This window comes from Triticum aestivum, chromosome 4D (genome assembly GCF_018294505.1).
Source record: "Triticum aestivum cultivar Chinese Spring chromosome 4D, IWGSC CS RefSeq v2.1, whole genome shotgun sequence".
NCBI classification, from domain to species: Eukaryota; Viridiplantae; Streptophyta; class Magnoliopsida; order Poales; family Poaceae; genus Triticum; species Triticum aestivum.
Genome location: NC_057805.1, coordinates 31,683,018 through 31,755,106, shown reverse-complemented (window position 1 = coordinate 31,755,106; position 72,089 = coordinate 31,683,018).

Below are 72,089 nucleotides of genomic sequence, written 5' to 3'. Positions count from 1 at the left end.
AGGAATCGCTCGATCGGGTTCAGTTAACAGCCATCGATCGATCGCTCGGGTTCAGTAACGCGTAGCCTGCAGTGCAATCGCTCGGGTTCAGTTAGAGCCCAACGCCTCGCTCGGGTTCAGTTAGAGCCAACGCCTCGCACACACGCGCGTACGTGTACGAGAGAAACGCGCATCGCTCGGCCCCGACCTCCCACCGTAACCGGGAACTCCCTGAAATTTTCCTCGCCCTCGCTTCTACCACGGTTTTTTCCGTCATGGACGGCCCAAAGAATGTCATGCAGCTGCGTCTCCGGCCCGCCCAGGACGAAAAGCCCATTTTCTGTCATGATTTTTTGTCATAGAAGTAGGAGCCCACCACATCTATGATGATACTGGGTTTTGTCACAATTATCGTCATAGAAGTGTCATATGTATGACATAAAAAAATTTCGTTCGGCCCAAAATGTCACGGATGTGTCTTTTTTTTGTAGTGATGTTGCTATGTAGTCTCAGATATATTACATATGGACCTAGTTAATCTAAGGAAAAATGGGTTGCAGATATATTCAGTTAAAAGTCTGATTCACCGATTAGTCCCTTATCAGCCGCCGGCCTATATGCTACCAGCTACGGATATCCTGAACAGTGAGCAGATATAAGCTATGGGATGAAACTAACCTCGATGGAAAACAGTAGTTGTTCCCAAAGTTGTCCTGTGTAGGTACATCAAGAAGCATGTTAAGCACAACAGGCTAAACATCAACCAAAATTACACATGGCAGACAAAATAATCTCCAAAAGATAGCTTCAATGTGCAGGTTTAAGCGCACTAGTAAAGCAAAACAAGTGGAAAGGTGTGCTAACTGCAATAGGCCTAACATTTAACAACAAGCAAACATGGTCATGCAAACTGGTATTGTGCCGGTCTAAGTACACTGGTTATGGTTAAATAAAAATGGAAAGGCGTGTTAACTACAAGATGGAGCAACCAAATGTAGTCATTCATAGTGGTATTGTTGAAACTGGTACTGATGAAATTGAACTGCACAGTTCATACTTGCACATATAGAACATCACGTTGTGAATAACTGGAATAAGCAAGGCATACTACGAACAACCAAAGATAGCATTTGAAACTGAACATATGCTAACTACAAACAACCGAACAATCAAAAAACTTTAAAAGAGGCATATGCTAGCTATAACAGGCTTAACAGCAAGCAAATATATGCATTCCTATCAGTAGGTTTAAAACTAGATTGATGAAATGTACTGCACAGCAAATAATTGCACATATAGAGCATCACATTGTGAACAAATGAAATAAACAAATCATGGGTTTCTTCACTTGTCACAGATGGGCTCGTTCCCGTGGGAAGAGCATGGCCCTGGATGCTCTCCATTTTGTCGCAAATGGGCTCCTTCCCCTTGGAAGAGCACGGTTGTAGGGTGCCTTCCCTGATGTCGCAGACGGGCGCTTTCCCCTTGGAAGAGCAAATGGACTCTTTCCCCTTGGAAGAGCCGGAGAGGGTGCCCTCCTCGTGGTCACCGTCGATGAGGTCTGACTTGGAAGTTGTGGATCCCAAGCCAGCATCGCAGAACATGTCCTTCAGAAATGACAAAAGGGGCTCGATTACGATGTAGAATGGAAAATTGTTGACAGCGAGCGAGAGGAGATCATCGACGGGTTGGGGGTGGGCCACTTAACCGGTGACACAGGCCGCCTCAGGGCGTCGCTATCGATGACCTCGATGTTGTAGCCGGCGGACGAGACATGCCCGCATACTCTAGCCCGCTGCTTGAGTGCCTGCCGCCAGTAATGGTCGTCAGCTTCCTCGGCGACGTCGGGCGAAGAGACCGCTATACACCTCTTTTGGGCCAGTCGCTCCTCGAGCTCCACGGGAAGCGTAGCCGGGCTTAGGCTGCGACGCTCTGGAGTGGGGGATGGGGATGGGGATCTGTGGGAAAGGGGGCGTTTGGGAGGCGTCATCTAAGAAACTCAGGGCGGCCTAGGTATGGAGATTGGTGGGTAAGCTGCACGGGCAAACCGGTAGATGATGACAATGGAGGCCTTGCGGCGGCGGCGGGGACTTTGCTAGGGTTTCGAGCGAGGGAGGGTGTGTGTGTGTGCGCACGCCCGAGGAGGTTTTGGTGTGTGTGTGTGGAGGGGGCGTGGGGTGTTTGAGGAAATGACGCGGGTACTGAAAATTTTACTACGCGGGAGTCAAACGCGGGAGTGAAATGCCGGGCTATTCAAATTTTTGATGATAGTGCATTGCACATGGTCCGTAGATAACAATCGTGTGTTATGAAAAATAAAAACCCTCGAGGCGGGCAGATATTTTCGATGCAGGCGGGATTGGGAACAAGAAACATCACACACGGTCTGGAGATAACAGCCGTGTGTTATGAAACAGAAAAACCCTCGAAGCGGGCAGATATTTTTGAGAGGGGGAGCCTCATGGAGCCCAATGTACTGTGCGGGTGTGTGCGTGATAGGTGCACCGGGGTGGCACACGGTTAGTTTGAGTGAACTGTGTCTGTTGCGTCATCCGACTTGTCTAATGTTCATACGTTTGGCGAAAAATTACACGGGAGAGGGTCAGAACACGAACACACTTGCATGTGGACCAAATTTATGTATCAAATGGGTGGTTTGATTTTCAAATACCAAATGCAACTTCGATGTGGCACCTCTCTCGCAAAGCGCACGTTATTGCTTGCTCCCACCCTCTCGTGTCGGCACGAAGGGAATCCTAAGCTATGAATGCATGCCCCCTCCCCCTCAACCGAGGTTCACCTGGCAAAGTGCGAAGTAGCTAGCAGCCCCCCTCCTCCCTCGTGTCGGAACATCGGGAATCCTAAGCTATATATGAATGCATGCCCCCCCACCAACTGAGGTTCACCATAGCAAAGTGCGAAGTAGCTAGCAGCCCCCCTCCCTCGTGTCGGCACGAAGGGAATCCTAAGCTATGAATGCATGCCCCCCAACCGAGGTTCACCTAGAAAAGTGTGAAGTAGAGCTAGCAGCCCCCCTCCCTGGTGTAGGCACGAAGGGATTCCTAAGCTATGAATGCATGCCCCCCCCCAACCGAGGTTCACCTAGCAAAGTGCAAAGTTGCTAGCAGCCCCCCTCCCTTGTGTCAACACGAAGGGAATCCTAGCTAAGCTATGAATGCATGCCCTCCCCCCCAACCGAGGTTCACCCTAGCAAAGTGCGAAGTAGCTAGCAGCCACCCCTCCCTCGCGTCGGCACGAAGGGAATCCTAAGCTATGAATGCACATGCCCTCTGCCAACCGAGGTTCACCTAGCAAAGTGCGAAGTAGCTAGCAGCCCCCCTTGTGTCGGCACGATGGGAATCGTAAGCTATGAGCATGCCCCCCTCCCCCCAACCGAGGTTCACCTAGCAAAGTGCGAAGTAGCTAGCAGCCCCCCACCCCCCTCGTGTCGCCATGAAGGGAATCCTAATTAAGCTATGAATGCATGCCCCCCAACCGAGGTTCACCTAGCAAAGTGCGATGTAGCAACCCCCCCCCCCCACACACACACTTTCAGTCGGCGGGCCAGAGAGGCATATATCTCACCAAGCTGGATCGTAAAACGGACCAAGAATAATCCACATTGGTTGTACAACCTCTCTCTTGTTGTTGGTCAAAGTGATGGCCGTCCATGCGACCCCGGAGATGGGCGAGCTCGCCAATAATCACGCAAGTAGCTAGTCCCCGAAGACAACCACTGCATGCGTGTGGCCCAAAAATATGTATGGAGAGGTGTGTTTTTGAGTAACAATGAACAACTTTGATGTGGCACTGTGATTTCGAACTAGAAATCCCCACACTGAGTGAGGGTTAGGTTGACGATGCATATGTATGTTACACCACACTTCAAGCCAACGACGGGGATTCATATATGCATGCATGCGTGCATAGTATATGCGCTCAAACTTAATTAGGTCCGAATCTCACCATGACCTATACTATGATAACACGAACCAAATGAAGAATCCACCATGGTAACCTATCTTGTTGTTGGTCAAGGTGATCATGGATGTCCACGCGGGCCCATGAATATATAGGCTTGTCGCCGATAACCACGCGAGGGAGTGTATTGTTCGAAGGCAACCACTACATGCATAAGTATGGAGGTGATGCGTGCATGCATGTTTGAATACACAACATTGATCTGGCGCGTGTGTCAAAAACCGTACACTAGCTCCCCACACAGAGCGAGATCGGTTCATGATGGTGTCGTTGTACTAGCCACTTCGACTCGATGGGAGGGACTCATGCATACACATGCATGTGTGTGTTCTCAAAGTGTATCATGCATGTCATCCCAGAGCAAAAATAATAATCCCCTCCTAAGTCAAATTAACCTCTCTTACTACTAGAAAAAGGCCTACTAGTGGCGCACCAGTTTTGCCTACTAATGGCGCACTACTGGTGCGCCACTAGCATCACGCCACTAGATTTTTTTACTAATGGCGCACCGCTGGTGTGCCATTAGTATCTGGTATACTAATGGCGCACCAGTGGTGCGCCATTAGTATATGCCACGGTGCGCCATTACTATCGGACTTAGTAATGGCGCACCACATAGAAGTGCGCCATTAGTAACAATTTTTTTTCAAATATTTTTTCAGAAATATTTTAAAAAAATTCAATTTTTTTTATTTTTTTTCAGAAATATTTTTTCCTAAAAATTTTCAAAAAAATGTTCAATTTTTTCTTAATCTTTGGTCACTATGGCTTAATCTCAGGTCAATATGCTTAATTTCAAGTCAAATCGCACTCAGTGGTCAAACTTCCCGGAAAGTCACCCATCCTCGCACTACTCCAGCCCGAGCATGCTTAACTTCGCGGTTCTATCCAACCCCAGCACCACCTCACTTAACAGCCACTTGTTGATATATCTATCATATCAATCCTATTAAACCTTGTTCATATTCATGAGTATGATATGATGAAATTTTGAAAAATATTTCAAACTTCCCTGTCATATTACGAATCATTTTTTGAAAAAAAAAATCCAAAAAAATTTGAAAACCAATATTTTTTTTCTGTTACTAGTGGCGCACCTAGCAACCGGTGCGCCACTAGTAAGTTTGAAATTTTTTGAATTTTTTTGCCTCCAGATCTTGAAAGCCCCGTATCTTTTTTTCTGTTAGGTTTTTGAGGATTTTGAAAATGTTTAACGGGGTTCCCCCCGTTAAATTCGGATGTACCTTTTCGAGTAGATGATTTTTCATATAAAAAACTTTTTCATCCGAGTTCGTATGCAAAAGTTATGCCCATTTTAAGAAATTCCAGAGAGATTTTGCAAATAAAGTCGAAATTCATATTTGTTAATTTTCCCAACAACTAGACCACATATCACATGGGAAACTTATTTTATTTTATTTTTTTGACATTTCCATCATTTTCTTTTATTTTTTTAAACTGAAAAGGCGGTCCACGGGGGGGGGGGGGTGCATTCGGTGGAATGGGCCAAGTTACTAATGGCGCACCATTGGGGTGGTGCGCCATTAGTTGTTCAACTAGTAATGGCGCACCACCCCAACCGTGCGCCATTAGTAGTTTTTCAAAAAAAAATTGAAACAAAATTTGTAACAAAATTACTAATGGCGCACCTGTGAGTGGTGCGCCATTAGTAGTTCAACTAGTAATGGCGCACCGTGGGAGTGGTGCGCCATTAGTAGTTGAACTAGTAATGGCGCATCGTCCCACGGTGCGCCATTAGTAGTTTAAAAAATAAAAATAAAAAAAAATTGAAACATAATTACTAATGGCGCACCGTGGGATGGTGCGCCATTACTAGTTGAACTACTAATGGCGCACCATGCCACGGTGCGCCATTAGTAGTTTTGAAACAATTAAAATTTTTTTTACTAATGGCGCACCGTGGATGTGGTGCGCCATTAGTATTTTCACACTAATGGCGCACCTACACATGGTGCGCCATTAGTATTTAGTAATGGCGCACCACATGTACAGTGCGCCATTAGTGGCCATTCCATCTATAGCCCTTTTCCTAGTAGTGTCTTGTTGTCAGGCAAAAAGAAGTGATGGACCAAGCGGGCCCACAGATGGAAAGCATCTATATCGCTGATAACCGCTTAAGTGGGTGCGAGAGGACAACCACCACCGCTTTGCATGTGGGCCAAACATATATATGTTGAATACCCAAAATGGACAACTTTGATGTGCCACATGCCTCAAATACCATAAACCATGCACCCACACAGAGCGAGGTTCATATCAAGCGTACTACGTATGATGGTCCCCTTCCCCCCTCTTCACCGCATACTATATATTCCTGCCGTAATATATGTACAACCCAAAAGAATCCTCATCGATGGTGAAATTAATTAACCTCTCCCGATGTAGGTCAAAGTGATGCATGCATGCATGCATCGACGATGGCCTCGTGGGCCCACAGATGGAAGCATCACACGTGAGTGTCCTAGCTAGGATATATATGCATGTGGCCCAAAAAGGTGTTGTGTGATGTTTGAATAACCAATTTCAGAATTTTGATGTGGCACGTGCCTCGGTAACCAAAAATTCCCGACACTGAGTGAGGTGTACTTGTTCACGGACGCATACGTATAGTATATATGCTAGTCCCCTCCCACCACTTCGACGCGTACTATATACCACCATAACACAAACAAAAAAGATTCTACCTTGCTGGTCAAATTAACCTCACTGCCCGCTGTTCGTCCAAGTGATGTACGACGACCTCGCGGACCCACAGAAATCGCCACACGCGAGTATCGAGTGTCGTGTAGGACAACCATCGACTGCATGTGGCCAAAACATTTATGTATGAAAGGGTTGTGTAATGTTTTAAATAACAATTTCACGACTCTGATGTGGCACCAGCCTGCCAAACAAAACGGCCAACCCACACGGTGGCTCACAACTCGTAGTGTACTGCGAGCCACCCGCCACCCCCAGATGCGCACACACCCACACACACCACGAATCCACCGCAACTACGATGCATGTTAAATTAATTATCCCGCGATGAACATACATGTTACCAAAGGAGGGACGATTTAATTTCAAAAAAATCACAGAGATCATTAAGACATTTTAGTACATTGATTGGTTGATTTTCTATGGGTATAATGTGCAAAAATTAAATTTGAGCTACATGCACACGTGACAGTGCACCTAAATGGATTGCAAAAACACATGTGTCTCACTGGGTGCATGTTTACTCCCCTTGCAACAAATTTCGAACATTGAGAATCTTGATTTTTAAATTCTAGTACATCCAAAACTTATTTGAAGTTCATGAAACTTATCGTGTTGTCATATGGACACCAATACAAAGTGACATTGTACTTTTTTTTGTCAAATTTGAGACCAGTTTTGATGTTATCTTTATCTAATTACATACGGGAGATTATTAATAATTGGGAACCAATATCCCAAACGGATTATTTATTCGAACCGTGAGCGTTAGACCAACAATGGATATATGCCATGCTTCGGTTAAGCAATAAAGCAGCAGCATTAATCATCCAAATAGAAAAACAATATATGTGCCGCCGCGCGACCCATGTGGCATGCGCGCAGGCGTGAGTTGACGGGACGTGTGTGAGCAGTCCGCCGCACAGGCAGACGGGGAGGCGTGCGTGCAGGTGTGTGAATTGACGGAGGTGTGCTCGCTGCACAGTGTCATCGGGAGGCGTGCGAGTAGCTGTGTGGAACTTTGGTAGGCATGCCAGCAGTCCGGTGCGCACGCTCACGGGGAGGCGAGCCATCGGTTAGACCGTCGCCCGCCTCTCTCCTACAACTCCCACTACTCCATATTAATGGTGCGCCCGAGCGGCCGCACCCCCCATCCTCGCTATGCACGCACAATCCTATCTCTCCGCTTGCATCCTCGACGCCGCTCTCAGTCCTCAAAGTCGTCAGTGTATGAGGATGCCGCTGAAGCGCCACATCGGAGGGAGTGGCGACGCCGGGGCTGCTAAAGCACCGGAGCACGACGTGGAGATGGAGACAGAGGTTTCCGTCACCGCCGGTGAGTTATCGCTGCACCCTGACGTCGTCGACGGCGTCGAGCTTCCACAGCCGGAGGCGGAGTTCCACACCGACTCCGACGACCACTCGAGCGACGACTCCGACGACCACTCCGGCGACGACTCCGACGACGACGGACAGCTGGTTAGTCATCTGTACCCATTTATGTGTCAAATAGATCATAGGGTTTCTCTGGTTACTCCTGCCTCCCCCTTTTTGGAATAGGAATCATGTGGTTATGTTCTCCCAATCCATAAAATCTGAGTAAGTTTCGTTAGATCCGTGTAGTGTATTGATTGTTTGAATGGTACAGGTGATAAGTGATTTGTTGTTTCATCTGTGCAAATGATTTCTTCTAGTAATCCGACTAGGGTTATTGTTCGTGCTAATAATTCCTAGCCAGGACTTGACAATTGATTTTGAATGACCTACATATGTTTGTGCCATTATTTTCTTCAAGATTGGTCTGTACATAGACGACTGTGCTTGAAAATCGAACCATAATCTCTGAATATGTATAAATAAATAGCCATAAATTCCTAATCCTACTTCACGGCATGTAATCAGTGATTTCATGCCAAATTTGTTTTACTATATGTATAGGTGCTATCCGACGACGTGGACATCGAGGATGAAGATGCCCAGAGGAGGTACAAGAGGCGAATCCCGAGGGAGCTTTATGCGGGAATGCATAACAGGCGTATTAGGACCTGGAACGACGGCTATGGATGCCCATTTTGCAACCACAAGATTCATGACGCGTATCTAAGTGTTCTTGCGCATGCAAGAGGACGGGTCGTTGGCTCCTTCAAGCAGAAGTGTTGTCGCAGGGTGGCGCACGTTGCGTACGCCGACTACCTGGAGAAGCTTCAGGATCGTGTCGGCCGCATGTCAGATGAGATGTGGGATGGATCGAACTATGTACGCTTGAGTATGCTTAGTGACAGTTGAACTATGTACTTATGGTTGAACTATGCTTATGTACGTGTACGCTTATTATCTATGTCTGAGTATGTTAATATTTCGCCAAATTTTGTTAAAAATTACAACGGGGGACCAATAAACCAGGACGAAGGTAGTACATCAATAACACACAGTTCCCAAAATTGGAACCGTGTTCAATGACTATCATTTTGCTTGCTGCGTTAATCACACACGGTTCGCTCCAGCAAACCGTCGCCCCCAAAATTCTTTGTGGGACAGAAAACCCTCACCACCCAATTCAAAAAAGAAAAAAAAAAGAAAACCCTCACCATCCCCACGTCACAAAAACCCTCACCCCGCCCGCCACCCCCTCGGCCCCTCCGGTACATTTCCCATTCACACCTGCAGAAGCTCCTCCGCGTCTATGCCATGGCACCGCTTATCGCGACGGTAAACACTTAGCTCTGAAGGAAATATGCCCTAGAGGCAGTAATAAAGTTATTATTTATTTCCTTATATCATGATAAATGTTTATTATTCATGCTAGAATTGTATTAACCGGAAACATAATACATGTGTGAATACATAGACAAACAGAGTGTCAGTAGTATGCCTCTACTTGACTAGCTCGTTGATCAAAGATGGTTATGTTTCCTAGCCATAGACATGAGTTGTCATTTGATTAACGGGACCACATCATTAGGAGAATGATGTGATTGACTTGACCCATTTCGTTAGCTTAGCACTCGATCGTTTAGTATGTTGCTATTGCTTTCTTCATGACTTATACATGTTCCTATAACTATGAGATTATGCAACTCCCGTATACCAGAGGAACACTTCGTGTGCTACCAAACGTCACAACGTAACTGGGTGATTATAAAGGTGCTCTACAGGTGTCTCCGAAGGTACTTGTTGGGTTGGCGTATTTTGAGATTAGGATTTGTCACTCCGATTGTCGGAGAGGTATCTCTGGGCCCACTTAGTAATACACATCACTTTAAGCCTTGCAAGCATTGTGACTAATGAGTTAGTTGCGGGATGATGTATTACGGAACGAGTAAAGAGACATGCCGGTAACGAGATTGAACTAGGTATCGAGATACCGACGATCGAATCTCGGGCAAGTAACATACCGATGACAAAGGGAACAACGTATGTTGTTATGCGGTCTGACCGATAAAGATCTTCGTAGAATATGTGGGAACCAATATGAGCATCCAGGTCCCGCTATTGGTTATTGACCGGAGAGGTGTCTCGGTCATGTCTACATAGTTCTCGAACCCGTAGGGTCCGCACGCTTAAAGTTACGATGACAGTTATATTATGAGTTTATATGTTTTGATGTACCGAAGGTTGTTCGGGGTCCCGGATGTGATCACGGACATGACGAGGAGTCTCGAAATGGTCGAGACATAAAGATTGATATATTGGAAGCCTAGGTTTGGACATCGGAAGTGTTCCGGGTGAAATCGGGATTTTTCGGAGTACCGGGAGGTTACCGGAACCCCCCGGTAACTTAATGGGCCTTAGTGGGCCTAGGTGGAAGAGAGGAGAGGAGGCTAGGGCAGGGCCGCGCCCCCCTTCCCCCCCAGTCCGAATAGGACAAGGAGAGGGGGGCGGCGCCCCCCCTTCCTTCCTCCCCTCCACCTCTTCCCCATTCCACTCCTAGTCCAACATGGAAAAGGGGGGAGTCCTACTCCCGGTAGGAGTAGGACTCCTCCTGGCGCGCCTCTAACACCTAGGCCGGCGGCCTCCCCCTTGCCCCTTTATATACGGGGGCAGGGGGGCACCTCTAGACACACAATTGATCAACGATCTTTTAGCCGTGTGCGGTGCCCCCCTCCACCATATTACACCTCGATAATATCGTTGCGGAGCTTAGGCGAAGCCCTGCGTCGGTAGAACATCATCATCGTCACCACGCCGTCGTGCTGACGAAACTCTCCCTCAACACTCGGCTAGATCCGAGTTCGAGGGACGTCATCGAGCTGAACGTGTGCTGAACTCGGAGGTGCCGTGCGTTCGGTACTTGATCGGTCGGATCGTGAAGACATACGACTACATCAACCGCGTTGTGTTAACGCTTCCGCTTTCGGTCGACGAGGGTACGTGGACAACACTCTCCCCTCTCGTTGCTATGCATCACCATGATCTTGCGTGTGCGTAGAATTTTTTTGAAATTACTACGTTCCCCAACAGTGGCATCCGAGCCTGGTTTTATGCGTTGATGTTATGCACGAGTAGAACACAAGTGAGTTGTGGGCGATATAAGTCATACTTCTTACCAGCATGTCATACTTTGGTTCGGCGGTATTGTGAGATGAAGTGGCCCGGACCGACATTACGCGTATCCTTACGCGAGACTGGTTTCACCGTTGCGAGCACTAGTTGCTTAAAGGTGACTGGCGGGTGTCTGTCTCTCTCACTTTAGTTAAACCGAGTGTGGCTACGCCCGGTCCTTGCGAAGGTTAAAACAGCACCAACTTGACAAACTATCGTTGTGGTTTTGATGCGTAGGTAAGAACGGTTCTTGCTAAGCCCATAGCAGCCACGTAAAACTTGCAACAACAAAGTAGAGGACGTCTAGCTTGTTTTTGTAGGGCATGTTGTGATGTGATATGGTCAAGACATGATGCTATATTTTATTGTATGAGATGATCATGTTTTGTAACCGAGTTATCGGCAACTGGCAGGAGCCATATGGTAGTCGCTTTATTGTATGCAATGCAATCTCCATGTAATTGTTTTACTTTATCACTAAGCGGTAGCGATAGTCGTAAAAGCAATAGTTGGCGAGACGACAACGATGCTACGATGGAGATCAAGGTGTCGCGCCGGTGACGATGGTGATCATGACGGTGCTTCGGAGATGGAGATCACAAGCACAAGATGATGATGGCCATATCATATCACTTATATTGATTGCATGTGATGTTTATCTTTTATGCATCTTATCTTGCTTTGATTGACGGTAGCATTATAAGATGATCTCTCACTAAAATTTCAAGATAAAAGTGTTCTCCCTGAGTATGCACCGTTGCGAAAGTTCTTCGTGCTGAGACACCACGTGATGATCGGGTGTGATAGGCTCTACGTTCAAATACAACGGGTGCAAAACAGTTGCACACGCGGAATACTCAGGTTAAACTTGACGAGCCTAGCATATGCAGATATGGCCTCGGAACACGGAGACCGAAAGGTCGAGCATGAATCATATAGTAGATATGATCAACATCGTGATGTTCACCATTGTAACTACTCCATCTCACGTGATGATCGGACATGGTTTAGTTGATATGGATCACGTAATCACTTAGAGGATTAGAGGGATGTCTATCTAAGTGGGAGTTCTTAAGTAATATGATTAATTGAACTTAAATTTATCATGAACTTAGTCCTGGTAGGATTTTGCAAATTATGTTGTAGATCAATGGCTCGCGTTGTTGCTTCCCTATGTTTATTTTTGATATGTTCCTAGAGAAAAATTATGTTGAAAGATGTTAGTAGCAAAGATGCGGATTGGATCCGTGATCTGAGGATTATCCTCATTGCTGCACAGAAAAATTATGTCCTTGATGCACCGCTAGGTGACAGACCTATTGCAGGAGCAGATGCAGACGTTATGAACGTTTGGCTAGCTCAATATGATGACTACTTGATAGTTTAGTGCACCATGCTTAACGGCTTAGAATCGGGACTTCAAAGACGTTTTGAACGTCATGGACCATATGAGATGTTCCAGGAATTGATGTTAATATTTCAAGCAAATACCCGGGTTGAGAGATATGAAGTCTCCAACAAGTTCAATAGCTAAAAGATGGAGGAGAATCCCTCAACTAGTGAGCATGTGCTCAGATTGTCTGGGTACTACAATCGCTTGAATCAAGTGGGAGTTAATCTTCCAGATAAGATAGTAATTGACAGAATTCTCTAGTCACCCTCACCAAGTTAGTAGAACTTCGTGATGAACTATAGTATGCAAGGGATGACGAAAGTAATTCCCGAGCACTTCGTGATGCTGAAATCGACAAAGGTAGAAATCAAGAAAAACATCAAGTGTTGATGGTTGACGAGACCACTAGTTTCAAGAAAAGGGCAAAGGGAAGAAGGGGAACTTCAAGAAGAACGGCAAGCAAGTTGCTGCTCAAGTGAAGAAGCCCAAGTCTGGTCCTAAGCCTGAGACTATGTGCTTCTACTGCAAAGGGACTGGTCACTGGAAACGGAACTACCCCAACTATTTGGTGGATAAGAAGGATGGCAAAGTGAACAAAGGTATATTGGATATACATGTTATTGATGTGTACTTTACTAGTGTTTATAGCAACCCCTCGGTATTTGATACTGGTTCAGTTGCTAAGAGTAGTAACTCGAAATGGGAGTTGCAGAATAAATAGAGACTAGTAAAAGGTGAGGTGATGATGTGTGTTGGAAGTAGTTCCAAGATTGATATGATCATCACCGCACACTCCCTATACTTTCGGGATTAGTGTTGAAACTAAATAAGTGTTATTTGGTGTTTGCGTTGAGCATGAATATGATTTGATCATGTTTGTTGCAATACGGTTATGCATTTAAATTAGAGAATAATTGTTGTTCTGTTTACATGAATAAAACCTTCTATGGTCATACACCCAATAAAATGGTTTGTTGGATCTCGATCGTAGTGATACACGTATTCATAATAATGAAGCCAAAAGATGCAAAGTTAATAATGATAGTGCAACTTATTTGTGGCACTGCCGTTTAGGTCATATCGGTGTAAAGCGCATGAAGAAACTCCATACTGATGGGATTTTGGAATCACTTGATTATGAATCACTTGATGCTTGCGAACCGTGCCTCATGGGCAAGATGACTAAAACGCCGTTCTCCGGAACTATGGAGAGAGCAACAGATTTATTGGAAATCATGCATACAGATGTATGTGGTCCGATGAATATTGAGGCTCGTAGCAGGTATCATTATTTTCTGACCTTCATAGATGATTTGAGCAGATATGGGTATATCTACTTAATGAAACAGAAGTCTGAAACATTTGAAAAGTTCATATAATTTCAGAGTGAAGCGAAAAATCATCGTAACAAGAAAATAAAGTTTCTATGATCTGATCGTGGAGAAGAGTATTTGAGTTATGAGTTTGGCCTTCAGTTAAAACAATGTGAAATAGTTTCACTACTCACGCCACCTGGAACACCACAGTGTAATGGTGTGTCCGAACATCGTAACCGTACTTTATTAGATATGGTGCAATATATGATGTCTCTTACCGATCTACCACTATCGTTTTGGGGTTATGCATTACAGACAGCTGCATTCACGTTAAATAGGGTACCATCTAAATCCGTTGAGACGACATCTTATGAACTGTGGTTTGGCAAGAAACCAAAGTTGTCGTTTCTTAAAGTTTGGGGATGCGATGCTTATGTGAAAAAGTTTCATCCTGATAAGCTCAAACCCAACTCGGAGAAATGTGTCTTCATAGGATACCCAAAGGAGACAGTTGGGTACACCTTCTATCACAGATCCGAAGGCAAGATATTCGTTGCTAAGTATGGATCCTTTCTAGAGGAGGAGTTTCTCTCAAAAGAAGTGAGTGGGAGGAAAGTAGAACTTGATGAGGTAATTGTACCTGCTCCCTTATTGGAAAGTAGTTCATCGCAGAAACCAGTTTCTGTGACGCCTATACCAATTAGTGAGGAAGTTAATGATGATGATCATGGAACTTCAGATCAAGTTATTACTGAACCTCGTAGGTCAACCAGAGTAAGATCCGCACCAGAGTGGTACGATAATCCTGTTCTGGAGGTTATGTTACTAGACCATGACGAACCTACGAACTATGAAGAAGCGATGGTGAGCCCAGATTCCGCAAAATGGCTTGATTCCATGAAATCTGAGATGAGATCCATGTATGAGAACAAAGTATGGACTTTGATTGACTTGCCCAATGATCGGCGAGCCATTGAGATTAAATGGATCTTCAAGAGGAAGACGGACGCTGATCGTAGTGTTACTATCTACAATGCTAGAATTGTCGCAAAAGGTTTTCGACAAGTTTAAGGTGTTGACTACGATGAGAGTTTCTCACTCGTATCTATGCTTAAGTCTGTCCGAATCATGTTAGCAATTGCCGCATTTTATGAAATCTGGCAAATGGATAAACAAAACTGCATTCGTTAATGGATTTATTAAAGAAGAGTTGTATATGATGCAACCAGAAGGTTTTGTCAATCCTAAAGGTGCTAACAAAATATGCAAGCTCCAGCAATCCATCTGTGGACTAGTGCAATCATCTCGGAGTTGGAATATACGCTTTGATAAGTTGATCAAAGGATATAGTTTTATGCAGACTTGCGGTGAAGCCTGTATTTACAAGAAAGTGAGTGGGAGCACTACAGCATTTCTGATAAGTATATGTGAATGACATATTGTTGATCGAAAATAATGTAGAATTACTCTACAAAGCATAAAGGAGTGTTTGAAAGGAGTTTTTAAAGAAAGACCTCGGTGAAGCTGCTTACATATTGAGCATCAAGATCTATAGATCAAGACACTTGATAAGTTTCTTCAATGAGCACATACCTTAACAAGATTTTGAAGTAGTTCAAAATGGAACAGTCAAAGAAAGAGTTTCTTGCCTGTGTTACAAGGTGTGAAATTGAGTAAGACTCAAAGCCCGACCACGGCAGAAGATAGAAAAAGAATGAAAGTCATTCCCTATGCCTCGGCCATAGGTTCTATAAAGTATGCCATGCTGTGTACTAGATCTATTGTATACCCTACACTGATTTTGGCAAGGGAGTACAATAGTGATCTAGGAGTAGATCACTGGACAGCGGTCAAAATTATCCTTACTGGAATAAGGATATGTTTCTCGATTATGGAAGTGACAAAAGGTTCGTCGTAAAGGGTTACATCGATGCAAGTTTTGACACTAATCTAGATGACTCTAAGTCTCGGTCTAGATACATATTGAAAGTGGGAGCAATTAGCTAGAGTAGCTCCATGCAGAGCATTGTAGACATAGAAATTTGCAAAATACTTACGGATCTGAATGTGACAGATCTGTTGACTAAAATTATCTCACAAGCAAAACATGATCACACCTTATTACTCTTTGGGTGTTAATCACATAGCGATGTGAACTAGATTACTGACTCTTGTAAACCCTTTGGGTGATGGTCACATGACGATGTGAACTATGGGTGTTAATCACATGGTGATGTGAACTATTGATGTTAAATCACATGGCGATGTGAACTAGATTATTGACTCTAGTGCAAGCGGGAGACTGAAGGAAATATGCCCTAGAGGCAATAATAAAGTTATTATTTATTTCCTTATATCATGATAAATGTTTATTATTCATGAAAGAATTGTATTAACCGGAAACATAATACATGTGTGAATACATAGACAAACAGAGTGTCACTAGTATGCCTCTACTTGACTAGCTCGTTGATCAAAGATGGTTATGTTTCCTAGCCATAGACATGAGTTGTCATTTGATTAACGGGATCAGATCATTAGGAGAATGATGTGATTGACTTGACCCATTTCGTTAGCTTAGCACTCGATCGTTTAGTATGTTGCTATTGCTTTCTTCATGACTTATACATGTTCCTATGACTATGAGATTATGCAACTCCCGTTTACCAAAGGAACACTTTGTGTGCTACCAAACATCACAACGTAACTGGGTGATTATAAAGGTGCTCTACAGGTGTCTCCGAAGGTACTTGTTGGGTTGGCGTATTTTGAGATTAGGATTTGTCCCTCCGATTGTCAGAGAGGTATCTCTCGGCCCACTCAGTAATACACATCACTTTAAGCCTTGCAAGCATTGTGACTAATGAGTTAGTTGCGGGATGATGTATTACGGAACGAGTAAAGAGACTTGCTGGTAACGAGATTGAACTAGGTATCGAGATACCGACGATCGAATCTCGGGCAAGTAACATACCGATGACAAAGGGAACAACGTATGTTGTTATGCGGTCTGACCGATAAAGATCTTCGTAGAATATGTGGGAACCAATATGAGCATCCAGGTTCCGCTATTGGTTATTGACCGGAGAGGTGTCTCGGTCATGTCTACATAGTTCTCGAACCCGTAGGGTCCGCACGCTTAAAGTTATGATGACAGTTATATTATGAGTTTATATGTTTTGATGTACCGAAGGTTGTTCAGAGTCCCGGATGTGATCACGGACATGACGAGGAGTCTCGAAATGGTCGAGACATAAAGATTGATATATTGGAAGCCTATGTTTGGACATCGGAAGTGTTCCGGGTGAAATCGGGATTTTTCCGGAGGGAGTACCGGGAGGTTACCGGAACCCCCCGGTAACTTAATGGGCCTTAGTGGGCCTAGGTGGAAGAGAGGAGAGGAGGCTAGGGCAGGGCCGCGCCCCCCTTCCCCCCAGTCCGAATAGGACAAGGAGAGGGGGGCGGCGCCCCCCTTCCTTCCTCCCCTCCACCTCTTCCGCCTTCCACTCCTAGTCCAACATGGAAAAGGGGGAGTCCTACTCCCGGTAGGAGTAGGACTCCTCCTGGCGCGCCTCTACCTCCTAGGCCGGCGGCCTCCCCCTTCCTCCTTTATATACGGGGGCAGGGGGGCACCTCTAGACACACAATTGATCAACAATCTTTTAGCCGTGTGCGGTGCCCCCCTCCACCATATTACACATCAATAATATCGTTGCGGAGCTTAGGCGAAGCCCTGCGTCGGTAGAACATCATCATCGTCACCACGCCGTCGTGCTGACGAAACTCTTCCTCAACACTCGGATGGATCGGAGTTCGAGGGACGTCATCGAGCTGAACGTGTGCTGAACTCGGAGGTGCCGTGCGTTCGGTACTTGATCGGTCGGATCGTGAAGACGTACGACTACATCAACCGCGTTGTGTTAACGCTTCCGCTTTCGGTCTACGAGGGTACATGGACAACACTCTCCCCTCTCGTTGCTATGCATCACCATGATCTTGCGTGTGCGTAGAATTTTTTTGAAATTACTACGTTCCCCAACAAGCTCGACGCCTGCCGCCGCCGCTAGGCCGCCGGCAAAGCCCACCGCATTTCGCCACTTCCGCTTGCCGCCGCCTATCGCCATCGTTTCTCGACGCTGCTCGCGGTCGACCCAGCTCCGCTCGGTTGGGGAATCTGCCGTACTGAGGTTTCTTTCTCATGGACGACAAGGTAACTAATTTAATGAGATATTATCTCATCTCTTATCCCAGTTCGCCTGCCTCCTTTAATCACCCGACGGAAATAGCCGTGAATTCATTTTTATTCGAGCTGATTTGAGGGTTTTCTTTCATTCATAGAATGTACAGTGCGCCGATACTTCAGGACTTGGCGACCGCCGCCAGAGATTCCATCTCATCGTACCTGATAACTTGAGGACGCGCGCGGTATGTTCAATCTCACCCTAAATTGGTTGGCATGGCCTACTTTCTTGAACATATTCTAAATATTGCTTCATTTGGATAAAAGGTGCCACATGCACCATATACGTCAAAGGGGATTTTTCCCTTCTTCTTTCTATATTAGGCAAATTGATGATGTATTGTTCTTTTGGTTACTCTCATATTTCCATGACATCATGTTTACCCTATCTGTTTAATTATAGACTTTTGTCCTTCGATTTCAACTGATGTACATTTCTTTCAATTTGGGCCCATATTTGCATGTTACCATGTTTTCTTTAACAACCCTACCATTTTCTGCAGTACATCCCTCGCTATGCAACAGATTGTGTAGTGCACAATTTCTGCCTTTACATACATCAAGGCTCCACGAATGTCATACTGCGCACAAACCATGGATTTACAATCGTTGCTACTGTAAGACTTGATGAACGTGGTGACTCCTATTTTGGCACTGGCTTTTGGAATGAAATTGCAAAGTTTTATGTACTGAAAGCTGGCACTAAAATTGCACTGCACATAGAAGGGCTTGGTCATGAGATATATGCTAACTCCCCCGACAAAATCATCCATCCAGACTTTGTCCGAAGTAAGTTTCTTTTCAACTATCTGCATATGTTGACTTACCCAGCAATGTAAAGTGAATTGTGTAGTATTTAAGCAACCAATTGTTATTCCCTTATCTTACTATATTCCTACCTAATAACTTCTAGTTATCAATACACTTTTATATTGCCCTGTTTTAACTAAATATTCCCTGTACTCCCATTTCTATCAGAAAGAGCCGCTGACAAGGAGACTCCGGAGGTGGAGAATGGGGCTGCCAACAAGCGGAGGCGGGGCGAGCTAGAACCGCAAGCGACTCCAGCGGGCCTAGACTTAATCAGCAGCCTCCCAGCGGTGGTGCCCCCTATGGAACTCCAGCCCTCTCGACCTCATCGACACCCACGAGCTCTGCCATGGCTATCGCAAAGCTTGGATGCGTTCTCTAAGATCCTCGGCAGTCACCACTAAAAAAAATACACTTCCGTGATGATACGTGTTTGTCACAATAGGTCACGTTTTCTGTCATGCATGTACATCCATGAAAAATTTATGACAGAATCAAGATAGTCATAACCGTGCTGTCGTAGAAGTGTTCCATGACATTACCAAAATTATCATCACGGAGTGTCCACTTCCATGACGATAAATCGCGCGTCACAGAAGTGCTTTCGTCAAGGGTGACCGACACGTGGCATCCACCGTAACGGAATGCCGTTAAGCTATCGGGTCCGGTTTTGGATCCGATAACCCGTTAACAGCCCGACCAATGGGGATTTTCCACGTGTAAAATCATCATTGGCTGGAGGAAACACGTGTCGGCTCGCCGTTGGGACAGATGTCATCCACTCATTGGACCCAAAGTGCCTATGATACGACGACATGTGGCACGGCCCAACAGAGGCCAATTCCTGTGAAAAGGCCGGCCCGTTTGACTTTGTCAAAAGGTGGCGGGTCGGCCCACGGCAAGTGTGTTAACGGCCTGTTCGCATATAGCCCATTTACAGCCCGCTAACCCAGGGCCCGTTTACGGCCTATCCGAATTAGTCCCAGTAGCGTCATATGGGCCGTCCAATATAATTCCAGCCCATTTTTAACTTCCGGCCCATGTATGGCCCATGACGTCTTTTGGCCCATATGAGGCCCTTAGTAACCCTCGGCCCATTAACGGCCCGTGGTAAAACTGGCCCGTAATGAACAATGTATCACTTTATACCCATTAACGGCCCATTATTCCGTTGGGCCGTTTGCAGCCCATGTTATCTTTTGGCCTTCTCAGGGCCCATTTATTCTTGGGCTCATTTCCAGCATTCGTTTACTTTCGGCCCGTTACTGTCATTTTCTGCTTGTGGGCCAAATTCAGCCCGTGGTTACAGTCGGCCAGTTTGTGGCCCGTTAATACGTTGGGCCATTTTCATAGCGTCATCAAATACGGCCTAATAACGACGGCCCGTTATGGTCGGCCCATGAACGGACGATTTCAAATCTAGCCATAATGTGGTCTGTTATTGGCCCATGTTTAGCCAACCGATCATACGGCCCGTAGAAGGCCCATTGATGATACGGCCCGTAGAAGGCCCATTGGGTCTATGCCCTGTAGAAGGCCCATTGTTTCTACGGCCCTTAGAGGGCCCATTGTTTCTACGGCCCGTAGGAGGCCCGTGTTAACTACAGTAAATATGTAGCCCATTGTTAATGTGGCCTAGTTTTAAAAAATAGGTTATTGCGGCCACTAGCAAACCGCGGAAAAAGAACTGCACTGACTATAAGAAAAAAAATAAACAAGACAATAAGGAAATAAATAATCAAACAACTTACGTGAGGCTATCACGGCTATTACACATATTACATCACTGGGCATCAAAGTTCGCCACAAGTGCAAATATAGGGAACAAAGCAGCATATAAACGCCGCAGCACAACAAGTCCAGAACTGAAACCACTTCAGAAGAGCTCAAGAGACAATATCCTGGGTACCCATAATGCTGGCAAGATGCTTAGCAAGCTTATTAACTTTCTCTTGTTTGGCGCTTAAATCCTCCAACACTTGCTGTTGCACCAGAAAGTATGCATCTGAATTCTGCAGGGACTTCCTCAGTCCTTCGGCTTCCTGTCGCATAACATCTGATCGATGTCTTTCAAGTGGAAGTTGAGACTCAAGAAGCCGAACTGATTCAGGCAGCAAGTTCGAAGAGCTGGTGCCAGCATTAGTAGCGAGTAACTCGAACACTACATCAAGACAGGACTTTGGGGTTGTCTCAGTGTCTTCAATATAGTTTTTATTAGCTTTCTTGGAGAACAACAGGGATGCCTCACTATCTTGAACCTTATCTGCATTACTTCCTTTACCATTGCATAACGGGGTACTCTTCTCCAATATTTTATCCGCGTTCTAAAAGAGAAACAAACAAACACGTCACAGGTTTACAATATAGTATATGAAACTCATTTTGGTAAACTAGTTCAGTAGTAAGGTGGACAGGATAACTGCATGAAACAAACATATATCTATGTAGTATGGTCACTGTATGGTCTATATCATTCTAGTTTATGTTGCCAAATCAAGATAGATACAGTTCGAATCATATCTATTTAAGACAAAGCAGCATGGACAGAATATAAGTGTGGGAAACTACGCAACAATAACAACAGTTGTAATGTGCATGGCATGAGAACATAACTGTTTATTCAATTGAAACTAAAATCAACATAGAGCAAGTTACAACAGCAAACACGTTAAAGAAACAGGTTTAAAACATACCTGTTGCGCCATTGGAGTTTCAATTGCATCCTTCAAATTTGAAATTAGTTGGTATGAGTAAATACAATGATTCAAGAGCAAAGTAGTATGAACCATAGCTACAGAACCTGACCTGAGAACAATTCTTCTTCTGCTTTAAGCGTTGACTTGGGGTTCGGAGTGGTGGTCCTCGTGCTTTGGGCACTGCAGTTGCCTTACTAACTGATCGTGTTTGGGTGCTCTGTGGTGGAGACGGTGCTGTGTCATCGGGAACTGGGTTACTATATGCTGGGGTTGGGTTTAGAAGGGGTGTAGCTGGTTCTCTGTCCAACTGGGTAGGGGTACAATCTGCACGAGTCTGGGTTATGTGTGGTAGGGCTGGTTCTTGGGCAAGTACAACCGTGGTTCTATCTCCATCGACAGGTAGCACGATCTTTTCTGAAAACTGTGTTTTTACTCCCACAGATACTGCCATCACCCCCTCCAGTTGAAATGGCCGATAAACAAGAAAAGTAATTGAATTTACAGACATTGTAAGATAGACAGGTGCAATGGATAGTAGGGAAGAAAACAGGGCATGAAATAATTCACATTTATGTTGTCTAACCAAAAAGAATAGCAGGACATAATTTCACATATATGATAGCTAATTAAACAGGATAGCATGACACAATTTCACATGTATGATGGCTAACTAAACAGGATAGAATGACATACTTCAAAATATGATGACTATGTAAACAGGATGGCATGATATAACTATACGATGTGTCTATTAAAGTGGTTGGCATGCCATAAATCACAAACATGCCGTTGATGGAAACATGATGGCATGATATAATTCACGGATAGAATGACTTAATTCAAAATATGACGACTGTGTAAACAGGATGAGATGATATAACTATATTATGTCTTTAGAAAATGGGTTGGCATGCCATAATTCAGATACATGCTGTCTATGTAAACATCATGGCATGATATAATTCAAATATATGATTTATATACTAAGGAAGTGAGCAGAGGGCAATCGCATATATGATGTGTCAACTAAGGAGATGGCATTCAATATCGTGTATATGATGTAAAAATTAAGCATTGCAATACAACATATGCATGATATGAGTAATATAACCCTGCCAAGTTTGAGCATACACCTCAGGGGGATAATAGGACTGGTCATCTGCCTCTGAATCCTCCTCTGAAGAGCTATCTGTAACCAGCAAGATATCTGCTTCAGCAGGTAGCATTGTCTGCTCTGAAGACCTTGTTTTCACTCTAGATTTCTCCATCACCAATTCAAATGGCTGATGCACAGGAAGAGCAGTTGAATATACAAACATTGTTGACAAAAGGAATGAGAAATACAAAAAAGGACGGCATGATATAATTCACATATATGACGCTTGGCTAAACAGCATGGCATTGCATAATTCACATATATAATGCCTTGCAATAAGATAGCATTGCATAATTCACATATATAATGTCTTGCAACAAGATGGCATTGCATAATTCACATATATGATAATGAGACACTAAACAGGTGGCATTCACACAAATCATGTCTAAACTAAGCAAATGACATAGCAATGCAAGATACCATATGCACGATATGAGGAACATAACCCTGCCAAGTTAGAGCATGCACCTCGGGGGGGGGGGAATGGGACTGGTCATCTGTCTCTGAATCCTCCTCTGAGGAGCTATCTGTAACCAGCAAGACATGCGCTTCGTCAGATAGCATTGTCTGCTCTGAAGACCTTGTTTTCACTCCATATTTTTCCATGACCGTGTCGAATGGCTGATGCACAGGAAGAGTAATTGAATGTACTAAAATTGTTGACAAATTTAACACGTAATAAAAAATGATGTCATGATATAATTCACATATAAGATGACTGGCTAACCAGGGTGGCATTGCAAAATTCACATATATGATGCCTGGCTAAACAAGATGGCATTGCATGATTCACATATACGATAAAGAAACTAAACAGATGGCATTGACACAAAGCATGTCTAAACTAAGCAGATGACATCTTTGATGTATACAGTAAGCAATGCAAGGCACCATATGCATGATATTACCAAGATCAGCATGCCAAGTTAGAGAGAAGACCTCATGGGGTAAATAGTAGTGGTCTTATGCTTCTGAATCCCCCTCAGAATAGTTATCTTCCTCTTGATTACGATCCGAAATGGGTGGAGGGGGCTACCTTTGCACCCACCATGGAGCGACGTCTGCATGAAATTTTATTGCCACGCAAGGCTCGTCTCTTTTGCTCTACATGTTCAGTTCCATTGTGTACAATAACTGACATGCATAGGAATAAAACATAGTGAGATTATGTAAGGAGTGCATGCACAAATCCAGAGTGAAGGTAGCAAACTGTGGATAGACCCAAAACCAATGATAGCAGGCAGATAATAGCTTTAGTTAAAAAATACAGATAATGGCTCCTTTAATGTTTGTTTGCACCCAACATGAAACTCATAGTAGACACCCGAGGTTAACCAGATAATAGACAGATAGTACTGATTGCTGCCCCAATATGTACCCCACAACCATTTAAAAACTCAAGTTTCAGCATAAGTTTGGACTTGACTCGGAGTCTAATAGGTGAACACGACGATAAAGTAGCATGTCATCCTATTAAGCGATGCATAACGTAAGCATACACGGAAGAGTGCGACCTCTCTTACGGACCCATGTAGTCCTCAAGGTCATCTGCTCAGTTGATGATGGTAATGCAGTTGTCGTGGCTGCCAGCGACGGGGAAGAAGATCTGAGGCGGCGAAAGACAGTCTAGAGAGCGGATCCCTGCTGTGGTGAACCCTTCCGTCATTGGAGCAGCTGAGCTGGGGTGGAACACAGCACCGCAGGAGCAGGACAAACCACCCAAGGTTTTCTTTGACACATATCTGTAACAGAAGTAATTGTGTAAGGGCTTGTTTGAATCTGAGGATTCTAACAATGCAAGGATAGGAAATAGACAGGAATATGATAGGAATGCACGTGCAAAACAAAGAATTTAAAAACACAGGATTTCTGCCAATCTGGGTGTTTGGTTCACAAGAATTGGAAGATCACAGGATGCAAAGTAGCATGGTGAGACTAAGTCAAACCACAAGAGTGTACAACCTCTTTGGTGAAGCCGTGTCGATCTCAGCGTGATTAGGTTGGCCGGGACGATGCTCCGGCTGACTTGGCTGTCGGAGGAGGGGAAGAAGATCTTAGGCGTCTGGGGATGGAGCCCGAGGTACTGCTCCGCTGTGATGGAGGGTTTCGTCGTTGGAGCAGCTCCGGTGAGTTGTACGATGCCGAGGCTGAAGCAGGACAAGAGAGACAACGTTAACCTGAGTGGAATTCTAATAGCATCTCCAATAGATGACGTAAAATACATAACCACAAAGTACTAGATGTATACATCATCCGCTCATCTCTGAACTTAACTGTCGAAACTAAATTTAACTGTCGAAACTGAACTTAACTGTCCAAACTAAATTTTGTTGTCGAAACTGAATTTTACTGTCGGAACTGAACGCACTAGAGGTGAGGCTACACGTCAGTCGACTGACTTTTTCATCTCTTGTCAGTCGATTTTGCAGCCGTTGGATACGAAATCAAGGGCCTGCAGTTCATCTTCAACCTCCACCCCCCTGAGCCGCCAGCCACCACTGGCCAAACAGCCGCCGCCCCACCGCACGCGGCCGGAGGTGCGCCGCCCCGCCCGCCCCGAAAACACTCCCCACCGCCGGTCCGCCGCTGCCCCGACCATCCCTGTAAGCCCCCCCGTGCCGAGCTTTTTCTCCGGCGATCCCCACGCCACCGCCCCACCACCGCCGGTGACCACTGCCCCCACCCTGAACCCTAAGATAGATAGTAGGTTACCTCTCCGGCGAGCCCCCCTCCCCGCTGCGGCTGGTGCTTCCTTAACTCCGGCGAGCCCCCACCCCCTGAAAATCGACTGACCCAAAAGTCGATTCAGTCGACTGAAGTGTAGCTAAATCGGAGCAGCATCGCAAGCAAGAGCGAGAGCAGCAGCGCGAGCAAGAGCAGACCATGCAGGGGACCAAGAGCAAGAGCAGAGCAGCAGCGCGAGCGAGAGCTAAAGCAGCAGCAGCTCCTACTGATGTGCACGTCACCGCCGAGGGAGCGCCGCCGTGGAGGAAGTGGCCGGTGACGCCGCCGTGGATGGAGCCGCGCCGTGTCGGCTCGGGACCGAGCGCCGGCAGCACCGTGAGATCGAATCAAGAAGAAAATGCGGCCATTAGTGTACAACCACTTTGGTGGTGCCGATTAGGCCGCAGCTTCATCCGAGGAAATGGTGGTGATGATGCTCTTCCGGTGGTGCAGGTGAAGACGGCGGTGTGGGAATGGAGGTGGCGCGAAAGACGAGGGGAACGTCGGGGCAGCTCCTTGGAGGTGGAGGACGGGGTGGCTGAACCGGCGGGACGACCAGATCGACGACGGATCCTCATCCGGTACGGTGGATGAGGGATGTCGAGGTGTTGCTGTGGACGACGTCGTCGGGGAAGAGGCTCCGGCTGGGTGGCGGACGAAGGAGGGTGTGGGGCTTCGCGGGTTTTCCCGGCCTCGGTGTACAAATGGGTGGGCAGATGGGATGGGAATGGGGAACCATGGCTTAGGGACGCGCTTGTCCGAAATGTGGGGTAAGTTAGGAAAGTACCCCCACCGATTTGAGGCGATTCTTTCAGTTCAGGGGTATCACGGGCATTTCGCGTGTCGGGATTTCACAGGAGGTGGGAGTTTTTGCGCGCGTTGTAATTTTGGAATAGCAAGGCACGGGTTGAGATGGAGGGAGTTGTCGGAGCACAACGAGACAAAGATATATCTTAAATATTTCGGGCTAACGAGGCGCGGGTTGAGATTTCCGGACAAGCCTAACGTGTACTGTACCAAATCAATTCGCACTACTAATGTCATTCAAAACTTTGAATTCATGTTATGTTCAATTAAAATATTTCGCTACGTGTATAATGCATGCAACCTAGTACTCAAATGAATGTTTTAGTGCATTCCAAACGTATATACTACCGCTTCAATATGAACTAAATTTGAATTCGTTTCTCTATTTGAATAAGATCTACAATAATGATTGTTGTGAAGTCAAAGCATTTGAATTCGTTTCTCTGTTTTAATAAGATCTACAATCGTCATTATTGTCAAGTTAAACCATTGTTTGTGTATTATCTTCACAACACACCACATGATTAGTCTCGAGTTACATATGAACTATGTGTACTATATGAACTCGAACTCGATTTTCTGAATCCACTTTATGTTGATTTCAAATCATAGTACATTTCAAGCTCTAGCTAGATCTTCACAAACTAAACCATGTCTCATATGTATAATGTGTTTATCACATTATGTATGGTGCCCCGCCCCCTATGCCTACAAGTATTTAGATGTGAGTTGCAAACACCACACATTACCACAAATTCAAATAAAATGTGAGAATGTTCGATACATAGTATTGTTTAGATTGTTCGATATTTAGTTGTAAGCTGCAAATGCCACACATTATCACAAATTCAAATAAAATGTGAGATTGTTCGATGTATAGTATGGTTTAGATTGTTCGACATTTAGCTGTGAGTTGCAAACGCCATGCATTATCACATTATGGTATAACATGTGCAAAACAACAACACGCGTATCACCGCTATATTCATGCATGCATATGTTTAAAACACTATGATCTCCTATTCAAATATATGAATCCACTTTCATATCAAATTATGATCTTTGTTAGTCTCTTACACCCACACAATCCTCTAACCTTTATAGCTACCACTAACTTTCTCTCGTGCCTGCACACGCCCTCCTCGCCCTCTCCCTCCCTCAGCATTCTATCCATCACGCACATTCCTTTTTTTCTTTAGGTAGTTCTCCCACAGTCTCCACAACTCCTTTCCGACACACACCGATCGATAAACCTCTCCAGCGATGCCTGCCTACAACATACACACGCACCTTCAATCTCCTCCTTTATGTGTCCTTTCCTCGTGTCTCTCATACGGTCCCACACAAGTGTAAACTCTCGCCCCTCTTTTCATCGATCTCACAACTGCACAGTCCTCCCCCTATCTAGCTAGTAGTTGGGCCTCTCGCACCACCTCCTAGCTTCATTCTCTCTGTCTATCCGTCTCGCCGGGCCTTAATACATATAGAGCTAGGTCCTTATAACTCGTTTTTTCCCACGCGTCGAGCGATCTACCTCATTAGTTATGTCTCTCCCTTCCTCCGAAAAACAACAATTGATCTTCCGATCTAGTTAGGTTTGCTTACCAAACACATGGTTCCCCTTCATCATCCATGGATGTGTCCCGACAGATCTATCACGCACAGGCACACACAGAAACACATCCCCACTCTTATTGATAATATTGCAGTTCCACCCTCAGTTTGTCTAGTAGGCCTCTCCCACCATCTTCGAGAAGCAACTCCATCACCCATCCAGCACTCTACCCCTCTCCCTCCCTCCCTCTCTCTCTCCTCTCTCTCTCTGTCCCATCCTATTTCCCGTCCTTCTGTTATATATGGATGTCGACCGATCTCCCTCAAGACATAGTTGGGTCTCTCCTTCTCAACACGTCGTTCTACCTCTATAGTTAGGCCTCTACCTACCCCTCCCCCCACCCCCTCCCACACACACACCGATACATCGAGCGCTCTAGTCATGTCTCCCTGCCACACACAAACTTGACCTGTGCCCTCTGACATTCTGGTAGCTAGGCCAGTCGCCCTATATCTTTGACTTGCACACACACACAATTTCGATGGCACTCTTCATCGATCTCGCACCCACCCACTTGATCCTCTCTTCGACTCTATCAATATCTATGACCCCTCCCTCCCTTCTCGTGGATCGCCCGACCCTTTATATATGATATGGATAGGCCTCCATTTCACACACATTGCATGCAAAATTTTGTTTGAGATGTCATCGACACATATTCCCACAAATACATTCACGAAATAAACCTCCCCCCAAAACAAAAAACACTCACGAACGCACAAACCATTTGTCTAGGTTTGTATCTCTCTCACACACCCACGTAGGTGGGGGACGTGCACGAAGAGAAGAGGTGCACGCACGGCGCACGTACTCCCGTCTCTTTCCCAACCACACCCGCGCGGGTACACGGTGGAGCTCATTTCTGTACGAAAAGCCGGCCCAGGTGGTAATTTGACACGTGTACTGGTTGTCCACTAGATGGAGGGCGGATCGTCTACCACGGGTGAACAAACAAATTGCGACTTGACGCGTTATGTTAAAAAAAGAGACAAACCATGTGGGGCCTACCTTAGAGGCAAGGCTCTATACACTGAAGTACTTTTGATGTGTCGCGTCAACTTGCAGAACGATGAGAAGCTTGCTTAGTATGCCGTCTCCCCCGCCCACGGGCGCGGTGGCTCGCAGGATGAGGTGAAGCTTGCTTACTAGTAGTAGTACTATACGCCTTACGCCCGCTCCCTTGCCCACGCGCGCGGTGGCTCGCAGGACGAGGAGAAAATTTTACTACTCCCTCCGTTTACTCCTCGTCCCTACTACCTTGGATAGAGAGATTATCATATTGTTTGGAATATATATGTCCTTTAGTAGATTTCAATATGAAGTACATACTCCAAACACTGATGTATATAGACGTATTTTAGAGTGTAGATTCACTCATTTTGCTCCGTATGTAGCATAAAGTTGAGACACTTATTTTGGAGCGGAGGGAGTACATATTTGCTATGATCTGTCAATCATTGAGATGCAATAGCATGCATGTTAGCCTCCTTTGTATTTGATGAAATGTTGGAACGGGCAACCTTGGACGCAAGATACATGTAACAGAAGCTGGAAGCTTCATAGCATTGTACTATCTCGCTGATAAATTACAGTACGTACTATACAAGTACTTCCTCCGTTCCTAAATATAAGTCTTCCTAGAGATTTCACCATGAACCCCATATGAATGTATATAGATGCATTTTAAGTGTAGATTCATTCATTTTATTCCGTATGTAGTCCACCTAGTGGAATCTCTACAAAGACTTATATTTAGGAACGGAGGGAGTACTATGTAAAGAGTTAGGTGTCGCACGGTGTCCAGAAAATATTGTGATATTGTGAGGTGGGCCATGTAATCACTGAGCCTGCGTGTTTTCACTGCTCTTGCACTCCTCCGCCGTAAGAATGGAGAAAATTGTAATCTAGTAGTACCTCCTTTCGCCGAAAGCGTGGGACATCCAGCAGTCCTACCACCTTATAGTAATAATTGTTGGGGAACGTAGTAATTTCAAAAAAATTCCTACGCACACGCAAGATCATGGTGATGCATAGCAATGAGAGGGGAGAGTGTTATCCACGTACCCTCGTAGACCGAAAGCGGAAGCGTTAGCACAACGCGGTTGATGTAGTCGTACGTCTTCACGATCCGACCGATCAAGTACCGAACGCACGGCACCTCCGAGTTCAGCACACGTTCAGCCCGATGACGTCCCTCGAACTCCAATCCAGCCGAGTGTTGAGGGAGAGTTTCGTCAGCACGGCAGCGTGGTGACAATGATGATGTTCTACCGACGCAGGGCTTCGCCTAAGCACCGCTACAGTATTATCGAGGTGGACTATGGTGGAGGGGGGCACCGCACACGGCTAAAAGATCACACGATCAATTGTTGTGTCTCTAGGGTGCCCCCTCCCCCCGTATATAAAGGAGCAAGGGGAGGAGGTGCGGCCAGCCAGGAGGGGCGCGCCAGGTGGAGTCCTACTCCCACCGGGAGTAGGACTCCCTCCCTTTTCCTAGTTGGATTAGGAGTGGAGGGGGAAAGAGGAGGGAGAGAGGAAGGAAAGGGGGCGCCGCCCCCCTCTCCTTGTCCTATTCGGACTAGGGGGGAGGGGGCGTGCGGCCCTGCCCTGGCCGCCTCTCCTCCTCTCCATAAAGGCCCACTATGGTCCATTAAGCCCCCGGGGGGTTCCGGTAACCCCTCGGTACTCCGGTAAAATCCCGATTTCACCCGGAACACTTCCGATATCCAAATATAGGCTTCTGATATATCAATCTTCATGTCTCGACCATTTCGAGACTCCTCGTCATGTCCGTGATCACATCCGGGACTCTGAACAACCTCCGATACATCAAAACATATAAACTCATAATATAACAGTCATCGAAACGTTAAGCGTGCGGACCCTACGGGTTCGAGAACTATGTAGACATGACCGAGACACGTCTCCGGTCAATAACCAATAGTGGAACCTGGATGCTCATATTGGCTCCCACATATTCTACGAAGATCTTTATCGGCCAGACCGCATAACAACATACGTTGTTCCCTTTGTCATCGGTAAGCTACTTGCCTGAGATTCGATCGTCAGTATCTCAATACCTAGTTCAATCTCGTTACTGGCAAGTCTCTTTACTCGTTCTATAATACATCATCCCGCAACTAACTCATTAGTTGCAATCCTTGCAAGGCTTAAGTGATGTGCATTACCGAGAGTGCCCAGAGATACCTCTCCGACAATCGGAGTGACAAATCCTAATCTCGAAATACGCCAACCCAACAAGTACCTTCGGAGACACCTGTAGAGCACCTTTATAATCACCCAGTTACATTGTGATGTTTGGTAGCACACAAAGTGTTCCTCCGGTAAACGGGAGTTGCATAATCTCATAGTCATAGGAACATGTATAAGTCATGAAGAAAGCAATAGAAACATACTAAACGATCGACTGCTAAGCTAACGGAATGGGTCAAGTCAATCACATCATTCTCCTAATGATGTGATACCGTTAATCAAATGACAACTCATGTTTATGGCTAGGAAACATAACCATCTTTGATCAACGAGCTAGTCAAGTAGAGGCATACTAGTGACACTCTGTTTGTCTATGTATTCACACAAGTATTATGTTTCCGGTTAATACAATTCTAGCATGAATAATAAACATTTATCATGATATAAGGAAATAAATAATAACTTTATTATTGCCTCTAGGGTATATTTCCTTCAGTCTCCCACTTGCACTAGAGTCAATAATCTAGATTACACAGTAATGATTCTAACACCCATGGAGCCTTGGTGCTGATCATGTTTTGCTCGTGGAAGAGGCTTAGTCAACGGGTCTGCAACATTCAGATCCGTATGTATCTTGCAAATTTCTATGTCTCCCACCTGGACTAAATCCCGGATGGAATTGAAGCGTCTCTTGATGTGCTTGGTTCTCTTATGAAATCTGGATTCCTTTGCCAAGGCAATTGCACCAGTATTGTCACAAAAGATTTTCATTGGACCCGATGCACTTGGTATGACACCTAGATCAGATATGAACTCCTTCATCCAGACTCCTTCATTTGCTGCATCCGAAGCAGCTATGTACTCCGCTTCACACGTAGATCCCGCCACGGCGCTTTGTTTAGAACTGCACCAACTGACAGCTCCACCGTTTAATGTAAACACGTATCCGGTTTGCGATTTAGAATCGTCTAGACCAGTGTCAAAGCTTGCATCAATGTAACCATTTACGATGAGCTCTTTGTCACCTCCATAAACGAGAAACATATCCTTAGTTCTTTTCAGGTATTTCAGGATGTTCTTGACCGCTGTCCAGTGATCCACTCCTGGATTACTTTGGTACCCCCCTGCTAAACTTATAGCAAGGCACACATCAGGTCTGGTACACAGCATTGCATACATGATAGAGCCTATGGCTGAAGCATAGGGAACATCTTTCATCTTCTCTCTATCTTCTGCAGTGGTCGGGCATTGAGTCTTACTCAACTTCACACCTTGTAACACAGGCAAGAACCCTTTCTTTGCTTGATCCATTTTGAACTTCTTCAAAACTTTGTCAAGGTATGTGCTTTGTGAAATCCAATTAAGCGTCTTGATCTATCTCTATAGATCTTGATGAACAATATATACGCAGCTTCACCGAGGCCTTTCATTGAAAAACTCTTATTCAAGTATCCCTTTATGCTATTCAGAAATTCTATATCATTTCCAATCAGCAATATGTCATCCACATATAATATTAGAAATGCTACAGAGCTCCCACTCACTTTCTTGTAAATACTGGCTTCTCCAAAAGTCTGTACAAAACCAAATGCTTTGATCACACTATCAAAACGTTTATTCCAACTCCGAGAGGCTTGCACCAGTCCATAAATAGATTGCTGGAGCTTGCAGACTTTGTTAGCTCCCTTTGGATCGAAAAAACCTTCCGGTTGCATCATATACAACTCTTCTTCCAGAAATCCATTCAGGAATGCAGTTTTGACATCCATTTGCCAAATTTCATAATCATAAAATGCGGCAATTGCTAACATGATTCGGACAGACTTAAGCATCGCTACGGGTGAGGAGGTCTCATCGTAGTCAATCCCTTGAACTTGTCGAAAACCTTTTGCCACATGTCGAGCTTTATAGACAGTAACATTACCGTCAGCGTCAGTCTTCTTCTTGAAGATCCATTTATTCTCAATTGCTTGCCGATCATCGGGAAGTCAACCAAAGTCCACACTTTGTTCGCATACATGGATCCCATCTCAGATTTCATGGCCTCAAGCCATTTCGCGGAATCTGGGCTCACCATCGCTTCTTCATAGTTCGTAGGTTCGTCATGGTCTAGTAGCATAACCTCCAGAACAGGATTACCGTACCACTCTGGTGCGCATCTTACTCTGGTTGACCTATGAGGTTCAGTAACAACTTGATCTGAAGTTCCATGATCATCATCATTAACTTCCTCACTAATTGGTGTAGGCGTCGCAGAAACCGGTTTCTGCGATGAACTACTTTCCAATATGGGAGCAGGTACAATTACCTCATCAAGTTCTACTTTCCTCCCACTCACTTCTTTTGAGAGAAACTCCTTCTCCAGAAAGATTCCGAATTCATTAACAAAAGTCTTGCCTTCGGATCTATGATAGAAGGTGTACCCAATAGTCTCCTTTGGTTATCCTATGAAGACACATTTCTCCGATTTGGGTTCGAGCTTATCAGGTTGAAGCTTTTTCACATAAGCATCGCAGCCCCAAACTTTAAGAAATGACAACTTTGGTTTCTTGCCAAACCACAGTTCATAAGCGTCGTCTCAACGGATTTTGATGGTGCCCTTTTTAATGTGAATGCGGCCGTCTCTAAAGCATAAACCCAAAACGATAGCGGTAAATCAGTAAGAGACATCATAGATCGCACCATATCTAGTAGAGTACGATTACGATGTTCGGACACACCATTACGCTGTGGTGTTCCGGGTAGCGTGAGTTGCGAAACTATTCCGCATTGTTTCAAATGAAGACCAAACTCATAACTCAAATATTCTCCTCCATGATCAGATCGTAGAAACTTTATTTTCTTGTTATGATGATTTTCAAGTTCACTCTGAAATTCTTTGAACTTTTCAAATGTTTAGACTTGTGTTTCATTAAGTAGATATATCCGTATCTGCTTAAATCATCTGTGAAGGTGAGAAAATAACGATATCCGCCACGAGCCTCAACATTCATCGGACCACATACATCTGTATGTATGATTTCCAACAAACCTGTTGCTCTCTCCATAGTTCCGGAGAACGGCGTTTTCGTCATCTTGCCCTTGAGGCACGGTTCGCAAGTACCAAGTGACTCATAATCAAGTGGTTCCAAAAGTCCATCAGTATGGAGTTTCTTCATGCACTTTACACCGATATGACCTAAACGGCAGTGCCACAAATAAGTTGCACTATCATTATCAACTCTGCATCTTTTGGCTTCAATATTATGAATATGTGTATCACTACTATCGAGATTCAACAAAAATAGACAACTCTTCAAGGGTGCAAGACCATAAAAGATATTACTCATATAAATAGAACAACCATTATTCTCTGCTTTAAATGAATAACCATCTCGCATCAAACAAGATCCAGATATAATGTTCATGCTTAACGCTGGCACCAAATAACAGTTATTCAGGTCTAAAACTAATCCCGAAGGTAGATGTAGAGGTAGCGTGCCGACCGCGATCACATCGACTTTGGAACCATTTCCCACGTGCATCGTCACCTCGTCCTTAGCCAATCTTCGCTTAATTCGTAGCTCCTGTTTCGAGTTGCAAATATTAGCAACAGAACCAGTATCAAATACCCAGTTGCTACTTCGAGCATTAGTAAGGTACACATCAATAACATGTATATCACATATACCTTTGTTCACCTTGCCATCCTTCTTATCCGCCAAATACTTGGGGCAGTTCTGCTTCCAGTGACCAGTCTGCTTGCAGTAGAAGCACTCAGTCTCAGGTTTAGGTCCAGACTTGGGTTTCTTCTCCTGAACAGCAACTTGCTTGCTGTTCTTCTTGAAGTTCCCTTTCTTCTTCCCTTTGCCCTTTTTCTTGAAACTGGTGGTCTTATTGACCATCAACACTTGATGCTCCTTTTTGATTTCTACCTCCGCAGCCTTTAGCATTGCGAAGAGCTCGGGACTCGTCGTATCCATCCCTTGCATGTTATAGTTCATTATGAAGCTCTTGTAGCTTGGTGGCAGTGATTGGAGAATTCTGTCAATGACGCTATCATCCGGAAGATTAACTCCCAGTTGAATCAAGTGATTATTATACCCAGACATTTTGAGTATATGCTCACTGACAGAACTATTCTCCTCCATCTTGCAACTGTAGAATTTATTGGAGACTTCATATCTCTCAATCCGAGCATTTGCTTGAAATATTAACTTCAACTCCTGGAACATCTCATATGCTCCATGACGTTCAAAACGTCGTTGAAGTCCCGGTTCTAAGCCGTAAAGCATGGCACATTGAACTATCGAGTAGTCATCAGCTTTGCTCTGCCAGACGTTCTTAACATCGTCAGTTGCATCAGCAGCAGGCCTGGCACCCAGCGGTGCTTCCAGGACGTAATTCTTCTGTGCAGCAATGAGGATAATCCTCAAGTTACGGACCCAGTCCGTGTAATTGCTACCATCATCTTTCAACTTTGCTTTCTCAAGGAACGCATTAAAATTCAACAGAACAACAGCACGGGCCATCTATCTACAATCAACATAGACAAGCAACATACTATTAGGTACTAAGTTCATGATAAATTTAAGTTCAATTAATCATATTACTTAAGAACTCCCACTTAGATAGACATCCCTCTAATCCTCTATGTGATCACGTGATCCATATCAACTAAACCATGTCCGATCATCACGTGAGATGGAGTAGTTTCAACGGTGAACATCACTATGTTGATCATATCTACTATATGATTCACGCTCGACCTTTCGGTCTCCGTGTTCCGAGGCCATATCTGTTATATGCTAGGCTTGTCAAGCTTAACCTGAGTATTCCGCGTGTGCAACTGTTTTGCACCCGTTGTATTTGAGCGTAGAGCCTATCACACCCGATCATCACGTGGTGTCTCAGCACGAAGAACTTTCGCAACGGTGCATACTCAGGGAGAACACTTATACTTTGATAATTTAGTGAGGGATCATCTTATAATGCTACCGTCAATCAAAGCAAGATAAGATGCATAAAAGATAAACATCACATGCAATCAATATAAGTGATATGATATGGCCATCATCATCTTGTGCTTGTGATCTCCATCTCCGAAGCACCGTCATGATCACCATCGTCACCAGCGCGACACCTTGATCTTCATCGTAGCATCGTTGTCGTCTCGCCAATCTTATGCTTCTATGACTATCGCTACCGCTTAGTGATAAAGTAAAGCATTACAGGGCGATTGCATTGCATCCAATAAAGCGACAACCATATGGCTCCTGCTAGTTGCCGATAACTCGGTTACAAAACATGATCATCTCATATAATAAAATTTAGCATCATGTCTTGACAATATCACATCCTCTACTTTGTTGTTGCAAATTTTACGTGGCTGCTACGGGCTTAGCAAGAACCGTTCTTACCTACGCATCAAAACCACAACGATAGTTTGTCAAGTTGGTGCTGTTTTAACCTTCACAAGGACCGGGCGTAGCCACACTTGGTTCAACTAAAGTTGGAGAAACTGACACCCGCCAGCCACCTGTGTGCGAAGCACGTCGGTAGAACCAGTCTCGCGTAAGCGTACGCGTAATGTCGGTCCGGGCCGCTTCATCCAACAATACCGCCGAACCAAAGTATGACATGCTAGTAAGCAGTATGACTTATATCGCCCACAACTCACTTGTGTTCTACTCGTGCATATAACATCAACGCATAAAACCTGGCTCGGATGCCACTGTTGGGGAACGTAGTAATTTAAAAAAAATTCCTACGCACACGCAAGATCATGGTGATGCATAGAAACGAGAGGGGAGAGTGTTGTCCACGTACCCTCGTAGACCGAAAGCGGAAGCGTTAGCACAACGCAGTTGATGTAGTCGTACGTCTTCATGATCCGACCGATCATGTACCGAACGCACGACACCTCCGAGTTCAGCGCACGTTCAGCCCGATGACGTCCCTCGAACTCCGATCCAGCCGAGTGTTGAGGGAGAGTTTCGTCAGCACGATAGTGTGGTGACGATGATGATGTTCTACCGACGCAGGGCTTCGCCTAAGCACCGCTACAGTATTATCGAGGTGGGCTATGGTGGAGGGGGCACCGCACACGGCTAAAAGATCAAACGATCAATTGTTGTGTCTCTAGGGTGCCCCCTGCCCCCGTATATAAAGGAGCAAGGGCGGAGGTGCGGCCGGCCAGGAGGGGGGCGCCAGGTGGAGTCCTACTCCCACCGGGAGTAGGACTCCCTCCCTTTTCCTAGTTGGATTAGGAGTGGAGGGGGAAAGAGGAGGGAGAGAGGAAGGAAAGGGGGGCGCCGGCCCCTCTCCTTGTCCTATTTGGACTAGGGGGAGGGGCGCGCGGCCCTGCCCTGGCCGCCTCTCCTCTTCTCCACAAAGGCCCACTATGGCCCATTAAGCCCCCGGGGGGTTCCGGTAACCCCTCGGTACTTCGGTAAAATCCCGATTTCACCCGGAACACTTCCGATATCCAAATATAGGCTTCCAATATATCAATCTTCATGTCTAGACCATTTCGAGACTCCTCGTCATGTCCGTGATCACATCCGGGACTCCGAAGAACCTTTGGTACATGAAAACATATAAACTCATAGTATAACTTTCATTGAAACGTTAAGCGTGCGGACCCTACGGGTTCGAGAACTATGTAGACATGACCGAGACATGTCTCCGGTCAATAACCAATAGCGGAACCTGGATGCTCATATTGGCTCCCACATATTCTACGAAGATCTTTATCGGTCAGATCGCATAACAACATACGTTGTTCCCTTTGTCATCGGTATGTTACTTGCCCGAGATTCGATCGTCAGTATCTCAATACCTAGTTCAATCTCGTTACTGGCAAGTCTCTTTACTCGTTCCGTAATACATCATCCCACAACTAACTCATTAGTTGCAATGCTTGCAAGGCTTAAGTGATGTGCATTACCGAGAGGGCCCAGAGATACCTCTCCGACAATCGGAGTGACAAATCCTAATCTCGAAATACGCCAACCCAACAAGTACCTTCGGAGACACCTGTAGAGCACCTTTATAATCACCCAGTTACGTTGTGACGTTTGGTAGCACACAAAGTGTTCCTCCGGTAAACGGGAGTTGCATAATCTCATAGTCATAGGAACATGTATAAGTCATGAAGAAAGCAATAGCAACATATTAAACGATCGAGTGCTAAGCTAACGGAATGGGTCAAGTCAATCACATCATTCTCCTAATGATGTGATCCCATTAATCAAATGACAACTCATGTCTATGGCTAGGAAACATAACCATCTTTGATCAACGAGCTAGTCAAGTAGACGCATACTAGTGACACTCTGTTTGTCTATGTATTCACACAAGTATTATGTTTCTGGTTAATACAATTCTAGCATGAATAATAAACATTTATCATGATCGAAGGAAATAAATAATAACTTTATTATTGCCTCTAGGGCATATTTCCTTCAATAATGACCAATGAGCCGTCAAATCACATAGACCCAACAGTAAGTTGGACGGATGAAGCAACCATCACTCTTGAATCCGCTTCTCCCTTCAACGCAGGCGCCAGTGAGAGGTCGCGTACGCTCTCCCCGGGCATGAATGCGGCACCGATTCTCTGGAGCGGCGCTGACCATTTCGGGCAGGAAGCGCGCGCGGGGGATGGAGGGGCTTTGGGTGGGCCAGGCTGGTCAGGATCGGGCGTGGCAGCTGTCCGCCCGTCCCTACCGTACGCCCGGAAACGAGAGGATGCACCGACTCTTGCGGATAAAATCATACACTACACACCATCTCTCTGTAGGAGTAGGTTGATCTGTCGCTCTCTCTAACACACACATGTTGTTAAACACGGACACGCACACGCAGGTTCATAGAATAGGAAAATCGTGCGAGTGTGAAGCCACTGGAAGTGAGATACAAATGGAGTACGTAAAAGAAGAGAAGAGGTGACGAATATTCCATCAAACCTGGACTGAGGAGTAGTACTCCCTCCGTCTAGGTGTTAAGTCATCCTACGGAAATCAGATATTCCCAAAATGTTTAGGCGTCGTCCATTAACTTCGCATCTCAATCCCCTCCTGGCCTCATTGCTAGCGAGCGTTCTTACTTAGGGAGCATTTGGATCCTTAGCAAGAACAGCTTATAGCATAGCCGGGCTAGGTTAGGCGTTTGGAACTGTTAAATATGTTAGCTTTTGTGGGCCAGCTAGCTTGGGTGGGCTAGAAAAACCTTGGTAGCTCAGGAGAGCCAAATCGGCTCGCTTCCGACGGCAAACTTTGCATAGTAGTAACATAGACTAGTAACATATGCATGTTACTAGTCCAAGTTACTCACCACTATGACCAGCCTAAGCAATGTAACCAAACGCTCCTTACTCTGCCTTGTTATCTCCCCCGGAAACCCAATGCATGGAGCGCAACTACGCGTTGATCAGTCAAGAAATCAAAGTCGGCTTGCATGCGAGTTAATACGTGGCCCTACATGGTAGCTAAAACGGCATCTCTTAGTTGTTTGGATTAATTGTTGCGTTTAGAGACAGAAATCGGGGCTTTGATTGGAGGAATGACTGGTCAAGTTTCTCCCTCTCCTCCAATCTGCTTGCACCTTGGTCCCGCTGCACCTTCTAACGTGACTTATTACATCTAGACGGAGGGAGTCGTACAAGATACGGTGGCACACTGACTTAGGTCGAATACAAGTGCCCAAAATTGTGTGCATGTTATAATAAGGATTCACTTAAAATAGTACGTGAGCGAACAGAGGGATCAATTGGACAGTGTTCTCGAGCAGTAGCGAGATGTGTGAGGTAAGATACACCGCTGGCGCTTTTAATTTTTCTTATTAATTTGTTTGTTTCACCCTCTGACTGGTGGGACCCAACGTACTACGTGGAGAGAGGTAAGGTGACTAAGGCTGCATTATTTCTGCACCACTGTGGATAGTCTTACCACCAAAGCCACATGACACGATTATGATTTAAATCCCACTGACTCCCACACACACAAAAAACACGGCATGCTTGTCACACGAATGCAAGAATGTATAAAAGGTTATTTTCCTCTCGTTGAACATAACGGGAGGGTTGTGTAGCTGGTTAGCCTGTTCGCTCATCAAACTTGAGGTCTCGGGTTCGATAACTACACTTGAGCATAATTCGTGCCAGGAGGATTCTTTGACTGGTCAAAATGGATGGATAGAGAGCTATACGATCTCGTAGTGACCATATAATCACCTCATCACGTATAAGCTGCAGCCTCGGCGCTTGTTTTCTAGGGTTTGCACTCTTCACACTCTCTCCAGTATATATATACACGATGGAGCCTCAGCGCTTGTAGTTGCTCTCTTCACACTCTCTCACCCTCTCCATATCTAAACAAGACTTCATTGGCCTCTCTCTCTCCCCTCACTGCTGGTCATCTTGTAGTTGCTCTCTTCACACTCTCTCACCCTCTCCAGATCCAAACAAGACTTCGTTGGCCTCTCTCTCTCCCCTCACTGCTGGTTAAAGAGCTGGCAGGATCCGTCCGCTGGGAAGGGAAGGAGGCTTAACACTGTCGCCGTCGGCGAGGGAGGGAATCCACTACCGGCGCAGCTGTTCACTTTCACCCAGCGGCGGCACGGGAGGGCCTCCGACCCCTTCTTCTTCGCCGCCGTACATAGTGTGGGTCGAACGGCCTCCGGTCGCCCACCGAACCACACCCCAAGAACCTTAAGGTATAATTTACTTATTCCACATGCATTGCTCTAGCTGCATGTGGGCTTTTTCCGCTTCTGCACTCGAATCTAGGTGTTGGATCAAACAGGAAAGTAGTGGGGAAAGTTGTATACCATGAATCTAGGACGTGGTTCAAAGAGGAAAGGAATGGGGGAAAGTAGTGGGAAAAGTTGTATAGCATGAATATAGGACATGGTTCAAAAAGGAAAGGAAGGGGGAAAGTTGTATCGCATGAATCTAAGACGTGGTTCAAAGAGGACAAGAATGGGGGAAAGTAGTGGGGAAAGTTGTATAGCTTAAATCTAGGACGTGGTTCACAGAGGAAAGGAAGTGGGGAAAGTACTAGTACAGATTGGCTATCCTGCACCTACGTTGGTCGAAAAGGGAAAACAATGACAAACGCAGTACACACATCTGTAATGAACTGATCTTTTGTTTTGGGGGACAAGGCTGTAGAGTTTGAGCAGGACTAGATTTGCTGTGCTCACATAGGGAAAGGTGTCTAAAGATAACAAAACTGGGACCAACACAAATATGCTCCTTGGTTGTTCATTCTTTGTTGCAACAGATGCACATGGTGCTGGTGCGTCCACTGTCCCGTGCAACTCTTTAGCTGTTGTTAATCTAAGGCCCTGTTTGGTTAAAAACTCCCTAGTCCCTACCTGCTTGGTTCCAGGGACTAAACATGGACTAGAGGTTATTAAATGACATGCTAAAAGACCATGTTACCCCTAGCAATGAACTAATAGAGACAAGGTGCGATGCGTGGCAGGGGCAACTGTTGGAAAAAGTCCCAAAAAGACTCTCCCTCGGGGTCTTCTTTATTTAGTCCCAAATGCCCACTTTTAGTCCCTAAAAGTCCCTCCTGTTTGGTTTAGATGGGACTGACACGGAGTTTTTTTAGTCCCTCCACAAAAATGTCCCTGTAAACAAACACCCTCTAATAATGCCGCTGGAAAATTGATGCAATGCCACAGTTAAAAGCAAATTACATGTTTAATGAATTTTATTGTTAATATAATCTCTCTGTTAATATTAATAAATGCCACCGTTTGAGAAATGCTACTGTCTTGCTTTCTTTCCCATTTAGATAAGGTAGATGCTTCTTTTTGTTGGCTCCTGTGTCATCCACCGTTATTGACCACTAGTTGTTTCCTTTGCACCTCTGTGTAAACAGGGTTATCTACTTCACCTCGTTGCCATTGTGACCTTTTGTTGCACTGCACAAAACACTTCTGTTTTAAGAGTGTTTTGTGCAGTTCAACCAAAATGTCACACCGACAACGTTGCTTGATTGCTTGATCTTAGTGGAACTGCACAAGAGGAGATCTTACTTCCTATCCGTGTTTGCAAATTTGGTTCAGATCTTCTTCTTGTGAGTTGTTTGAATGACGCGTCATGAGAGGTCTGTACTAGCCTTCTTTCACATGATTCTGTAGTGTGCTTTCATATGTTGTGCTACTTGTACGGTAATGTTGCTTGATTTTAGTGAACTGCACAAATGGAGACAAGACTTCCAATCTGTATGTGCACCGCAATATCCCATTGAGGTAAGATAAGGATATTTCACAACTGTTGGCCTGTATTTTGCCACTTTCATCAGAAAATTAATGTCATTGTTTAGTGCTATACTTGTGCAACCTAATTGACATGCCAAATCTTACATTGAAGGCGAAGCTTGTCTGTTATTGAACCAAGTGATGAAGGGGAAGAACAAGCGGAAGAAAAACAAAAATCAACTCCTGGTGCTGTAATGAAGCACTGGAACTGTGATGACACAAGTAATGATATAGTTTTGCATCTTAATTTATTGCTATGGCTGGAACGAGCAATTGTTTTGCCACTGATTTGATGCCACTCTTAATGTAATACGTAATTATCTCTACTTGTGCAAACAGGGATCTTCTTTGAAGATACCATATATTTTAGTGGAACTGCACAAGAAGATGTTGGAAACATTAAACTAATCGAGGAGTATATAGTAAGCATGGCCACCACAGTAGATAGCAACAGATGGTTCCGGAGAAGTGCTTCATCTGTATGCTCTACACAATAAGCCTCCTAACAAAGGTTGGTACTCGCCCACTGATTTCATCCATATGATTGAGCTTTGTCATCTCTATTGGTGTTGTGCTACTGTTTAGATACTGTCATCAAAAAGTGGTATTGTCCTTGAGAAGTGCTTCATCTGTGCTGTTTTAAATATTTCCTTTCCTTTTTTCGAGCAAACAGGGATGCTAGCATTTAGTTGTCCTCTTGTCTTTGCACAACAGGATCATCCTCCTCTGAAGAAGAATATGGAGTACGTGAAGTGACTAGTTCCGATTATGCCAGGATGAAGAAGCCCTGTCTATCTTCTCATCAGAAGGAGCAGTTGAAGGATGGTTACATTACCCCCCACAAGACCAAACTAACTTCAGCTCAGAAGGACTGACAAATCTCCATTTTCTTGCTGTGATGCGCGAGTACAATGTTGTTCTAGGATTCTTTCCGGTGAGTTCCATTTTTCTAAAAGTGTGCTCTACATGGACCATGTAGGTGCCTGTTTAAACTGTCAATTCATAGTACAGTTTGCTTTATACTAATCACTTTTTTGTATTTGTGCAAACAGGGGTGCTCAGCTTTATTTCAATGGGAACTGCACAAAATGTTCATGAATACATCGAATCATTCATTTCCACCACAAGAAAGGAGGTGCCGATAAGTTCAAGGCGTTGCAACATATAAGGGCGAAATCATACAAGCTACGCGCGAATTTGGTTGATTTTGGTGGAACTGCACAAAAAGAACAGCTGGTTTATTTAGCACGAGGTGCCATGTCAATGTCCGAACTGATGGCAAACCCTTGCCCATTCCACAATCGTAGGCATTTGATATTTTGGAATGGGAAAACCTTGTCAAATTTTGCTCATTGATTTTAGCAAGAAGACATGCGTTTGATATTTTCGAATGGGACGCCCTTTGCTGTCAGCAGCGTCGATCCATTTTTTCTTTATTCTTTAGTTGTGAAGTAAATATTGGCTCTGACATGTGAATCGCTGAGATGCATAATCATCGATTGTTTTGAATGTTCTCTATGAATTGCCAGGCCTGTGTGTTTGATTGCAATGTACAGGAACGCTAAAAAGCTGCTCAAACTCTTTGTACTCCTTCTGTTCCTTTTTACTTCGCACATTGTGAAAGTGCATACTTTTTTCTATAAGATTGGTCAAAGTAGAGATACTTTGACTGCAGACAAAACTTGTATGCAGACTAGAAAGGACCGGAGGGAGTACATGTGAAACTGCTGCAAACGAGGTGATCACCCTGGGAATAATGCTAGTACGTATTGTTTTGCATGTTCATCCAATGCCAGTGATACAAGAATTCGAACTAATCGAAATAAATTCATTCATACGCGGTCGGATTTCATATAAACATGCCGGATTTCATTACATTTCATACATTTTTCAACTAAAAAGGGGTGCGCTGGAGGTATAATTAATTAACCGAAGCTACCCACCTGTGTCCGGCTGAGCCGAACAGAAGCTTCAGTGACTTAACTGCAGGTGCAGTTGCGTAACTGACATGTGGCCCAGATGCCTGTTGGGCCCACGTGTTAGTCAGCCAACTACACCAGCAGTTGAGTAGAAGCAGCGTCCTTCTCCAACATAGCTCTCCGACTCCACGTCGCCGCCAAGAAGCTAACCGGCCGTCAGTGATCAACCCGCCTAGCTTGTCATAGCGATTAGGGCAACTAGGAACCCAATGATCAGGATCCCCACATGACAAACACCTTTCTTCTTGTCATTCTTCTTCTTGAAGTTCATGTGTTGCACAGCCTTGTTCTTCCCATCAAACTTTGCTTTACCATCAAACTTGCCCTTGTTCTTGAACTTGTGGGGCTGGAAGTTCTTCTTCTGTACCAGATTGGCACTAGATCCTCCCTCAATTCCTCGAGCACGTGTGTCCTTTGCTCTCGCCTTTTCTTCCACATCAAGAGTGCCAATGAGACCCACGAAGGAGGAAACTTAGTGATGATACCTCCGGCAACAAACTTGTCCGGTAGCATACAACTGAAGTGCTCAAGTTCTCTAGCAAATGACTGTATCTCATGATCTTGCTCAACCACGGAGCGCTCTTCAATCATCCTGTAATCATAGAATTACTCCATGATGTACAGCTCAGTGCCAGCAACCGGAGGGTAGCAGCGGTGGCCTTACTTGGACACGAGCGGCGGCGACCTACTGTGTTCTACTCTTCCTCGTTTTCTGTGTGGCGCGGCCTCATTGGCAGTGGGGCGGGGCCTCGGTGGAGCCGGCGATGTCCTCTATCTTGTTGTCGGTGGGCGGCGCCTCGGCGGAGCGGGGGAAATCCTCCCCCTCGTTGCCGGCAGGGTGGGGCCTCCGCAGAGCCGGCGGTGTCCTCTGCCTCGTTGTTGATGCCAGTGGAGCGGGGACTCATCGGAGCCGGCATTGTCCTCTGCCTCGTCCTCGGTCTCGCAAAATAGCGCCTCGCCCGCTTCATCGCCCTCTTTGTAGGCGGCCGCAGCCTCCGCCACCCGCATGCAGTACCGCCAGCGCTCGAGGCGGCCCTCGCGGGCGGAGCGGTACGAGTCGAGCAGCGCCTCCTGCTCCGCCCGCTCCGCGGCGATCTGCTCCTCCGCCTGCAGGTGCTCCTGGAGGAGATGGTGGTTTTAGGTGGCGTCGGCCTGCGCCTCCCGGAACTGCTCCTCATGCTTCTGCCTCACCGTGTCCATATATTGGGCACGGGCCTCGCCAATGGTCATGGTGCAATGCACCGGCGAGGATGGCGCGGAGGAGGGGGTTGGCGCCGGATCGTCGACTACCATGTTCTCCATTGGGACGTCGTCGTCCTCCAGCTGCCTATCGGCCAGCCAGTCGGCAGCAATGGCTGCCATCTCCTTGTGGTCCGTCGTCCGCCCGTCCCGAAGAGCGCTGGAGCGTGAGGAAGCCATGGTGGGCAGTAGTGGTGTGGACAGGAGAATTGGAACGGATGCGGATGACTGCGGCTATGGCAATGGTGGGCGGCAGAGGGACGGACGTGTGGCGCCGGAGTAGCCGCCTCGGCAACCGCGTATAATTAATGTGGGCGGCAGAAGGACGGACGGACGACACTTGTGTCATTTGAAGGCGGAGCAATCGCATGCACCGGGAAGCGGGGCGGGCGGCGCTGACCGTTTCGGGCGGAAAGCGCGTGCGGGCGAGGGAGGTGGTCTGGGTGGGCTAGGGCAGTCACACTCGTGCTTGGCAGCGGGTCGGTCCAGCAGCCGGACATGCTGGCTCGCCAGCTACCTCGCCGAGCTGAGCGACGACAATCAGACGATGGACGTAGCTTCCGACCAGGAACCGGCGCCACTGTCCAAGCCGGTTCATGCCGTGTTCACCATAGAGCAGGTGCGGCCACACTTTGACGCCCTAATGGCGGAAGAGCTACCAGCGCAGGAGGACCTGTGCTGCAACCTCCGTCTCCTCAACGAGCACCGGTGAACAAGCGAACGACAATGCCGTCGCGGACATGTGGCCCTATGATCCTGGCTTCCCGAATGAGCAGCGGGCGCTGTATCAGACCATCCGTAGGGCCCGCGAGGCCCTCTCCGTGGCGCCGCCGTCTCGCGTTGTCAACATGGTCAACGGACATGAGGATGAGGAGATGACTTTACTTGGAGAGGATGACAGTGGGGACCCACCAGGGCCATAGCCGCACGTACGCAAGTGCCTCCTTATTAGTATATAAAACTATAATTTTTTTGCTTCCTCCTGGTTTCCTGACATCACGGTCCCACACCATTGTCAACCTATGTAGTCAATAAACGAGAGAATTGCACAAGAAGCGGCCGACAGCTGGGACCAAGCAGCTCGAGCAGTATTTGTGTTTTTGAGGTGTGAGCACTGCAGAGTTTTTCTTGAGCGATGTTTAGCCCAGATATTAATTTTTCTCCTCTGAACAACAACGAAAACATCGCTGCAGCTATTAACTGGGCGGGCTGTGGCCCGTCTAGCCCAGGCCAGATATCCAGCCCAGATATTAATTTTTTTCAAGCTGAAAATGGCTAGCCCAGCTATACTTTTTTTAGGAATACCCAGGCAAGGTCAAGTTGTTATTCTCCGCCCCGCTGGGCTGCAAATCTTTCCTAGGAGGGATGCATTAGGCTTAACAAGAAAATGGGCTTTAAGAAATAATAAATGGGATGTAATTATAAAAACTGGGCAGTAACTATAAAAAATGCACCAAACACGTAATTACTTTATAAAATATTATTTTTGGATATTGAAAATTTTAATTTCATTAATTGTTGCGAGCGCAATGTTTCGTTGGATTTTTACATAATATAAATTTATATTGAAATTGTATTTAATCTAACTAGAAATTTCGGGATAAAAATATTTCGGATCCCATCAAAATGTGGGAAATTTTATTGAATTCTGTTTTGAACGGTTGGTTGAAATGGGTTGTACTTTTAACAAACTGTAAATGGGTTGTAGTAAATTCCATTAGAATTCAAAAATTGGCTGCACATTCTTACAAATCTCAAATGGGCTATAAGTTCTCTGCCACACACTTGTGGGCTTACTAAGTTGACGCGTCCCCTCAAAAAAAAGAGTTGACGCGTATGCAAGGCTTTGTCAACTTATAGTCAACACACGGTTCTAGCAGCAGTGGCCGTTGGATGTCCAGCCAACGGATGACGTGCTTCTTCTTCAATCTCGGATATTCTAGCTTCACCCGCCCAAAAAATGATTCCTCCCCCTGACATCTGGGGCGCACCGTTTCGGAAGCTGACCTATGGGCCTACTAAGTTGACGCGTACCAAGGGCTTTGTCAACTTAGTCAATATAAACGATTCTAGCTGCAGTGACCGTACGATGTCCATCCAACGGCCATCGTGCTTCTTCAACCTCTGGTCTTCTTGCTCTAGCCGCCCAAAGCAGCGTCGGTCATGCCGCCTGCTCCAGCCTCCCGTGGCCGGCTGTGCTACCGCGGAGGCCTCACCGCCCCCTACTACTCCCACCGCTGGCCAGGCCATCCCTCCACTCACCCACACCCCCTGTTATTCTCCGGCAACGGCAGCCTCACACCGCAGCCGAACCAGTGAACCCTCGTACTCCTCTCCGCGTGGGTATCCACGGTCGCGTCTTCCCCAGCTCCGCGTCTTCCCCTTCCTAGGCCTCGCCGTCGTCCACCGCCGTGGTGCTCTCGGCGCGGCGTGGTCAATGACCGACTTCCATCGGAAGAGTACTGTACATGGAGAGGCTGACAGCTGGGTCCACAACCGCAGCAAGGAAGTGCCTCCTTATTACGCGCAAAATAATTATTCCTCCACCTGATAGCGGGGACCCACCGGACGGGCCACCGTATTTCGCGAAAAAACATTTCCCCCTGATTGCTGGGACCCACCAGCTACATCTTCGCACGCAAGGAAGTGCGTCCAGGCAAAACAAACGATTCACCCCCTGACTGCTGGGACCCGCCAGCTACATCTTCGCACGCAAGGAAGTACCTGATAGTCGGGACCCACCTGGTCGAAGCGTACGTAGCGTTGTCATTCTGGTCGCGAACGTGTACGTACATACTGGTCGATGTAGAGGCGCGCACGTGTCGTAGTAGAGGCGTGCACGCACGTGTCGTAGTAGAGGCGCGCACGTAGCATGTACACGTACGTACAACGGCCAGGGTGCAAGAAAGTAAATATGGCCACGTACGTACATACGGGCGGGGTCTCGAATGCCTACTCGCGCGTACGTACGGCCAGAGCTCGTGTACATGGCTGGGTCGAAACGAAGAAACTGCGTTGTCGTCGTGTTCATGGGGAGGCAACAGAATGTGTCGTGTTCATCGGGAGGCAACAGAACGCGTGGGACCCAGCCGGCTTGGACGGAACAGCCGATGGAAACGAGGCCTGGCGTACCGCAGAACGGAGGAAACGGCCTTGTGTTCGACCGGCCACGTTCGAAACGGGATCCTGTTCATCGGGAGGGGTCTGGCGTACCGCAAAACGGAGGAAACGGACCTCCTACGGTCGAAACGGGGGTCCTGTTGATCGGGAGGGGTGTGGCGTACCGCAAAACGGAGGAAACGGACTTGTGTTGGAGCGCTACAGTCGAAACGGGGGTCCTGTTCATCGGGAGGGGTGTGGCGTACCGCAAAACGGGACTCCACGAGATACTGTTCATCTCCACCGTCGACCCCCTCCAGCCTCCATGGGCTACTGTTCATCCACCGTCGACCTCCTCCAGCCTCCACCTGGGTGACTGTTCATCCACGGGCTCCTGTTCATCCAGCCTCCACCACGCGCTACTCCATCGGCTACTGTTCAACCAGCCCTCTCCACGGGCTCCTGTTCAACCACCCCTCCACGGGCTACTGTTCATCTAGCCCTCCACCATCTACTGTTCATCCAGCCCTCCATGGGGTAGTCCTGTTCATCCAGCCCTCCACGGGGTCCTGTTTATCCAACCCCAACCGGCTCGATCGATCGTGGTCCTGTTCATCCAGAGGCAACACCACGGGGGTCCTGTTCATCCACCCCCACCGGGAACTGTTCATCCAAACCCCCCCCCCCCCCAGCAATGCTCACAGTTCATCCAGAGGCAGCATTGATTGGCTTCAGTTAGCAGCAGTAGCGAAGGAATCGCTCGATCGGGTTCAGTTAACAGCCATCGATCGATCGCTAGGGTTCAGTAACGCTTAGCCTGAAGTGCAATCGCTCGGGTTCAGTTAGAGCCCAACGCCTCGCTCGGGTTCAGTTAGAACCCAACGCCTCGCACACACGCGCGTACAATGTGGTGGGCTCCTACTTCTATGACAAAAAATCATGACAGAAAATGGGCTTTTTATCCTGGGCGGGCCGGAGACTCAGCTGCATGACATTCTTTCGGCCGTCCATGACGGAAAAAACCATGGTAGAAGCGAGGGCGAGGAAAATTTCGGGGAGTTCCCGGTTACGGTGGGTGGTCGGGGGCCGAGCGATGCGCGTTTCTCTCATACTCTATGATGATACCGGGTTTTGTCACAATTATCGTCATAGAAGTGTCATAAGTATGACAGAAAAAAAATTCGTTCGGCCCAAAATGTCACGGATGTGTCTTTTTTTTGTAGTGCACCTTGGCCCAACCAAAGGCCTTAGGATGGGAAGTTCCATTCCAACGGCAAGGACCGAGCCAAGCTTGACGACTGGTTCCGATCCCCTGCCCTAGATCAGCTCGAGGAGCTCACTTTTGATGATGGGCATATGCGGTTGCTGCCAACGTCCGCACTCCGCCTCACGCCCACGCTGCGCGTTGCCAAGTTCAGGAACTGCCATTTCCTGCCCCTTAATGACGCGCCCGCTCTTATTCTACCACGACTGAAGCACCTCGAGCTCGTCGACGTCTGCCTCTCAAAGGGTGACATGGAGCGCCTGCTCCATGGCTGTACTGCACTCGAGTATCTTCGTCTTCAGGCGATCAATGGGTTGAGTACCTTCCACATAACCTCCATGACTCTCGGACTATTTATGTGTGTTGCTGGTGCCGCAGGAAGACATCACAAAAGGTGGACCACGGTATGGTCATCCAGGACACATCTGCACTTGAGAGATTACTTGTAGTTGATCAAGAAGATCCAACAAGAATCAATGTCATTTTTGCGCCGAAATTGACAGTGGTGGGCTACTCGTCTAACAAATACTCCGAACTTGTTATTGGATCCACACCCGTTCAGGTACAACAGCCGCCTTCTACCTCTCCTTCTACAAATTAACATTATTTCTAATTTTGAAGATGTTTGTCCGTCTGTCATTCAGAAAATGATTCCGACAAGCTTGACCCCGAAACTGTGCACAGTGAAGGTCTTGGCACTAGAATCTATCGGGCCCGACCTGGAGCAAGTTGTCAGTTTCCTGAGATGCTTTCCGTGCCTGGAGAAGCTATATATCAAGGTGATGTTCCTTTCCTGTTAAATGTTAACCATAAGGGAGTTCAATTTGTGACACCTTTTTCCAAGTTTACAATGACAATGTACTACGATTTCTGAAGGTTCTTTTGGAGGATTTCAGTACATACATGCCACCCCCCCCCCATATTGGTTGCTTGATCCATATGGTTACAATCAATAAGCATTTCTCCTTTGGATTCATCTGTACTAGTTTTCTTAGGGAACTTTTCATCCACTCCAACCTCTTGTGAAGAAGGCTACATTTTTCTAGAATGTAATCAAATGCCCATGTTAATCATGTCAGATCGAAGATGGCATGTTAGTGCATTTTACAAATCCTGCAAACCAAATAGCTAGTCCTGTAGTAATGTTCAAAACTGCATGTAGGCACTAACATGTTTTCTTCTTTTGCAGATAAGATTAGGCCCAGTGGTGGATAATGTGATACAATATAACAATCACATCGAATGCCTAGATCAGCATCTCTCAGAAATTACTTTGAACTCCTACCAAGGGACCTTACCGAAGATTATATTCGCCAGGTTCTTTGTTCTTAGAGCAAGGGTGCTGAAGGAAATGAGGTTTGCCCTACATTTATTTCGCAAAAATGAATGGTCTGTTGATCAGCGCCGGCGCCTGCGGCAGAATGGAGTAGGCTCCAAAAATGCTGAATTTCATTTTGGAACTTCAGATGACAAAGTAATCGGAAGTCATTGGGTCAACCCCATCCATGAATTCTCAGTGGCTGACCCCTTTGCAAAAATTGTGAGGTTCCGAAGCCAGACTTAGAAGCGGTGATATTAGTTTGAACCTCTCTGATATCCATGTTCAGCGCATCAGCGCGAGCGTTTGCAGCTGATGAGCTGAATTTCATTTCTAATATCAGTTTGAACCTTGTAATCTTCGAATTTGAGCCATATAACTCTGGAATTTGAACCTTGTAATCTTCGAATTTGAGCCATATAACTCTGGAATTTGAACCTTGTAACATTTCGAGCTTTTGTGGTACAATCGTTGAAATGGCATCGTATGAGACTCGTATATTGCTAGCACTATTTTGAACTTAATATGCAATGGTCTTAGATTTTATTAACCATTCTCGAATCAGTTTACCTTGTCGATCTCACAGCACACGATCTGTATAGCTAACTCGACTACGATCTTCGACATTATTGCACACAGTTGGTTTCTTCCACCGTGTGCACTGTAGAGCGCAGAATTAATTACCGCACTCGAGTGTCCATGCCTGGGGTGCAGTGTTGTCAAGCGTGCACTGGATTCTGGAATCCTCCGCTATGAACGCCGTGACAAGATGTGATGATTACAGGCCGTCCTGCCCCTGTTTATTACAGCGGCCATTTAACCTACCCTTGTGTCTCTTTAACCTTTCGATCGCGCCCCACCATTGCAAGAAGCACACCCACCACGAGAAATTCTTAGAGGGTATCCGGCACGGCTCCAATGGCGCTCCGAGCGGCTGCCGACAACAAGCAACAGTTCACCATGCGTGCTGTGGTGGACACCCACAGAAGGTTCATAGACCTCTCGGTGGTGTACACCAACGACCCGGTCTGGGTAGAGCACTCCGTCCACATCATGGAGCTGTTGCTGGCCGAGGAGAAGTACAAGGTGGTCGGGTTCGACCTCGAGTACACCCGCGCTCGTGCCGGGTCTCATCCCAGGGTCGCCGTCGCCCAGATGTGCGTGCGCCACCACGTCCTCGTCTACCACTACTGCCTGGCCACAAGGCCTTGCGAGCATTTCGCCAGGTTTGTCAATAGCCCCCACTACATGTTCTCTACGGTGGACATCACCAACGATGTAAAGGCGCTCGAGAGTTCAGGCATCGCCTGCAAGAATCTTGTCGACATCCAGGGCCAATACAAGATCTGGGGCAGCAAGGAGCATGAGAAGGACTCACTGGTTCACCTCGCCGAGGCCATCATCGACCCCTACTACAAAGACATGAAGGATTTGTGCAACAAGGACAAGTGTGCCTGGCAGTCGGCCTGGATGGAGAAACTCGAGAAAGCTCACGTCGTGTACGCGGCCAAGGAGGCGTACACGAGCTACGACATGTACCGGCGGATCGTTGACATGAGGAAGTCCCTCCTTCCCCAAAATGGCCAGGGATCCAGCCGGAAGCAGAGCAATGGCAAGCGTCGTCGCAACAATAAGTAGATGATTAGATCCTCGTTTCTCCTACTTTAGTATGCGTGTAATTGCTTACTTTGGTGTGTGCAAATGTTATGTGTGTAGTCACTTGTGTAATTGTATGCTTAATTTGGTTATGCAATGCTGTCTTTTTAAGTATATATGTTGATGCTCTGTAGACAGAGTGTAGATGGTGTGCGAACAAAGAAAATCACATCGCACACGGACTAAACAATGGAACCCGTCGGTGATGTTTTCATCAATCACTCACAACTCTATACCAGCAATCGTTTGCTCACAACACACACGGCTTGTTAGCAGTAATCGTCTGTGTTCTTATCGGTCTTCGCACACGTTTCTGATTACAGACCTGTTTGCCTCGTATCACACACATCTTATTCATTTAAACCGTTTATGTTGTCATGTCTCAACACAAATATTTCATCCGAGTGAACCGCATGCTGTATATCGCACACACCTTGAATCTTGCTGACCGTTTCTTTTGTGTTGCCTAATCACAAACAGTTCATCCGAGTGAACCGTATGATGTACATCACACACACCTTCATCTGGTTGCCCGTTTCTTTTGTTCCTCATCATCGCAAACGGTTAATTGAGCTGAACTGTATGCCCTGAATTGCACACGCAACTAAACTCTGAACCGTGTTTGATACATCCTCCATCGCAAACGTTTTGCATCATTTCTGACCGTTTTCATACAGCACTGTTTGCGATTATTGCATCACACACAGTTTCTCGAAGGGTCTCTGATCGTAGTGTCGCGTTAGCAGCATCCTGCAGTAGTGACTTGGGCCCTAGTGACAAGCATTAAGCATAGCAAAGTCATAGCAACATCAATCTAAGAACATAATGGATACTAGGGATCAAACCCTAAAAAACTAACTCGATTGCATGATAAATCTCATCCAACCCATCACCGTCCAGCAAGCCTACGATGGAATTACTCACGCACGGCGGTGAGCATCAAGAAATTGGTGATGGAGGATGGTTGATGATGACAACGGCGACAGATTCCCCTCTCCGGAGCCCCGAACGGACTCCAGATCAGCCCTCCCGAGAGAGATTAGGGCTTGGCGGCTGCTCCGTGTCGTAAAATGCGATGAATCCTTCTCTCTGATTTTTTCTCCCTGAACTTGAATATATAGAGTTGGAGTTGAGGTCGGTGGAGCCTCAGGGGGCCCACGAGGCAGGGGCGCACCCCAGGGGGGTGGGCGCGCCCTCCATCCTTGTGGACAGGGTGTGGGCCCCTTGGTGTTGATTCTTTCGCCAGTACTTTTTATTTATTCCAAAAATATTCCCCGTGAAGTTTCAGGTCATTCCGAGAACTTTTCTTTCTGCACAAAAATAACACCATGGCAATTCTGCTGAAAACAGCGTCAGTCCGGATTAGTTCCATTAAAATCATGCAAGTTAGAGTCCAAAACAAGGGCAAAAGTGTTTGGAAAAGTAGATACGTTGGAGACGTATCAACTCCCCCAAGCTTAAACCTTTGCTTGTCCTCAAGCAATTCAGTTGACAAACTAAAAGTGATAAAGAAAAACTTTTACAAACTCTGTTTGCTCTTGTTGTTGTAAATATGTAAAGCCAGCATTCAAGTTTTCAACAAAGATTATGAACTAACCATATTCACAATAACATTTAGGTCTCATGTTTACTCATATCAATGGCATAATCAACTAGCGAGCAATACTAATAAATCTCGGATGACAACACTTTCTCAAAACAATTATAATATGATATAACAAGATGGTATCTCGCTAGCCCTTTCTGAGACCGCAAAACATAAATGCAGAGCACCTCTGAAGATCAAGGACTGACTAAACATTGTAATTCATGGTAAAAGAGATCCAGTCATACTCAATGTAAATTAATAGTAATGCATGCAAATGACAGCGGTGCTCTCCAACTGGTGCTTTTTAATAAGAGGATGATAACTCAACATAAAAGTAAATAGATAGGCCCTTCGCAGAGGGAAGCAGGGATTTGTAGAGGTGCCAGAGCTCGATTTTGAAATAGAGATAAATAATATTTTGAGCGGCATACTTTTATTGTCAACATAACAACCGAGAGATCTCGATATCTTCAATGCTACACACATTATAGGCAGTTCCCAAACAGAATGGTAAAGTTTATACTCCCCCACCACCAACAAGCATCAATCCATGGCTTGTCCGAAACAACGGGTGCCCCCAACTAACAACAGTCCTGGGGGAGTTTTGTTTGCAATTATTTTGATTTGGTTTGAGCATGGGACTGGGCATCCCGATACCAGCCATTTTCTCATGAATGAGGAGCGGAGTCCACTCCTCGTGAGAATAACCCACCTAGCATGGAAGATATATACATCCCTAGTTGATACATGAGCTATTCGAGCATACAAAACAGAATTTCATTAGAAGGTTTAGAGTTTGTCACATACAAATTTACTTGGAACGGCAGGTAAATACCGCATATAGGAAGGTATGGTCGACTCATATGGAATAACTTTGGGGTTTTATGGAAGTGGATGCACAAGCAGTATTCCTGCTTAGTACAAGTGAAGGCTAGAAAGAGACTAGGAAGCGACCAACTAGAGAGCGACAACAGTCATGAACATGCACTAAAATTAATCAACACTGAGTGCAAGCATGAGTAGGATATAATTCACCATGAACATAAGTATCGTGGAGGCTATGTTGATTTTGTTTCAACTACATGCGTGAACATGTGCCAAGTCAAGCCACTCGAATCGTTCAAAGGAGGATACCACCCTATCATACCACATCACAGCCATTTTAATAGCATGTTGGCACGCAAGGTAAACCATTATAAACTCCTAGCTAATTAAGCATGGCATGAGCAACTATAATCTCTAATTGTCATTGCAAATATATTTCATTCATAATAGGCTGAATCATGGACGATGAACTAATCATATTTACAAAAACAAGATAGGTCGAGTTCATACCAGCTTCTCTCATCTCAATCAGTCCATCATATATCGTCATTATTGCCTTTCACTTGCATGACCGAATGGTGTGGATAATAATAATAGTGCACGTTTATTGGACTAAGCTGGAATATGCAAGCATTTAATACCCAGGAGAAGACAAGGTAACATGGGCTCTTTGTTAAATCAACAATAATGCATATAAGAGCCACTCAACATTTTCATTATGGTCTTCTCCTCTCGACCCCCAAAGAAAAGAAAGGAAATAAAACTATTTACATGGGAAAGCTCCCAACAAGCAAAAGAAGAACGAGAAATATTTTTGGGTTTTCTTTTAATTACTACTATTGCAGGCATGGAAAGTAAACTAGCTAAAAGCTACAACTATTTTTTTTGGTTTTTCTTAAGGTTTTTCAAACACACAAGAAGAATGCTTAAAACAGAGAATAAACTAGCATGGATAGTACAATCAAAGTATGAGCATCGACAACTGGCATGAGTGTGTGAACATGAATGTAATGTCGGTGAGAAATACATACTCCCCCAAGCTTAGGCTTTTGGCCTAAGTTGGTCTATGGCCACGGCTCAAAGCTTCCCTCTCCGGTGTACGGAGGAGTGTCCTCTGGGTGCCACTGGTTGGCGATCTCCTCCGGATCCCACTGATAAATAGACTGTCGATAAGGGTCCAGGGGCGGCTCCGGCTCAGGCTCTGGAACTGGTGTCAGACTCCAGTATGCATAAACAGCCTCCGGCAAGATGAGGTACGTGCCTGAAAATATGTTAAACAAAGAGGGCGCAGGCAAGGTAATAACCTCATAGTGAGTTTTGCCAAAAATCAAATTATATTTAAGCGGTTTCTTCTTGTTTCTAACAATAAAGTCATGTGCTACCATACTCTTATAATCTAGAAAAACATGAGGCAACAATTTTTCTTCTTTCTCATAATGACTAATAGATATCTCAAAGTGTGCAGCAAGGCACGAAGCAAAGATGCCACCGAAGATGGGGCCCTTTGTACGGTTCAGACTTAATCGTTTAGCAATAATAGCGCCTAAACTGAAAGTAGTATCACGAAACAAAGCATGGCACAAAATAACAATATCAGGAGCACTGAGATTTCCACTGTTCCCGCGACCAATTAAACATCTACTAGCAAATATTGCAAAGTAATGTAGAACAGAAAAATGTATGCTAGTAATTCTTGCATCGGATACTTTCCTCGTTTCCCCTACAACAATTTCATCAATAAAATCCCTCCACGTCACTACGACATGGTTCCTCGATGCTGCCCACAAAGGGTATCTTATAGACCCGACAAAAATCATAGAGTGACATCTCCTTAAACTCATCATATAAATAAAAATCTACCGAAGGTGGTGATCTCCTAGCATGGAAATGAAAATTTTGCACAAAACTATTAGTGAGTAGGAGATACTGTTCGAGCTGGTCATGGAGGAAGTCGGTGAGGCCGGCATTCTCAGCCAAGTAATAAAAATCATCATAGATAACGGCGGCTCTCAAGAACTCATCACAAGGCCATTCACACTGCCGAACCTCTGCAGTGCGAGGAAGATTGTATTTGGGCTTCTTATTCTCTTCACTTTGCTTATCCTTCGAGCTTTGGCTCTAAGAGCCTCTCAACAATCTCTTCAACATTTTCTCCCTCTGAAAAATTTCTGAAATTTTTAGTGACTCAAAATAAAAGTGAACCAAACCCAACAAGATTGATAACAACTACTCCCACAAGTGCCTAGAGACTATATCATGCATTAGAACTACTTGAGACCATCTAAATTTGACATGCAAGCTCAAGAACAGGGTCACCTAAGAAGCAAAATTTTGCAATAAATAAAGCACTAGAACAAAAACTAATTGGACCATTGGAGGAGTCACAAACCGAAGAACAATCCCCCAAAGCAGTTTTGTGAATGGAGCTTTGAGCAACGAGATCGAAAATCGCAACAAGATGAGCTAGAACACGGGTTTGAGCTATGGGAGGATTTTTTTCTGGAGGAAAAAGAAGTGTGTGGGTGCTGGAATAAGTGGAGGGGGCCATGTGGGGTCCACAAGGCAGGGGGCGCGCCCTGGACGCTCGTGGCCAGGTGGTGGCCCCCTCTGGTGTGTTCTCAGTGACAGATATTCTTAAATATTCTACAAAAAATCATATTTCATTTTCAGGACATTTGGAGAACTTTTATTTTCGAGATATTTTTTACTGCAAGGATAATTCAGAAAACAGACAGAAAATACTATTTTTGCTTTATTTAATCGAAATAACAGAAAGTAAAAGGAGGGTACAGAGAGTTGTGCTTTCTAACTTCATCCATCACATGCTCATCAAAAGGAATCCACTAACAAGGTTGATCAAGTCATACTAACAAACTCATTCTGAATCGCATGAAACCGGAGAATTTTTGAATAACACTAGGTTACCTCAACGGGGATATGCACGTCCCCAATAATAAGAATATCATATTTCTTCTTGATAGTAGGAAGAGGAAATTCAAAACCTCCAATAGTAATCATTGGAATTTTTCCAATAGAATTGATATTGTGGACTTGAGGTTGTTTCCTCGGAAAGTGTACCGTATGCTCATTACCATTAACATGAAAAGTGACATTGCCTTTGTTGCAATCTATAATAGCCCCTGCAGTATTCAAAAATGGTCTACCAAGAATAATAGACATACTATCGTTCTCGGGAATATCAAGAATAACAAAGTCTGTTACAACAGTAACATTTGCAACCACAACAGGCACATCCTCACAAATACCAACACGTATAGCAGTTGATTTATCGGCCATTTGCAAAGATATTTCAGTAGGTGTCAACTTATTCGAATCAAGTCTACGATATAAAGAGAGAGGCATAACACTAACACCGGCTCCAAGATCACATAAAGCAGTTTTAACATAGTTTCTTTTAATGGAGCATGGTATAGTTGGTACTCCTGGATCTCCAAGTTTCTTTGGTATTCCACCCTTAAAAGTATAATTAGCAAGTATGGTGGAAATCTCAGCTTCCGGTATCTTTCTTTTATTTGTAACAATATCTTTCATATACTTAGCATAAGGATTCATTTTAAGCATATCAGTCAAACGCATATGCAACAAGATAGGTGTAATCATTTCAGAAAGCGCTCAAAATCCTCATCATCCTTTTTCTTGGATGGTTTAGGAGGAAAATGCATGGGTTTCTGAACCCATGGTTCTCTTTCTTTACCGTGCTTCCTAGCAACGAAGTCTCTCTTATTATAACCTTTATTCTTTGATTGTGGGTTATCAAGATCAACAGCATGTTCCATCTCTATGTCATTGTTATTACTAGGTTGAGCATCAACATGAACATCATTATCTATTATCACTAGGTTCATGTTCATTACCAGATTGTGTTTCGGCATCAGAAATAGAAATATCATTGGGATTCTCAGGTGTGTCAAAAGAGGTTCACTAGAAGCATGCAAAGTCCTATCATTTTTCTTTTTCTTCTTCTTAGAAGAACTAGGTGCATCAACATTAGTTCTCTGAGAATCTTGCTCAATTCTCTTAGGGTGTCCCTCAAGATACAAAGGTTCCTGAGTCATTTTACCCCCTCTAGTCATAACTCTAACAACATTATCATTTTTCTTATTATTTAATTCATTGAGCAAATCATTTTGAGCTTTGAGCACTTGTTCTACTTGATTGGTAACCATAGAAGCATGTTTACTAATAAGTTTAAGTTCACCTTTAACTCTAGACATATAATCACTCAAGTGTTCAATCATATAAGCATTACGTTTCAATTGTCTACCAACATAAGCATTGAAGTTTTCGTGTTTAACAATAAAATTATCAAACTCATCTAAGCATTCGCGAGTAGACTTATAACGAGGAATATCACCTTCATCAAATCTATAGAGAGAATTTACCTTTACTACCTGTGTCGGGTTATCAAGACCATGTATTTCTTCAATAGGTGGTAAATTCGTAACATCTTCAGCTTTAGTACCCTTTTCTTTCATAGATTTCTTTGCGTCTTGCATGTCTTCAGGACTGAGAAATAGAATGCCCCTTTTCTTTGGAGTTGGCTTAGGAGTTGGTTCAGGAAGTGTCCAATTATTATCATTACTCAACATATTATTCAATAGCAATTCAGCTTGATCAACAGTTCTTTCCCTGAAAACACAACCAGCACAACTATCCAGGTGGTCTCTCGAAGCATCGGTTAGTCCATTATAAAACATATCAAGTATTTTATTTTTCTTGAGAGGATGATCAGGCAAAGCATTAAGTAATTGGAGAAGCCTCCCCCAAGCTTGTGGGAGACTCTCTTCTTCAATTTGCACAAAATTATATATTTCCCTTAAGGCAGTTTGTTTCTTATGAGCAGGGAAATATTTAGCAAAGAAGTAATAAATCTTATCCTGGGGACTACGCACACAACCAGGATCAAGAGAGTTAAACCATGTTTTAGCATCACCGTTTAATGAGAACGGAAATAACTTGAGGATATAGTAGTAACGAATTTTTTCCACATGAGTGAATAGGGTGGCTATATCATTCAATTTAGTAAGATGTGCCACAACAGTTTCAGATTCATAGCCGTAAAAAGGATCAGATTCAACCAAAGTAATTAACTTAGGATCGACAGAGAAATCATAATCCTTATCAGAAATACAGATAGGTGAAGTAGCAAAAGCAGGGTCATATTTCATTATAGCATTCGAAGACTTTTCTTTCAGCTTAGCTAACAGTTTCTTACGATCATATCTATCTTTGCAAGCGAAAAAGTCTCTAGCAGTTTCTTCATCCATAACATAACCCTCAGGTACATCAGGCAATTCATATCTAGGGGAGAATCTTCATCATCACTTTCATCAATATTATCAGTTTCAATAATTTCATTCTCTCTAACCTAACAAGTTGTTCATCAAGAAATTCACCTAATGGCACAGTATTATCAAGCATAGAAGTAGTTTCATCATAAGTATCCTGCAAAACAGAAGTGGCAACATCAATAACATGTGACATATCAGAATTAATAGCAGGAGTAGGTGTCGCAAGTTTACTCATAACAGAAGGTGAATCAAGTGCGGAGCTAGATGGCAGGTTTTTACCTCCCCACGTAGTTGAGGGATAAATCTTAGTTTTTTCGTCTTTCAAGTTCCTCATAGTGATCAACAGATATAAATCCCAAGTGACTCAAAGAATAGAGCTATGCTCCCCGGCAACGGCGCCAGAAAATAGTCTTGATGACCCACAAGTATAGGGGATCGCAACAGTTTTTGAGGGTAGAGTATTCAACCCAAATTTATTGATTCGAGACAAGGGGAGCCAAAGAATATTCTCAAGTATTAGCAATTGAGTTGTCAATTCAACCACACCTGGAAAACTTAACATCTGCAGCAAAGTATTTAGTAGCAAAGTAGTATGGAAGTAACGGTAACGGTGGCAGAGGTAACAGTACCAGTATGGAAGTAACGGTAACGGTGGCAGAGGTAACAGTAGTAGTTTTGTAGTAATTGTAACAGTGGCAGCGGAAAAGTAACTAAGCAAAGATCAATATGTGAAAATCTCGTAGGCATTGGATCAGTGATGGATAATTATGTCGGATGTGATTCCTCCTGCAACAGTTATAACATAGGGTGACACAGAACTAGCTCCAGTTCATCAATGTAATGTAGGCATGTATTCCGAATATAGTCATACATGCTTATGGAAAAGAACTTGCATGACATCTTTTGTCCTACCCTCCCGTGGCAGCGGGGTCCTATTGGAAACTAAGGGATATTAAGGCCTCCCTTTAATAGAGTACCGGACCAAAGCATTAACACTTAGTGAATACTTGAACTCCTCAAACTACGGTCATCACCGGGAGTGGTCCCGATTATTGTCACTTTGGGGTTACCGGATCATAACACATAGGAGGTGACTATTGACTTGCAAATAGGATCAAGAACTCACATATATTCATGAAAACATAATAGGTTCAGATCTGGAATCATGGTACTCGGGCCCTAGTGACAAGCATTAAGCATAGAAAAGTCATAGCAACATCAATCTCAGAACATAATGGATACTAGGGATCAAACCCTAACAAAACTAACTCGATTACATGATAAATCTCATCCAACCCATCACCGTCCAGCAAGCCTACGATGGAATTACTCACGCACGGCGGTGAGCATCATGAAATTGGTGATGGAGGATGGTTGATGATGACGACGGCGACAGATTCCCCTCTCCGGAGCCCTGTACGGACTCCAGATCAGCCCTCCCGAGAGAGATCAGGGGTTGGCGGCGGCTCCGTATCATAAAACGTGATGAATCCTTCTCTCTGATTTTTTTTTCTCCCCGAACGTGAATATATAGAGTTGGAGTTGAGGTCGGTGGAGCCCCAGGGGGCCCACAGGCAGGGGACGCGCACTCCACCCTCGTGGATAGGGTGTGGGCCCCCTGGTGTTGATTCTTTTGCCAGTATTTTTTATTTATTACAAAAATATTCTCTGTGAAGTTTCAGGTCATTCTAAGAACTTATATTTCTGCACAAAAATAACACCATGGCAATTCTGCTGAAAACAGCGTCAGTCCGGGTTAGTTCCATTCAAATCATGCAAGTTGGAGTCCAAAACAAGGGCAAAAGTGTTTGGAAAAGTAGATACGTTTGAGACGTATCACTCATATACTCCATGGCGTTTCAAAACATTTTTGAAGTCCCGGTTTTAAGCCGTAAAGCATGGTGCACTAAACTATCAAGTAGTCATCATACTGAGCTTGTCAAATAACGTCTGCATTTTCTCCTGCAATAGTTTTGTCACCTAGCGGTGCATCATGGACATAATTCTTCTGTGCAGCAATGAGGATAATTCTCAGATCACGGACCTAGTCCGCATCATTGATACTATCAAATTTCAACTTAGTTTTCTCTAGGGGCATATCATAAATAAAACGGGGAAGCTATACGCGAGCAATTGATCTACAACATAGATATGCAAATACTGTCAGGACTAAGTTCATGATAAATTTAAGTTCAATTAATCATATTACTTAAGAACTCCCAGTTAGATAGACATCCCTCTAGTCATCTAAATGATCGCGTGATCCATATCAACTAAACCATATCTGATCATCACGTGAGATGGAGTAGCTTTCAATGGTGAACATCACTATGTTGATCATATCTACTATATGATTCACGTTCGACCTTTCGGTCTTGTTGGAAATATGCCCTAGAGGCAATAATAAATGGTTATTATTATATTTGTTTGTTCATGGTAATTGTCTGTTATTCATGCTATAATTGTATTGTCCGGAAATCGTGATACATGTGTGAATACATAGACCACAGCCTGTCCCTAGTAAGCCTCTAGTTGACTAGCTCGTTGATCAACAGATAGTCACGGTTTCCTGACTATGGACATTGGATGTCATTGATAACGGGATCACATCATTAGGAGAATGATGTGATGGACAAGACCCAATCCTAAGCATAGCATAAAAGATCGTGTAGTTTCGTTTGCTAGAGCTTTTCCAATGTCAAGTATCTTTTCCTTAGACCATGAGATCGTCCAACTCCCGGATACCGTAGGAGTGCTTTGGGTGTGCCAAACGTCACAACGTAACTGGGTGACTATAATGGTGCATTACGGGTATCTCCGAAAGTGTCTGTTGGGTTGGCACGGATCGAGACTGGGATTTGTCACTCCGTATGACGGAGAGGTATCTCTGGGCCCACTCGGTAATGCATCATCATAATGAGCTCAATGTGACTAAGGCGTTAGTCACGGGATCATGCATTGCGGTACGAGTAAAGAGACTTGCCGGTAACGAGATTGAACAAGGTATTGGGATACCGACGATCGAATCTCGGGCAAGTAACATACCGTTTGACAAAGGGAATTGTATACGGGATTGATTGAATCCTCGACACCGTGGTTCATCCGATGAGATCATCGTGGAACATGTGGGAGCCAACATGGGTATCCAGATCCCGCTGTTGGTTATTGACCGGAGAGGCGTCTCGGTCATGTCTGCATGTCTCCCGAACCCGTAGGGTCTACACACTTAAGGTCCGGTGACGCTAGGGTTGTAGAGATATATGTATGCGGAAACCCGAAAGTTGTTCGGAGTCCCGGATGAGATCCCGGACGTCACGAGAGGTTTCGGAATGGTTCGGAGGTAAAGATTTATATATGGGAAGTCTTATTTTGGTCGCCGGAAAAGTTTCGCGCTTTATCGGTATTGTACCGGGAGTGCCGAAAGGGGTCCGGGGGTCCACCAAGGGGGTCCACCAGCCCCGGGGGGCCACATGGGCTGTAAGGGGTGCGCCTTGGCCTATATGGGCCAAGGGCACCAGCCCCAAGAGGCCCATGCGCAAGAGATAAGAAAAAAAAGGGGAGAGTCCTAAAGGGGGAAGGCACCTCCGAGGTGCCTTGGGGGGGAAGGACTCCCCCCTGGCCGCACCCTTCCTTGGAGGAAGGGGCAAGGCTGCGCCCCCCCTATCCCTTGGCCCTATATATAGTGGGGGGGAGGGAGGGCAGCAATACAACAGCCTTGGGCGCCTCCCTCCTCCCCTGCAACACCTCTCTTTCTCTCGCAGAAGCTCGGCGAAGCCCTGCCGGAGACCCTCTACATCCACCACCACGCCGTCGTGCTGTTGGATCTCCATCAACCTCTCCTTCCCTCTTGCTGGATCAAGAAGGAGGAGACGTCGCTGCGCCGTACGTGTGTTGAACGCGGAGGTGCCGTACGTTCGGCACTCGGTCATCGGTGATTTGGATCACGGCGAGTACGACTCCGTCATCCACGTTCATTGGAACGCTTCCGCTCGCGATCTACAAGGGTATGTAGATCCACTCCTTTCCCCTCGTTGCTAGTAGACTCCATAGATGCATCTTGGTGAGCGTAGGAAAATTTTAAATTATGCTACGATTCCCAACAGTGGTATCAGAGCCAGGCCTATGCGTAGTTACTATGCACGAGTAGAACACAAAGAAGTTGTGGGCGTTGATGTTGCAAATTCTTCTTGCCGCTACTAGTCGTTTCTTGTTTCGGCGGCATTGTAGGATGAAGCGGCCCGGACCGACCTTACACGTACGCTTACGTGAGACAGGTTCCACCGACTGACATGCACTAGTTGCATAAGGTGGCTAGCGGGTGTCTGTCTCTCCTACTTTAGTCGGAACGGATTCGATGAAAAGGGTCCTTATGAAGGGTAAATAGAAATTGGCAAATCACGTTGTGGTCATACGTAGGTAAGAAAACGTTCTTGCTAGAAACCTACAAACCACGTAAAAACATGCAACAACAATTAGAGGACGTCTAACTTGTTTTTGCAGCAAGTGCGATGTGATGTGATATGGCCCGAAGATGTGATGAATGATATATGTGATGTATGAGATTGATCATATTCTTGTAATAGGAATCACGACTTGCATGTCGATGAGTATGACAACCGGCAGGAGCCATAGGAGTTGTCTTTATTATTTTGCATGACCTGCGTGTCATTGAATAACGCCATGTAAATTACTTTACTTTGTTGCTAAACGGGTTAGCCATAGAAGTAGAAGTAATCGTTGGCGTGACGACTTCATGAAGACACAATGATGGAGATCATGGTGTCATACCGGTGACAAAGATGATCATGGTGCCCCGAAGATGGAGATCAAAGGAGCATGATGATATTGGCCATATCATGTCACTATTTGATTGCATGTGATGTTTATCATGTTTTTGCATGTTATTTGCTTAGTACGACGGTAGCAAGTAGGATGATCCCTTATAATAATTTCAAGAAAGTGTTCACCCTAACTGTGCACCGTTGCGAAGGTTCGTTGTTTCGAAGCACCACGTGATGATCGGGTGTGATAGATTCTAACGTTCGAATACAACGGGTGTTGACGAGCCTAGCATGTACAGACATGGCCTCGGAACACACGCAATACACTTAGGTTCACTTGACGAGCCTAGCATGTACAGACATGGCCTCGGAACACGGAGGACCGAAAGGTCGAGCATGAGTCGTATAGAAGATACGATCAACATGGAGATGTTCACCGATCTTGACTAGTCCGTCTGACGTGATGATCGGACACGGCCTAGTCGAATTCGGATCATGTTTCACTTAGATGACTAGAGGGATGTCTATCTGAGTGGGAGTTCATTAAATAATTTGATTATATGAACTTAATTATCATGAACTTAGTCTAAATCTTTACACTATGTATTGTAGATCAAATGGCCCACGTTGTCCTCAATTTCAACGCGTTCCTAGAGAAAACCAAGCTGAAAGATGATGGCAGCAACTATACGGACTGGGTCCGGAACCTGAGGATCATCCTCATAGCAGCCAAGAAAGATTATGTCTTAGAAGCACCGCTAGGTGAAGCACCAATCCCTGAGAACCAAGACGTTATGAACGCTTGGCAGCAGCGTGCTGATGATTACTCCCTCGTTCAGTGCGGCATGCTTTACAGCTTAGAACCGGGTCTCCAAAAGCGTTTTGAGAAACATGGAGCATATGAGATGTTCGAGGAGCTGAAACTGGTTTTTCAAGCTCATGCCCGGGTCGAGAGATATGATGTCTCCGACAAGTTCTTCAGCTGTAAAATGGAGGAGAACAGTTCTGTTAGTGAGCACATACTCAGAATGTCTGGGTTGCACAACCGCTTGTCTCAGCTGGGAGTTAATCTCCCGGATGACGCGGTCATTGACAGAATCCTCCAGTCGCTTCCACCAAGCTACAAGAGCTTTGTGATGAACTACAATATGCAGGGGATGGAAAAGACCATTCCCGAGGTATATTCAATGCTGAAATCAGCTGAGGTAGAGATCAGAAAAGAACATCAAGTGTTGATGGTGAATAAAACCACTAAGTTCAAGAAGGGCAAGGGTAAGAAGAACTTCAAGAAGGACGGCAAGGGATTTGCCGCGCCCGGTAAGCCAGTTACCGGGAAGAAGTCCAAGAATGGACCCAAGCCCGAGACTGAGTGCTTTTATTGCAAGGGAAGTGGTCACTGGAAGCGGAACTGCCCCAAATATTTAGCGGACAAGAAGAAGGCCGGCAACACCCAAGGTATATGTGATATACAAGTAATTGATGTGTACCTTACCAGTACTCGTAGTAGCTCCTGGGTATTTGATACCGGTGCAGTTGCTCATATTTGTAACTCAAAACAGGAACTACGGAATAAACGGAGACTGGCGAAGGACGAGGTGACGATGCGCGTCGGGAATGGTTCCAAGGTCGATGTGATCGCCGTCGGCACGCTACCTCTGCATCTCCCTACGGGATTAGTTTTAAACCTCAATAATTGTTATTTAGTGCCAGCTTTGAGCATGAACATTGTATCTGGATCTCGTTTAATTCGAGATGGCTACTCATTTAAATCTGAGAATAATGGTTGTTCTATTTATTTGAGAGATATGTTTTATGGTCATGCCCCGCTGGTCAATGGTTTATTTCTGATGAATCTCGAACGTGATGTTACACATGTTCATACCAAAAGATGTAAAGTTGATAACGATAGTCCCACATACTTGTGGCACTGCCGCCTTGGTCACATTGGTGTCAAGCGCATGAAGAAGCTCCATGCAGATGGACTTTTGGAGTCTCTTGATTACGACTCATTTGACACGTGCGAACCATGCCTCATGGGTAAGATGACCAAGACTCCGTTCTCTGGAACAATGGAGCGAGCAACCAACTTATTGGAAATCATACATACCGGTGTGTGCGGTCCAATGAGTGTTGAGGCTCGCGGAGGATATCGTTATGTTCTCACTCTCACTGATGATTTAAGTAGATATGGGTATGTCTGCCTAATGAAACACAAGTCTGAAACCTTTGAAAAGTTCAAGGAATTTCAGAGTGAGGTTGAGAATCAACGTGACAGGAAAATAAAATTCTTACGATCAGATCGTGGTGGAGAATATTTAAGTCACGAATTTGGTACACACTTAAGGAAATGTGGAATAGTTTCACAACTCACGCCGCCTGGAACACCTCAGAGAAATGGTGTGTCCGAACGTCGTAATCGCACTCTATTGGATATGGTGCGATCTATGATGTCTCTTACCGATTTACCGCTCTCATTTTGGGGTTATGCTTTAGAGACTGCCACATTCACTTTAAATAGGGCACCGTCTAAATCCGTTGAGACGACACCGTATGAATTATGGTTTGGGAAGAAACCTAAGCTGTCGTTTCTAAAAGTTTGGGGATGCGATGCTTATGTCAAGAAACTTCAACCTGAAAAGCTCGAACCCAAATCGGAAAAATGCGTCTTCATAGGATACCCTAAGGAAACTATTGGATATACCTTCTACCTCAGATCCGAAGGCAAGATCTTCGTTGCAAAGAACGGGTCCTTTCTAGAGAAGGAGTTTCTCTCGAAAGAATTGAGTGGGAGGAAAGTGGAACTTGATGAGGTGATAGTCACCCCTTCCGAACCGGAAAGTAGCGCAGCGCGGGAAAATGTTCCTGTGGTGCCTACACCGACTGGGGAGGAAGTTAATGATGATGATCATGAAGCTTCAGATCAAGTTGCTCAACTTCGTAGGTCCACAAAGACACGTTCCGCACCAGAGTGGTACGGCAACCCTGTCCTGGAAATCATGTTGTTAGACAACGGTGAACCTTCGAACTATGAAGAAGCGATGGCGGGCCCGGATTCCGACAAATGGCTAGAAGCCATGAAATCCGAGATAGAATCCATGTATGAAAACAAAGTATGGACTTTGACTGACTTGCCCGATGAGCGGCGAGCCATAGAAAACAAATGGATCTTTAAGAAGAAGACGGACGCAGATGGTAATGTGACCATCTACAAAGCTTGACTTGTCGCTAAGGGTTATCGACAAGTTCAAGGGGTTGACTACGATGAGACTTTCTCACCCGTAGCGAAGCTGAAGTCCGTCCGAATCATGTTAGCAATTGTCGCATACTATGATTATGAGATATGGCAGATGGACGTCAAAACGGCATTCCTTAACGGCTTCCTTAAGGAAGAGTTGTATATGATGCAGCCGGAAGGTTTTGTCGATCCTAAGAATGCTAACAAAGTATGCAAGCTCCAACGCTCAATCTATGGGCTGGTGCAAGCATCTCGGAGTTGGAACATTCGCTTTGATGAGATGATCAAAGCGTTTGGGTTTACACAGACTTATGGAGAAGCCTGTGTTTACAAGAAAGTGAGTGGGAGCTCTGTAGCATTTCTCATATTATATGTGGATGACATACTATTGATGGGAAATGATATAGAATTCTTGGAAAGTATAAAGGCCTATTTGAATAAGTGTTTTTCAATGAAGGACCTTGGAGAAGCTGCTTATATATTAGGCATCAAGATCTATAGAGATAGATCAAGACGCCTCATTGGTCTTTCACAGAGTACATACCTTGACAAGATATTGAAGAAGTTCAATATGGATCAGTCCAAGAAGGGGTTCTTGCCTGTATTGCAAGGTGTGCAATTGAGCACGGCTCAATGCCCGACCACGGCAGCAGATATAGAAGAGATGAGTGTCATCCCCTATGCCTCGGCCATAGGGTCTATTATGTATGCCATGCTGTGTACCAGACCTGATGTAAACCTTGCCGTAAGTTTGGTAGGAAGGTACCAAAGTAATCCCGGCAAGGAACACTGGACAGCGGTCAAGAATATCCTGAAGTACCTGAAGAGGACTAAGGATATGTTTCTCGTTTATGGAGGTGACGAAGAGCTCGTCGTAAAGGGTTACGTCGACGCTAGCTTCGACACAGATCTGGATGACTCGAAGTCACAGACCGGATACGTGTATATTTTGAATAGAGGAGCAGTAAGCTGGTGCAGTTGCAAGCAAAGCGTCGTGGCGGGATCTACATGTGAAGCGGAATACATGGCAGCCTCGGAGGCAGCACAGGAAGCAGTCTGGATGAAGGAGTTCATTACCGACCTAGGGGTGATTCCCAATGCGTCGGGCCCAATGACTCTCTTCTGTGACAACACTGGAGCTATTGCCCTTGCGAAGGAGCCCAGGTTTCACAGGAAGACCAGGCATATCAAGCGTCGCTTCAACTCCATTCGTGAAAGTGTTCAAAATGGAGACATAGATATTTGTAAAGTACATACGGACCTGAATGTAGCAGATCCGTTGACTAAACCTCTCCCTAGAGCAAAACATGATCAACACCAGGACGCAATGGGTGTTCGATTCATCACAATGTAACTAGATTATTGACTCTAGTGCAAGTGGGAGACTGTTGGAAATATGCCCTAGAGGCAATAATAAATGGTTATTATTATATTTCTTTGTTCATGGTAATTGTCTGTTATTCATGCTATAATTGTATTGTCCGGAAATCGTGATACATGTGTGAATACATAGACCACAACCTGTCCCTAGTAAGCCTCTAGTTGACTAGCTCGTTGATCAACAGATAGTCACGGTTTCCTGACTATGGACATTGGATGTCATTGATAACGGGATCACATCATTAGGAGAATGATGTGATGGACAAGACCCAATCCTAAGCATAGCATAAAAGATCGTGTAGTTTCGTTTGCTAGAGCTTTTCCAATGTCAAGTATCTTTTCCTTAGACCATGAGATCGTGCAACTCCCGGATACCGTAGGAGTGCTTTGGGTGTGCCAAACGTCACAACGTAACTGGGTGACTATAAAGGTGCATTACGGGTATCTCCGAAAGTGTCTGTTGGGTTGGCACGGATCGAGACTGGGATTTGTCACTCCGTATGACGGAGAGGTATCTCTGGGCCCTCTCGATAATGCATCATCATAATGAGCTCAATGTGACTAAGGCGTTAGTCACGGGATCATGCATTGCGGTACGAGTAAAGAGACTTGCCGGTAACGAGATTGAACAAGGTATTGGGATACCGACGATGGAATCTCGGGCAAGTAACATACCGTTTGACAAAGGGAATTGTATACGGGATTGATTGAATCCTCGACACTGTGGCTCATCCGATGAGATCATCGTGGAACATGTGGGAGCCAACATGGGTATCCAGATCCCGCTGTTGGTTATTGACCGGAGAGGCGTCTCGGTCATGTCTGCATGTCTCCCGAACCCGTAGGGTCTACACACTTAAGGTCCGGTGACGCTAGGGTTGTAGAGATATATGTATGCGGAAACCCGAAAGTTGTTCGGAGTCCCGGATGAGATCCCGAACGTCACGAGAGGTTCCGGAATGGTCCGGAGGTAAAGATTTATATATGGGAAGTCTTATTTTGGTTGCCGGAAAAGTTTCGCGCTTTATCGGTATTGTACCGGGAGTGCCGAAAGGGGTCCGGGGGTCCACCAAGGGGGTCCACCAGCCCCGGGGGGCCACATGGGCTGTAAGGGGTGCGCCTTGGCCTATATGGGCCAAGGGCACCAGCCCCAAGAGGCCCATGCGCAAGAGATAAGAAAAAAAAGGGGAGAGTCCTAAAGGGGGAAGGCACCTCCGAGGTGCCTTGGGGGGGAAGGACTCCCCCCTGGCCGCACCCTTCCTTGGAGGAAGGGGCAAGGCTGCGCCCCCCCCCCCTCTCCCTTGGCCCTATATATAGTGGGGGGAGGGAGGGCAGCAATACAACAGCCTTGGGCGCCTCCCTCCTCCCCTGCAACACCTCTCTCTCTCTCTCGCAGAAGCTCGGCGAAGCCCTGCCAGAGACCCTCTACATCCACCACCACGCCGTCGTGCTGTTGGATCTCCATCAACCTCTCCTTCCCCCTTGCTGGATCAAGAAGGAGGAGACGTCGCTGCGCCGTACGTGTGTTGAACGCGGAGGTGCCGTACGTTCGGCACTCGGTCATCGGTGATTTGGATCACGGCGAGTACGACTCCGTCATCCACGTTCATTGGAACGCTTCCGCTCGCGATCTACAAGGGTATGTAGATCCACTCCTTTCCCCTCGTTGCTAGTAGACTCCATAGATGCATCTTGGTGAGCGTAGGAAAATTTTAAATTATGCTACGATTCCCAACAGGTCTCAGTTCGAGGCCATATCTGCATATGCTAGGCTCGTCAAGTTTAACCCGAGTATTCTGCATGTGCAAAACTGGCTTGCACCCATTGTATGCGAACGTAGAGCTTATCACACCCGATCATCACGTGGTGTCTCAGCACGAAGAACTGTCGCAATGGTGCATACTCAGGGAGAACACTTATACCTTGAAATTTTAGTAAGGGATCATCTTATAATGCTACCG